General features: G+C 40.9%; 1 protein-coding gene across 1 annotated transcript; it reads left to right on the plus strand.

Moving 5' to 3' along the window:
• The first annotated feature begins 2,585 nt into the window (after window positions 1–2,585).
• LOC134607794 (solute carrier family 7 member 13-like) lies at window positions 2,586–24,369 on the plus strand. Its single transcript, XM_063450350.1, has 4 exons — window positions 2,586–3,334; window positions 4,480–4,611; window positions 20,572–20,936; window positions 22,167–24,369. The coding sequence occupies exons 1-4, from the start codon at window positions 2,608–2,610 to the stop codon at window positions 22,410–22,412; spliced, it is 1,470 nt and encodes a 489-aa protein (XP_063306420.1). The 5' UTR covers window positions 2,586–2,607; the 3' UTR covers window positions 22,413–24,369.
• Window positions 24,370–72,089: the final 47,720 nt, after the last annotated feature.

Below are 72,089 nucleotides of genomic sequence, written 5' to 3' on the forward strand. Positions count from 1 at the left end.
TTCTTAAAAACTGCAAAGTTTTATATTGCAGTGTTAAGGGGACAGGGACACTGCACCCAAACCACTTCACTGAGATCAAGTGGCTGGGGTGACCATAGTGTTCCTTTAAAGCGGCTATGTCAACTCACAAAAACAATTGGAGTATAATATAAAAATAGAATTTTTATGAAATACTCATATTGATTGTGTTGAAATTAAGCTGAAATTCCGGCGCATTTAAGAGATACCATAAGACAAATTAGGGATTACTTACCAGTGAATACAAGTACTTTCTTTTCCAGAACCTGTCCCGTGGTCACTACTCCAATTCCAAAACAATTGAGTTGTTTGGTTAAAATGTTATATGATATTTTATATCATACCTGAAAATAACCAACGCTTTTGCAAATTTGCTTCACGTCATATTTATGGAGAAAGATAAATGACAGAGACCTCAGATTTGCTTTACAGAATTTCCTGGGATCATATCATATCAGTTTTGTCCAACTACTTTTTTTTACTTACATGCTAGTGCCTTTTGCTGACATTCATGTTCAGCATTTTTTCCCCCCGAATTCATAATTTGCAAATATAATTTAGCAGTAGCATACAGGATCAGTAGTACCGTAAGTAAACAGAATTCCTCTAATATAGAACCACCAATATTCAAAATGTCAAATATTAAGTTGAGATAAAAACATAAGCTTATACAGGGCTATCCATTAAACTCTGATTTGTAGTACAGATATGTTAAAATCCAAATTGCATAATTTAGGCTAAAATAGTCAGGAAGTAACTATAGCTGATTTACATAATATTTCCAAATAATCTATTCTTGTTGCCATTTGGTTTATAACTTGCCATAATTCAAAGTTTAGTAATTAAATCATGTACAAGTGACGGACAAAAGAATGGAAAATAAGAACATAGAGAAGAGGTACAGTTTGGAGGGAGAAGAGAAAGGGTAAGATCTGGGATACATTCAACAGTTTTATCTTCACATCAGGGTATGCTTCATATAATAAACTTTTATAGTAATTATTTTATATATAATTATTATTATTATGTTATTTATATAGCGCCAACAAATTCTGCAGCGCTTTACAGTGGGTGGACGAACAGACATGTAGTTGTAACCAGACAAGTTGGACACACAGGGCCCTGCTCAATGAGCATACTAGAGGGAGTGGGGTAAAGTGACACAAAAGGTAAGGATAGTATTAGACTAATGACAGTTGCAAGAGAGGAATCAGAGCTATTAACAGTTTAATTGATACGTTTTTATGAAAAAGTGGGTTTTTAATGATTTTTTTGAAGGAGTGGAGACTGGGTGAGCATCTGGAGGAGGGAAGTGAGTTCCACAGGAACGGTGTAAACCTGGAGAAGTCTTGAAGGTGAGCATCAGAGGTGGTAGTATGGACAGAAGATAGACGTAAGTCTTCAGCAGAGCATAAGGGCCTAGACGGGACATACTTGTGCATTAGTGAGGATAGATAGGTGGGAGCAGCATTATGTAGAGATTTGAAAGCAAGAACCAGAATAATCTCATAGAATACATGAAGACAATGACATGGAATAGAAAATGCTAACAGAAACTGATGTTTTATAGGAGGTAATATGCATAACATGTCTAGCTAAACTAACTTACAGCCAATATAAAAAAAATAAAATATCTCAAATGATTGGAATCATATGTGAGGTATGTGTGGGGGGGATTATGTATGCCTTTCTGCTTCCCTTTATAATGGTATAATGTTTACTGTTTCTTTCCTCATTCATAGAGAGTAGATAGTAGCGAAGAGCAATATGTTTTGTCCAAAACGAAAATTCAGACGAATTTGACCAAATTCAACAATTGCAGACTAAACAAATTTCTGAATCGAAAAATAACAAATTGAACTGAAAATGAAGTAATCGAAAACAATGCAAAATTAAATTTTTCTGATCCATTTGTCATGATAAGGATAACCGTTTATGGAGTTATAATAAACAGCTGACGGATCAATATTAAGAAACAGGCTCTTAATTTTGATCTTTCAGTTGTGTAATAGAAAGATCCCTAAATTGGTATACTTAAATATCCCACGTAAGGATACCAGATTAAAGAATTATCTACTAAACAGCTGAAAAATTTAAAGAACTCAGAATGAAATTTGAAAAGTAACACATTTTCAAACCAAAATTTGATTAGTCCAAATCTAAATCTTTTCTGAATTTCAGGCTCTGCAAAATTTTAAATAAATCAAATTGATTCAATATGAACCGAAACAAATGTTTCCACCATTTCTAGCAAACAGTGTCCAGAGATATTCACAACAGAACATTTTACAGCCTTATTCTCTTTTCCTATTAAGATCAATAAATAGGAATAACATTTAATCATTTACGGTAACTATAATGAATTCACTTTCTCACTTTCTCACTTTCTCCCACACTGCAATTTCTGTGAATATACTTAAATGTTGCAGTTGAGAGAAAATGTTGTTTTTTTAAGGTTTAATATGTGATGAATTTTTTGAAGTCTGTTTAATGGGAAATCTATGTATATACTGCATATATTCTAAACTGAACGACTGAGACTGTCATTTAGTGTAAATCCTCACTAGTGAAACAAAAAATAAACCAAAGATGTCGAAAGAAGGAGCTAGTAAGCAATGCCAAGACAATGGTAGAGAACTAAATAAGGGAGTTAATTTGAAAAGATCTTTAGGGTACTTCGATAGTGTGTGTTTTGTAATTGGGAGCATTGTAGGAGCTGGGATTTTTGTATCTCCTGCAGGAGTTCTGGAATATTCACAGCTTAACGTTGGTGTGGCTCTATGTATATGGGCTGCTTCTGGAGTATTGAGTATGATGTGTTCCCTCTGTTACGCAGAATTGGGTTCTGCACTGCCATATACTGGAGGGGAATACTTTCATGTTAATCGAGGACTTGGATCTCTACCAGCTTTCATCTTTATCTGGACTTTAACATTGTTTATACGGCCTGCATCCAACGCAGCCCGTGCTCTGACTTTTGCAGAATATGTCACCAAGCCATTTTATTCTGGATGTCCAGTACCAGACCTTCTGAAGAAAATAATAGCTATTGGCATCCTTTGGGTTCTAGGAATCATAAATACTATGAGTGTAAAGATTTCAACCTGGGTACAGAATATATTTACTGTGCTGAAAATGATGGCACTGAGTCTAATTGTGATTTCTGGACTTGTACTTCTTGGGACAGATAAAGGCAATTCAGAAAGCTTTAAAGATGCTTTCAACGGTCAAGTTCCTAACGCAGTACAAATTGCAGAGTCATTCTATCAAGGTCTATATGCGTTTTCAGGGTGGAACTATTTGAATTACCTCGCTGGTATGTATACACATTCATTTTTTTATTGTATACATTTTATTTAATGTTTGTTACACATAGCATATAGTACTAAGAACACATTGTTCCATGCAATGCAAGTACATGCGCACTGATTGACAATATCTCTAGCCCAGAAAAGACATGTCAATTCAGCCCAGATGAGTATCAACTGTCATACAGTAGAACCAGAACTAGTTGTGCATGCCTATTTAGTGTCACCTTGTACAGTAACATAAACACTAGACTAGTGCATTCGATTTCAAACAAATTGCGAGTCATCTGAATATTGGGAGATAGGCTGTTAATGCAAAATCCGAAAGTCCGAAATGCTTTATGGGTAAATCACAAAACAAACAAGACATACAATGCATGAAACAGTTTAATTTGATTCATGATTCCACTCATGGTGCCAAAAAAAACACATGATTGATGGGAAAAATGATAATTGATGGTTAGGGACAGCTACTAAATGTTGAGTTTTTTTCCCCAGGTCAAGTAGTATTATGTATAATCAGACACATGGAGGGTGGTTTCTAGTTACACTTCTAGATGCACCTGTAAGTACATACAGCATCACCTACTTACAAGATACTTAGAGTGTTACTCTGATGCACCATGTCTTATTTTATAGAGTTTCAGATGGTTTGCCCACTTCTCTATGGGTCATGTATTCAAGATTTTACTGCTATTAGGTTATCATGCATTATGTCTGCATTAGTTGCTTGTCAGAGATTTATATATGACCCCCCAAGTATGTTAGGGTCTACATGGATTTATATTTTCAGGAAATATGAAGGGAGGCTGTGTGACCAACAGCCTAGGAGGTGGTTATGGCTTAAATAAAGACACAACTCCTGACTGGAGTTAAGTTGAAGGGGTTTTTACTTATTTTTTATTTTTTCTCACATTATTTTTAACAAAAATTTAAATTGATGTGCATGATGTATATAACTGGTAGCACACATTGTAGTAAGTGGTTATTAGATTTTACAGTACCTCTCATGGAACTTGTAGAACGTTAATGGAAGAGCCCTTTAGCCTTGGGAGCAAAATCGTTTAACATTTAACAATAACTCACATAGAAAAATAATTTTCTATTACTCAAAAACAGTATTAGATTTGCATTGATTGTTTTTGTTTTCCAGAGGAGATAAAACACCCAAGCAAGAACATTCCCCGCACAGTATTCACGTCCATAACTGCAGTGATTGTGTTCTATCTGCTGGTGAACATCTCGTATCTAACAGTGCTCTCACCCAGGGAGATTGTATCTTCAGGTATTGCTGCTAACAATGAGCTACTTTCACTTCCTTTTATTTTTTATTTGCTTTTTTATTAACTGCATACTCACTTTACGCTCAATTTGATAGGTGCCATAAAGAGCCAAGCTGCTGTTTAAAGGGAATTTCACTTGGAAGTTAGATTATTTAAGCAGTTTTGGGGAATAGATCATGACCCTGCAGCCCCACTGCTCAACTCTCTGTCATTTAGAAGTTAAAACACTTTGTTTCTTTCCAGTCATTGCAGTCATAGCCACACCTCCTTTGGATGTGACTGACACAGCCTGCATGACAAAATGGTTTCATTTTCAATCAGATGTTTACTTACTTCAGACGTTTTCATCTCCTACTCAGTAAATTGAACTTTAATCACACTCAGGAGGCTCCTGCAAGGTCTAACAAACTATTAACAGAGAAAGAGATAAGACATTTTAAATTAAACAGAATTTTATTTAAAGGAAGTGTAACCATTAGATCTCACGTTACAGGAAGTGTTTAGAAGGTGTGCCTAGGCTGCATAAACAGAGTGATTTAACCTATATGGCAGAGAATTAAGCAGTGGGACCTGCAGAGGTATGCTCGATACACCACAACTGCTTCATTAAGCTAAAGTTTTTTAGAGACTATAATGTCCCTTTAAAGATCTATATATTTAGTATCATGTCTCACAGGATGTCTTTTAGGTGTAACCTTGCTCTGTCAGCAAATCTGTTTTGGCCAACTAAGTGCACGCTTTCTGTAATGAAGTTATAACTGCAAATGTTTATTACTGATTTTCTTCCTTGTAAATATTAAAAAAAGAAAATAAAAACATGCCGGAGTCCAGCCTGTACTAAAGCAAGCATCATATAGCATTCAACTTTTCAGTGCCTTATGTGCTTATCTCACTCATAGCACTGAATGGGGAGAAAGGAGAAGCAAACTACTAATAGGATACATGCTGACGTTTTTGTGACTACCACATATAATTACTTAGAAACAATAATCTCTTTCTATAACAATTAAATAGATAAATAAATGAATAAATACAAATGTGGGGTATGCTGGACCCTTAAAAAAAATGGGTTTGGAGGGTGACGAGTGACCTTCACCATTTACTCCTCCCAGGGCTTTCAGGTGGAGGATTATTGTTTAACAGGGGATGGAGATGCTCAATTTTTGACAAACAATAGACTTCTCCATTAATGTGCTTGTCTAGTAACATGTATATTGAGTGAAGAGTACTTGCTTATCAGAACACTGAGATTGGTGGGATTCCAAGCCAATCAATCACAGTGCTGTTACTGAATATTCAAAGCAAAGAGATCTATATAAAGCAAAATAAATAAACAAACAAATAAATAAATAAAATAATAGATTTAAACCCTTTGCGACTCATGATGAAGATTTTCCATCAATGTGGTCCTACCGTTAAGGACGTATGGCGGGAAATTTCTGTAATTTACTAAAGTTAACCCCAGCTCACAGCGATTGCTCTGATCGTTAAGTTACCACTGCTGCAGTCTGCCTCTGTGTCTGAGGCAGATGAGCAGCACCCGATCGCGCCATTCCTGCACATGTGACTGCTCATGTCAGAACAAGCACATGTTCTTCGGGGACTTCTGACCCGCCTCCCTGCACTTCCGTGTGAAGTGCAGGGAGACGGATCAGCGCCGATCCTCTTTTCTCTGTAAAAAATATTTTTAATTAAAATAAAATCTCACCCTCTTTACCCAATCATAATAAAAATTACCCCCCTCTATGCCAGTTGATCACTGCACTGTTACATTTATTTAATTAATTATTTAAAATATTTTTACATTATATATCTAGCTAGCTGGGCTGGGTGGAAGTTAGTGGGGAATTGGGGAATTTGGTGTTAGGTTAGCTAGGGGTTAACAGTAGAAAAAGTTTTAAAAAGTTTTAAAGAGTAAAAGAAAATGTTTTAATAACTTTAAAAAAGTTTTAAAAGGTAAAAAAAGTTTTAAAAAGTAAATCAAGTTTAAAAAGGTAAAAAAATAAAATAAAAAATGCTTATTACCACTACACTTGGTACAAACTGGCAAAAAAATTATCCAACGCTAAGGTTCACAATATGCCTTTTGTGGGTTAGTTTGAATAATCAACCTGCTAACCTACTCCAGAATGGGACATGGACACAGTGTAAAAATGTGCCTCTGTGTCTCAAATGTGCCCCAACATCCACATATACCTGGCAAAGTAACAAACGGTGGTCAGGGCCAGATTAAGAGCCCAGTGGACCTGGTGCTGACAATTATGACGGGCCTAATTACAAAATATTATCGACCAAAACCACTAAAACAGTCCTACCTCCTAAGCGTCATGTATCTGATGTAGATGGTGCTGGAGGGAAACTCATAGGATGCAGCTATGAGAAAACACATACCCTATGCTAATCTCATGCTTTCTTCTTTCAAGTAAACCCTTACCACCTAACAGCAGTGTCCAATAAAGCAGGAAGTTTATGGATGGGGTTAAAGGGTGGGCCACTGACACAAATCACATAACCAGAACTACCAAAAGGGGCGAACATACACAAAAACGGGGCATGTCTGTGTCTCCATGTCTCCCAGTCCCATAGTGTCTGTGCCCCCATGTCTCCCAGTGTTCCCATGTCACTATGGGACATTGAGAGACATTGGGACACTGGGAGACATGGGACACTGAGATACTAGGGAACACTGGGAGACCTGCTGACACTGGGAGACATGGGGACACTGGGTGACTTTAAGACATGAGGGGGCACTGGAAGATATAGGGCAATGAGACACTCTGATACAAAAGGGACACTGTGATACATAGGGGACACTGGAGACTTGATCAAGACCTAGGGACAGGTCGAAACATTGCGGTGTCCAATAAACCTGCTTAAATCTATCACAGTGAGTGCCTGAGATTTTTTCTTTTATACTAAGGGACACTGAGACACTAGGAGACATGGGGACACTGGGAGACATTGGGACACAGAGACACTGGAAGAATAGGGGACTTTAGGAGACTAGGAAACACTCAGACACTAGGGACACTGGCACACTACGAACACTGAGAGACACCAGGGACACTGGGAGACATGGGGATACTGAGATACGAGGGACACTGGCTGGGAGACATGGGGACACTGGGAGTGCCCCATGTCTCCCAGGTCTCAAAGTCGCCCTGTGTCCTCATGTCTTCCTGTGCCCCCCAGTGTCTCCATGTCTTCCTGTGTCCCCCAGTGTCTCCATGTCTCTCAGTGTCCCCTAATGTCTCAGAGTCCCCATGTTGCCCTGTGTCCCAATATCTCAGCGTCCCCAAGTCTCTTACCGTCCCCATGTCTCGCAGGCTTGGAGATGCTGTCTGCAGAGCTGCTCCCCCTGCGGATCAGTGAGTAGTGAGAGGCAGGGAGGGAGATGCTGTAACTTCTTATCTCTGCCTCTCTTCACACAAACAGAGACCCCTCCTGGTCGGTGGTGGTATTTCAGAATAATCTCTGTTTATACTGAGACTGACATTTGTATTACCGGTATTAATGCGATACCGGCACCAGCTAGGCAGCCTCAAATACCTGAGAAATACTTCTGAGAAATATCTAGCAACCCTAAGAAATACCTGAGAAATACCTGGCAACCCCAAGAGTAGTGTGTAAAAAAAAAATTATTTTTTTTTTTTTAAATCAATGGGCCTATTCCATGGGCCTGGAGCTGCAGCTCCATCAGCCCCTATGTTAATCCGGCCCTGACGGTGATATTGCTGTGTGTCACAAAGGTAGAAAAAAATGCTTATTGCCACTACACTTGGTACAAGTTTGCGGAAAAAATTATCCCACGCTAACATTCAAATATGCGTTTTGAAATACCCTGGGATGTCTTATATAAGAAATGGTATAATGCAAATAACGTGAGAGTAATGGTGAGAGCAAATAAAATACTAGATAACAATAAATGAGAGGCAATATTACCATATATAACTGTCTGTTGGGCTTGTCCTAAAACAATAGAATAAAGGACATAGTATAGCCTGTAAAACAGAACATATAAATAATAAATATAAAAATGCCCACTCACGTGGTGCTGAGCCGTTTGAAAGTGGCTCAGACTATCAGCGCCTTGTAAAGTTATATTGGAGACTGTAATGCCGGAAGCAGGTTTTTCAATGCATAAAATCCGTCTTGTAAAATCATCAGACTGGAAAAGCAGGTAAATGAAAAAAACTTTTATTGCTAAAAACACAGCATAAAAAACTCGTCCCCCAATTGCACTAACGCGTTTCGACCGATAATGGTCTTTTTCAAAGTGCTACATGCTTCATCAAACTTTACATTTAAATATGCTACATTTTGGCGCCAGAATTCATGTTCCGTTTCATTTCCTGTTCCGGTTTTCGGGTCTTGCTGACTTCCTGTTTCCGGTCACGTTACGTGTCAGGGTCCATTTCCGGGTCAGCGGCAAAAGGCATCCCTGCATCTTTGTTTACTTCCGGTCTCGGGCAGATGATAGAGACAGCTTTGCGCATGTCCATTAAAGGAAAATGTCTGTACTTCGTAGAAAACTAGTTCTTTACATGATAATATCTCATATCGCGGGTATATAAAAACGGACAAAAAATATATTGTATACAAATAAGAAGAAAGAAGAGAAATGCATTAATAATGCAATACATAGTAAAAAAACACACATCATTAAAGGAAAAACTGCTAATTAATACATATGTATATAAAATGATGTGCATATTAGTCATAATGAATATATATCCTCATAAAATAATTGTGAACAATTATTAGTGCTTATTTTAACACCGATGTGAATATTCTAATGACTTAATATAAATCATCACAGACACACACATGTTTCCGAGAAAAGGTATATAAAAATGTATATATAAATATATAAAAATATATATAAAAAAAAAAAAAAATATATATATATATATATATAAAAAATATATAAATCTAAAAATTGCTATAAAAAGGAGGTAATTTCGAAATCGACGTTAAGGCCTTCTGGGGTCAGGGTGTTGAGGTTAAACATCCACCTCATCTCCGCTTTGCTTAAAATATTTTCTTTACACCCCCCTCTCCAATGTGCTTGAATCCTTTCTATACCCATGAATTGGAGGCCTTCCGGTTTACCATCGTGGTGATCCAAAAAGTGTTTTGAGACACTATGATTGATAAACTTTTTCTTTATATTGTTAATGTGTTCGCCTATTCTGATTTTTAATTTCCTTATAGTTTTACCCACATATTGGTAACCGCAGGGACAAGTTAAACGGTATATTACATTGTTAGTATTGCACGAGATAAATGAGTTCACTTTATGTTTCACTTCCGAATTTTTTGCGGAAAAATCTTTTATATATCTATTTGTAGTTCTCTTTAATCTACACCCAGTGCAGTTTCCACACTAATAAAAACCTAGTTGACCTCCTAAAAAATTATTATTATTTTCCTTTTTTTCTTTTTCTAAAAAACTGTTCGTTAAAATTTGCCTAAAATTCCTCGCTCCTCTAAAAATGAATTGAGGTTTATCTCCTAAAAAGGGTAGCAAATCTTTGTCTTCTTTCAATATATGCCAGTTTTTTTTAAAAATGTTACATAAAGATCTATGGTTAGTACTAAAATCTAAGATAAGGGGGATCTGCTCTTCTGTTCTTTTTTCTTTTTTATGTTTATATTGTAAAAGTGAGCTCCTATCCATTTGACCTATTTCCTCCTTATCTTTTTTAATAGAGGTAGGGTCATAACCCTTATCAATAAATTGTTGAGCTAAATTACATGATTGATTTTGATAATCCTTAAAATCCGTACAGTTCCTTCTTAAACGGAGGAACTGACCTTTCGGTACGTTACTGAGCCAGGGTTTAAAATGACAGCTTTGCAAATTGATAAAACTATTTACATCTACTTTTTAAAATGTGTTCTACTTTTAATTTGGTCGGATTCTATAAAAATCTCTAAATCCAAAAATGTTATATCTTCACTACTAATAGTAGATGTAAGTTTAATATTCCAATCATTCAGGTTTAAAAAGTCTAAAAACGTCACCAAGGACTCTCTATCTCCTTTCCAGATAATAAAAATGTCATCTATGTAACGTTTATAGAGGACCAGGTTTGTCCCCAGGTCCACACTGGGAAGGACAAAAGTTTCCTCCCAGTGGGACATAAATAAATTAGCATAACTTGTTATGCTAATTTATTTATGTCCCACTGGGAGGAAACTTTTGTCCTTCCCAGTGTGGACCTGGGGACAAACCTGGTCCTCTATAAACGTTACATAGATGACATTTTTATTATCTGGAAAGGAGATAGAGAGTCCTTGGTGACGTTTTTAGACTTTTTAAACCTGAATGATTGGAATATTAAACTTACATCTACTATTAGTAGTGAAGATATAACATTTTTGGATTTAGAGATTTTTATAGAATCCGACCAAATTAAAAGTAGAACACATTTTAAAAAAGTAGATGTAAATAGTTTTATCAATTTGCAAAGCTGTCATTTTAAACCCTGGCTCAGTAACGTACCGAAAGGTCAGTTCCTCCGTTTAAGAAGGAACTGTACGGATTTTAAGGATTATCAAAATCAATCATGTAATTTAGCTCAACAATTTATTGATAAGGGTTATGACCCTACCTCTATTAAAAAAGATAAGGAGGAAATAGGTCAAATGGATAGGAGCTCACTTTTACAATATAAACATAAAAAAGAAAAAAGAACAGAAGAGCAGATCCCCCTTATCTTAGATTTTAGTACTAACCATAGATCTTTATGTAACATTTTTAAAAAAAACTGGCATATATTGAAAGAAGACAAAGATTTGCTACCCTTTTTAGGAGATAAACCTCAATTCATTTTTAGAGGAGCGAGGAATTTTAGGCAAATTTTAACTAACAGTTTTTTAGAAAAAGAAAAAAAGGAAAATAATAATAATTTTTTAGGAGGTCAACTAGGTTTTTATTACTGTGGAAACTGCACTGGGTGTAGATTAAAGAGAACTACAAATAGATATATAAAAGATTTTTCCGCAAAAAATTCGGAAGTGAAACATAAAGTGAACTCATTTATCTCGTGCAATACTAACAATGTAATATACCTTTTAACGTGTCCCTGCGGTTACCAATATGTGGGTAAAACTATAAGGAAATTAAAAATCAGAATAGGCGAACACATTGACAATATAAAGAAAAAGTTTATCAATCATAGTGTCTCAAAACACTTTTTGGATCACCACGATGGTAAACCGGAAGGCCTCCAATTCATGGGTATAGAAAGGATTCAAGCACATTGGAGAGGGGGGTGTAAAGAAAATATTTTAAGCAAAGCGGAGATGAGGTGGATGTTTAACCTCAACACCCTGACCCCAGAAGGCCTTAACGTCGATTTCGAAATTACCTCCTTTTTATAGCAATTTTTAGATTTATATATTTTTTATATATATATATATATATTTTTTTTTTATATATTTTTATATATTTATATATACATTTTTATATACCTTTTCTCGGAAACATGTGTGTGTCTGTGATGATTTATATTAAGTCATTAGAATATTCACATCGGTGTTAAAATAAGCACTAATAATTGTTCACAATTATTTTATGAGGATATATATTCATTATGACTAATATGCACATCATTTTATATACATATGTATTAATTAGCAGTTTTTCCTTTAATGATGTGTGTTTTTTACTATGTATTGTATTATTAATGCATTTCTCTTCTTTCTTCTTATTTGTATACAATATATTTTTTGTCCGTTTTTATATACCCGCGATATGAGATATTATCATGTAAAGAACTAGTTTTCTACGAAGTACAGACATTTTCCTTTAATGGACATGCGCAAAGCTGTCTCTATCATCTGCCCGAGACCGGAAGTAAACAAAGATGCAGGGATGCCTTTTGCCGCTGACCCGGAAATGGACCCTGACACGTAACGTGACCGGAAACAGGAAGTCAGCAAGACCCGAAAACCGGAACAGGAAATGAAACGGAACATGAATTCTGGCGCCAAAATGTAGCATATTTAAATGTAAAGTTTGATGAAGCATGTAGCACTTTGAAAAAGACCATTATCGGTCGAAACGCGTTAGTGCAATTGGGGGACGAGTTTTTTATGCTGTGTTTTTAGCAATAAAAGTTTTTTTCATTTACCTGCTTTTCCAGTCTGATGATTTTACAAGACGGATTTTATGCATTGAAAAACCTGCTTCCGGCATTACAGTCTCCAATATAACTTTACAAGGCGCTGATAGTCTGAGCCACTTTCAAACGGCTCAGCACCATGTGAGTGGGCATTTTTATATTTATTATTTATATGTTCTGTTTTACAGGCTATACTATGTCCTTTATTCTATTGTTTTAGGACAAGCCCAACAGACAGTTATATATGGTAATATTGCCTCTCATTTATTGTTATCTAGTATTTTATTTGCTCTCACCATTACTCTCACGTTATTTGCATTATATTTATTTGGTGTGTTTTGGAGTGATTCACATCTGTGGTGATTTGAGCATTTGCTCTCGACTCCTTTACCTTTTCTGTATTTTTTATATATATAAGAAATGGTATGCCTTTATGAGGTTGTTGGAATATGTAGCCTGCTAAAGTGCTCCAAAATGGAACACGAACCCATAAAAACCATCTATGGAAATTCACACCTAAAAACCTTAAATTATCACATCTCTTTTACAGCACTGTAACTTCACAAAATAGTGTCTAATTCATACATTGGGCATATTGTTTCAGTTAGAAGATGTAACTGAGCGTAATTTAGGGAATCATTCAGTGTCTCTACCCTCTGCATGGTGGCACTGGTCTTTTCTAATAGATATGCATTAATTCAATACATCTCTATGAGGAGATGTTGATTGGCTAGGGCTGTGTTTGGTTCTGCACCGATCTGCCTCCTTGACAGTCTCAGCCAATCATAATCACAACAACACTTCTGATGAGGTCAGCCACGCAGGCAGATCATGGGCAGAGCCAGCAGCTGCATACTTGAACAAAAGTAAGATCTTACTATATTTAGGGGGGCAAGGGAGGGCCAAGGAGACTAGATGGTGGTTTAAACACTATAGGGTCAGGGTTAAATGTTTGTGTTCATGACCCTATATTGTTCCTTTAAAGTCTTTATTGATTAAAGAAATTACAGTAACTGGAAATTCCAAGGACAAAACCATATAGGGCAGGGAAGAACAGGTTGGACAATTTCTGAATCAGACTCCCTTGTATGTTCTGCATTAAGTGTCTCTAAATATTAAGGACGTAGTCAAATCTGGATAGAACTTTAAGTCCATAGCAGTGAGGATAGAGCTTTAAGTCTCTGGCAGTGAGGTCTGGTGAACCTAGGAGCAGTTCCAACGAAGGTGGTGAAATGTTACCCTAGAGAGCATTTATACACAATAATCTTTACCTAGAATAAAGCCCAAGATAAAATCATCTAACACAGAAAAATTCCCAATGAAAAAACAAACAGAAACATGCATGAAAGGTACCCAAGTAAAGAATGCTAAATCACTGTGCTAAAAAAAGGATCCTATAAAATATAGTTCCAGTGATATGCACAATGTGGCCATCAGGAACCATTGTTAAGACGATGGGGATAGTGCTGGTGCAGTTATTTGGCTCTTGGTTAGTGGATATGTTCAAATGGTCATTCTGTGTTCATGCATATAAATAGTGTGGAGGCTAGATAAATAGATATCCCAAGGATGCAATAACAGCTCTATAAGAGATACAACACTTATTATCCAATGTATTTCTCCAGGGCACAGATTACATAAATACCTTTGTGATCATAAATTGAATGTTCATTTGATAAAAAGGCATACAGCCAATCATAATGAGGGATGAAGAGTGAATACATTTGTAGAGTAGTGATTTTTTCCATTGTTTTTTGCAACACTTTTTTTCCTTTAGCTTCTCTGGGTTGTTATTGAATCTTACTGAATCTTCAATTAATATTTTGACAGATAAGTATGTAACGTTTCACTTACAAGAGGATAAAACCCAGTTTAGGCGACATCCCCCTTTTCCATAGACCAGCAGCTACTGCAATCACCAATTCTCCCGAACTCCAAACTGTACGAATCTTCCAACTCCCGAACTGGAAACACACGAACTCTGGAATCAGCTGAACAGGAAAAGCATACCATCCGCTTACACTCCTGGCAGTCAGCATACAATCCAATTCCCCCAAAGAACGAGACGACACATCGCTTTGAGGGTTTAGCAGGAACTCAGGTCTGGAACACCCAGCCTGCTTTTTATTACAGTTGTGCACATACAGGACACACCCAGGGGGAGGCATAAAACAACCAATCAAGTAACAGTACAACCCACACATCCCCTCCCCTCAGATAAGCAATTAACATAATTACTACATACAGTAAAAATACAGTTTCCACACATACTCTGTAACTTTAAAACCATACATCACATTCACATAAAAATACATATCCACAATCAATCCATTCAGGGGAACAACATATTAAAAAAATGGCATGAATCAGACCAGGGGTTCAAAAGTTAGTAAAAGCATCTTTTGGGCCCTGGCTGGCAGCATGGCAAAATCTGGCTCAAACAGTAAAAGTAAAACATCCCCACAATGCATCATGGCTTCCTCCCTTCTGCCCTGGAGATAATTGGAGAAGTAATCCAATTATCTCCCAGGTCAAAGACAAAACTCCATTACACATGTGGGGACCTAAATACAGGATTATGTTTTAAAATATATAAAGTTACTTTTTATAGATTAAACACAGACATGTAACATATCCCCAGATAGCTCAGGTCTGCGTGCACATTATTAGGTGAATGGCACGCAGACCACACAAATACAGTTTAATTGTCATGGAGCCAAAGTCTTTCCCATAGTCTTTCATTATATGAATAGGCTCCATGGCATAGCTATCTGGGGGTATCACTGCTCACACAGGGCAAGTACCGAATGGCCCCCACTGTGTTTAAAGGGCCAGAATGAGTGACATGCACTCTGTTAGGGCCGAATACGTTTTGTAAAAGGGCCCAATCTCCCAGGGCCATAGTCCAAAGGCAAGAGGCGGGCAAGCAGCCCCCTCCAAGGACACGTGGCGAGGTCGGTTTCGCCACACTTCTCCCCTTTACCCCCCAGACTAACAGGGTATCTGACCTCCTGCCGGTCAGTGCCCTGGTTAGTCCAGCAACCCACCCACAAAAGAGAAACAGCAGTACAGCCCACCCACAATAACTGGTTACTACACCTGGGTAGAGGAGAACTTTGTCCAGGTCCAGGTGTCTCACCACGGCTGCGTGGGGGACTGGTAGTCTGCCTTGGTGGGTTGCTGAGCGGGCAGAGACCAGCGGTACTATGCCCTGGTGCCAGTACTACCGCGGAAGTAGCCTGGTTGGAGCCTGGTTGTGGGAGGGAGAGACCGACTGTCTCCCCTCTGGCTACACTGCTCTGTGGCTGGGGGACAGGACCGACCATCCCTAACCCTTGGGCTGTAAGTGCAGAGACTACGGTCCCATCTGCACAGTTGCAGGGCTCAACATCTCCCCTTGGTGGGTTAGGCTGCCGCTGGAGAGAGGGTGTAACAAGCTCCTCTCTCTGGACTGTCAACTGCCGCTGGGGAGAGGGGTTAACAGGCTCCTCTCCCTGACACTCTCTCTACTGGTGGAGAGGGGGACCAGCTGTCTCCCATTTCATTATTTTGTCCTGCTGCAGGGGTGTGAGACTGACGGTCTCTTCTCCTTGCAGGACACACTGCCGCTGGAGTGGAAGGACGACACCGTCAGCTCCCTGGGGTACACACTGTCGCTGGGGAGGAAGGATTGCACCCTCAGCTCCCTGGGGTACATACTGCTGCCGGGGAGGAAGGATTGCACCCTCAGCTCCCTGGGGTACACGCTGCCGCTGGGGAGGAAGGACGACACCTTCATCTCCCTGGGGTACACACTGCCGCTGAGGAGGAAGGACGGCACCTTCAGCTCCCTGGGATACACACTGCCGCTGGGGAGGAAGGATTGCACCTTCAGCTCCCTGGGGTACACACTGCTGCTGGGGAGGAAGGACGGCACCTTCAGCTCCCTGGGGTACACACTGCCGCTGGGGAGGAAGGACGGCACCTTCAGCTCCCTGGGATACACACTGCCGCTGGGGAGGAAGGATTGCACCTTCAGCTCCCTGGGGTACACACTGCCACTGGGGAGGAAGGACGACACCTTCAGCTCCCTGGGATACACACTGCCGCTGGGGAGGAAGGACGGCACCTTCAGCTCCCTGGGATACACACTGCCGCTGGGGAGGAAGGATTGCACCTTCAGCTCCCTGGGGTACACACTGCCGCTGGGGAGGAAGGACGGCACCTTCTGCTCCCTGGGACACACACTGCCGCTGGGGAGGAAGGACAGCACCTTTAGCTCCCTGGGACTTACTCTGCCGCTGGGGAGGAAGGACGGCACCTTTAGCTCCCTGGGTACACACTGCTGCTGGGGAGGAAGGACGGCACCCTCAGCTCCCTGGGGTACATACTGCTGCCGGGGAGGAAGGATTGCACCCTCAGCTCCCTGGGGTACACGCTGCCGCTGGGGAGGAAGGACGACACCTTCGTCTCCCTGGGGTACACACTGCCGCTGAGGAGGAAGGACGGCACCTTCAGCTCCCTGGGATACACACTGCCGCTGGGGAGGAAGGATTGCACCTTCAGCTCCCTGGGGTACACACTGCTGCTGGGGAGGAAGGACGGCACCTTCAGCTCCCTGGGGTACACACTGCCGCTGGGGAGGAAGGACGGCACCTTCAGCTCCCTGGGATACACACTGCCGCTGGGGAGGAAGGATTGCACCTTCAGCTCCCTGGGGTACACACTGCCACTGGGGAGGAAGGACGACACCTTCAGCTCCCTGGGATACACACTGCCGCTGGGGAGGAAGGACGGCACCTTCAGCTCCCTGGGATACACACTGCCGCTGGGGAGGAAGGATTGCACCTTCAGCTCCCTGGGGTACACACTGCCGCTGGGGAGGAAGGACGGCACCTTCTGCTCCCTGGGACACACACTGCCGCTGGGGAGGAAGGACAGCACCTTTAGCTCCCTGGGACTTACTCTGCCGCTGGGGAGGAAGGACGGCACCTTTAGCTCCCTGGGTACACACTGCTGCTGGGGAGGAAGGACGGCACCTTCAGCTCCCTGGGGTACACACTGCTGCTGGGGAGGAAGGACGGCACCTTCAGCTCCCTGGGATACACACTGCCGCTGGGGAGGAAGGATTGCACCTTCAGCTCCCTGGGGTACACACTGCCGCTGGGGAGGAAGGACGACACCTTCAGCTCCCTTGGATACACACTGCCTCTGGGGAGGAAGGACGGCACCTTCAGCTCCCTGGGATACACACTGCCGCTGGGGAGGAAAGATTGCACCTTCAGCTCCCTGGGGTACACACTGCCGCTGGGGAGGAAGGACGGCACCTTCTGCTCCCTGGGACACACACTGCCGCTGGGGAGGAAGGACAGCACCTTTAGCTCCCTGGGACTTACTCTGCCGCTGCGGAGGAAGGACGGCACCTTTAGCTCCCTGGGTTACACACTGCCGCCTCAGGGGAAGACGGCTAACCTCCTCGGATGCAGCCTCTACTCTGCTGCTGTAACACTCTTTCCACTGAGCATACTCTCCATCCATCCTTGAGTTTCGCTTAGCCATGACCTGCTTCCAGATCCCCTGGAATATCTCCATGGATACATAACCCCATACTGGGCCACTCGCTGCCTCACCTCGGCCAGCCCATAATCTTCAGCGTCAGAGCCTTCCATACTTGTCTGCTCCAAGTCGCTGGATACCTCTGCTGCCAGGGGCGCTGCACGAGTGCTAACGTTGCCCTCAATTTGTAACTCCAAGGAATTGGTGTTCTGTAGCTGTCCTTCTGGCTGTAGGAACGATCCCGCCGCTTGCCACCAATTGTAACGGACCGTTTCACTTACAAGAGGATAAAACCCAGTTTAGGCGATATCCCCCTTTTCCATAGACCAGCAGCTACTGCAATCACCAATTCTCCCAAACTCCAAACTGTACGAATCTTCCAACTCCCGAACTGGAAACACACAAACTCTGGAATCAGCTGAACAGGAAAAGCATACCATCCGCTTACACTCCTGGCAGTCAGCATACAATCCAATTCCCCCAAAGAACGAGACGACACATCGCTTTGAGGGTTAAGCAGGAACTCAGGTCTGGAACACCCAGCCTGCTTTTTATTATAGTTGTGCACATACAGGACACACCCAGGGAGAGGCATAAAACAACCAATCAAGTAACAGTACAACCCACACATCCCCTCCCCTCAGATAAGCAATTAACATAATTACTACATACAGTAAAAATACAGTTTCCACACATACTCTGTAACTTTAAAACCATACATCACATTCACATAAAAATACATATCCATTCAGGGGAACAACATATTAAAAAATGGCATGAATCAGACCAGGGGTTCAAAAGTTAGTAAAAGTATCTTTTGGGCCCTGGCTGGCAGCATGGCAAAATCTGGCTCAAACAGTAAAAGTAAAACATCCCCACAATGCATCATGGCTTCCTCCCTTCTGCCCTGGAGATAATTGGAGAAGTAATCCAATTATCTCCCAGGTCAAAGACAAAACTCCATTACACATGTGGGGACCTAAATACAGGATTATGTTTTAAAATATATAAAGTTACTTTTTATAGATTAAACACAGACATGTAACATATCCCCAGATAGCTCAGGTCTGCGTGCACATTATTAGGTGAATGGCACGCAGACCACACAAATACAGTTTAATTGCCATGGAGCCAAAGTCTTTCCCATAGTCTTTCATTATATGAATAGGCTCCATGGCATAGCTATCTGGGGGTATCACTGCTCAAACAGGGCAAGTACCGAATGGCCCCCACTGTGTTTAAAGGGCCAGAATGAGTGACATGCACTCTGTTAGGGCCGAATATGTTTTGTAAAAGGGCCCAATCTCCCAGGGCCATAGCCCAAAGGCAAGAGGCGGGCAAGCAGCCCCCTCCAAGGACACGTGGCGAGGTCGGTTTCGCCACAAAGTATATGTATATTTTCCCTGGTTTATTATTTATTTCTTTTTTATATTTGGCTCATCTTTACTATTATTATTGTGAGTGGGATATATAGGGTTATTTATTCAAGGTTTCCAAAAACTTTTATGGCCGAAGGATTGCCCTTGGTATATATTCTGGGATTATCTCATTCTGGAGCAATATTTCACGGGTCAGAGAATTGAGCATCCCTTGGTCCACAAACAACCACCAGAGTCAGGAGACTATCCATCTTCTGAAATTGTTAACACATACAGCTGAATTGGTATGGGACCACTCTTTAGATCCCTACCTGCTTTATTTGTTTTATTTTTATTGTAGAGACCATCAGCTTGCTCATTATTATAAAGCTAATTGGGTCTTTCTAATTATATGGTGGGGTATTGCAAACCATAGCATGTATTAATTTTAGGGCTTGAAATTTCAAGTTGTATGCTACTAGACTGGCCTAAAAGTTCTGCAACTCTGGCGAGTCAATGGCACACACCAGGCATGCATTTGCACTCCTGGCAGTCATGTTGATGTTACTTTGACACGTATCACTACAGTCGACATACACCCCTTCATGGCATTTCCTCTGCTGAAATCTTTTTTTAATTCCAGTCTCAATCTCAGACCTCAATTGTATAATTATGTTAATGAACAAATCACCGGAGAGCTGTTTATACAGACATTGTAATTATTGAAAACATACCTACCAAGATGCTTTTTTGTATATCAATAAATGTATGCTTTCTAATCCATCTTCATATCTAATGTCTTCCATTCCCTTATTAAATGCTTATGGCATTAGCTAAAAGAAGCAATATATGGTTTCTAATTATAATAGTTGGTAATTGTAATCAATATTTAGCATTTCATGGTAATTACTCACATGGAGATGTTATGTAATTGCAGCTGCAGTCTCGGTAACATGGGCTGATAGAGCAATTCCAACAGTGGCCTGGATTATCCCTGTGTCAGTTGCTGTCTCAATATTTGGTTCTCTCAACGGTGGCATATTTATGTTAGGAAGACTAAACTATGCTGGAAGCAAGGAGGGTCATCTGCCATCCATCATATCCATGATTCATGTGCAACATTTAACCCCAGCACCAGCCATGATCATCTCTATAATTATATCATCTATTTTCGTCATCCCTTCTGACCTCCTCTCTCTAACAAACTACTTTTCATTTTGTTTCTGGCTTTTGATTGGCCTGACTACCGTAAGTCTGATTGTTCTACGTTATCGTGAACCTAATCTTCACAGGCCGTACAAGGTAAGATATTTAATTAACACATATAAGGTTTTAATGAACTACAATTGCTATATTTTCTTGCAATAAAATTTAATAGTGTAGCTATTATTATTATTATTATTATTATTTTATTATTTATATAGCGCCAACAAATTCCGTAGCGCTGTACAATGGGTGGACTAACAGACACATAATTGAGATCAGACCACTGGACGTACAGGAACAGAGGGGGTTGAGGGCCCTGCTCAATGAGCTTACATGCTAGAGGGAGTGGGGTATAGTGACACAAACGGGTTAAAGTAGGGGAATTAAATAGTTTGTTAGAGAAGGGTTTATTGAGTGCTTGGTAGGTCAGTTTTGACAGTTGCAGGAAAGGAGTCATGGGGTGGGGGATGAGAAGCCTGCTGACAGTTTAATTGATACGCTTTAATGAAGAAGTGAGTTTTCAAAGATTTTTTGAAGGAGTGGAGGCTGGGTGAAAGTCTGATTGAGGAGGGAAGTGAGTTCCACAGAATAGGTGCAGCCCTAGAGAAGTCTTGAAGGCGAGCGTCAGAGGTGGGGATCCGGGCAGAGGATAGGTGTAGGTCTTGGTATGAGCGCAGGGGTCTCGACGGGACATACTTGTGTATGAGGGAGGATAGGAATGTTGGAGCAGCATTATGTAGGGATTTGTAAGCAATTAATTAAAGGGAAGATCTTAAAACAAATAAATGATTAGGTGTTTTATGTTCACTTCACAATTTACCTTAATCAAACTCAGCAATGTGTGTCTCAGAAGATTTACAAACTCTTTCAAAGATTGCAATATATAATCAGAAACATTTTGTACTGCTATTTGTGTCATAACTCGACAAATATTATAAGATTTCTGGTAGCTCTTTAAAAAGAGCTTAAAGTTTCAATTATACATTGTGCTAGCAGTTTTATTTTGAAAATATTTTTTTTATCTGACATGTGCATAGTCTTCTGCTCTTCTCTTCTCCACCTATAGCAACCACAGAACGTTCACTGTGATTGCTATGGAAAACTCTAGCCTGTGCTGCTAGTGCTGGCTAGGGAGTATAGGAATAGAGTAACATGAAACCAGCATGTTGGTGTCACTATAAGAAGGTTTGCCCTGTTTTGAGAAGTTTCCCCAAGCAGGGCAAAACACTAAAGAGCAGAGGAGGAGCGTGGGATCTCTGATGCGATCACAACAGGGGGTGTTCCTTTTAAGCACAAACTAATGTTTGTCTTTTTTTTCTGTTCCAGGTCTTCCTTCCAATTGCATATGGAGTTGTTGCAGTGACATTATTTTTAGTGATTGCTCCAATCGTACAAAGTCCAAAAGTTGAATATTTCTATGCTTTGCTGTTTATGTTGAGCAGCCTGATTGTGTATTTTCCATTTGTATATTTCAAGTTGCGTCTACCCTACTTTGATAAGATCACATGCTTTTTACAGCTTTTCCTTGAAGTGTCACCCACTAATATATATGAAGACTGTAAAGATCAGTAACATTGACAACTAATTTCAAACTGATGTTCTGTAGGCTTAAAGTGGCACTACATACACTGTAACCGCTATAGCTCATTGCAGTGATTATGGTGCTGTGAGTCTTTTGGCGCCTTCCCCCAGATTTGTGTCAACATCTTTTCAAGAGGATGAACTTTTGCATTAGTTGTCTGACTCCCTTTAAGTAAATTGCGCTACCATGCAGGCTCCACCACGCAGACTCACCGCCTAGGTGGTGTTCTCTTTGACTCCAACCTCTCCTTAACCCCTCATGTTCAGTCTATTGCCAAATCCTGCCGCGGCCATCTCCTGCCGTGCCTATCTCAAAAACATTGCATGCATTCGCCCATACTGAATGCCATATGCGGCTAAGGTGCTGGTTCATGCCACTGTCCTCTCTTGCTTTGACTACAGTAATCCGCTTCTCAGTGGACATACATGCTCCCAACTTGAGCCGTTACAGTCTATAATGAATGCAACATCGAGGCTCATCTTTTTGTCTGCCCACACTTCCCACGCCTCATCCCTCTGTTAGTCCCTGCATTTGCTTTCCATACGATATAGGGCTCAATTCCGGTTCTTGCTTTCAATTCTCTACACATTGCTGCTTCCATCTATCTATCCTCCCTAATACACAAGTATGTCTAGTCTAGGCCCCTATGCTCTGCAGAAGACTTCCATCTATCTTCATTCGTACTCCCACCTCTGATGCTCACCTTTCTGTTGAACTCCCTTCCCTCTTCTGTTAGATGCTCACCCAGTCTCCACTACTTCAAAAAAATCATTAAAACCTCACTTAGAATCCAAACCAAGTAGTAAACAGTGAAGCGCTTATTTCAAATAAAGTGAATAAAGTACAAATAATATCATCAAATACCTTAATAATATTGGTGTATAACCTTATACAAAAAGGGCTATATGAAAGATATATACAATAGGGCAAAACCTTATGGAAGAACAATTTAAAATATGTGACAATGGAACACTTTCATAGTATAGAGCTTACAACCAAGCTCTGGTGCACACAGCAGTTGGGTCCATTTAGACGACCATCCCCTTCATAGTGCCGTTGTCTTTTTTAGCCATTCCTGTATAACGGCTTGAGAAAAACATATATTGAGCAATATAGTATATTATGGTGAATCCTTTTACTATAATAAATATGGTACTCACTAAAGTTAGAGCCTGGAATAGACTCAAGAAAAGCGCAATGTGCAGTTTGGGACAACACTTCCATCTTTACATAAAGCGAAACCCGGTATCATAAATTAGCTTAAAATGTATTAACTAATATATTTATAAAACAACAAAAATTTTAAATCAAATATATAAAGCAATATGCAATATATACTTCAATTTCTTATAGATCCCCAGGAAGCATTTCACCAGTCCTCCACCGGCTTCCTCAGCTGGACAAGTCTCTAAAGATCAGTGATATTGACAACTCATTTCAAACTGATGTTTTGTAGGTCTATAGTGCCACTACAGGCACTGTTACCTTTTCAGCTTTTTGTAGTGGTTATGGTACTGTATGACTTTTGATGCCATCCCCCATATTTGTGTCAATGTCATCTCAAGAGGATGAACTTCTGCATTAGCTGTCCAGCCGTGGGTGCAATGAAAGTAGAGGGTGCTTGACTAATCTAGCACTGTGGCTTGCTACTATCATTACCATTTGAAGTTCATGTCATCAAACTCACATCAGAGTGGTCAGCTTTAGATGCCAGGAAAGCAGATTTTTTTTTTCACACCTCTAGAAAATTGTTTGGCACAAACAGAGAACGGTACCCACAAATAATTGTGATAAGCTGTAGTTGTTATAGTACTCACAGTATTGCTATAACAATGAAAGGTCTGCTGTTTTAAAATTGTATCCATGATGTAGTGGAGTGCTTAACATATTATGGTTTGGTCAGATATTTGATTTTATGTAGCTTTGTAAAATGTAGTTATTTTTTTTTTTTTTATGTGTTTGCACTGTTCCTTAACCTGTATTTTTTTTCCATCAGATTCTGTCTGATTTTTTTTGTTACATAATCAAAAATGTAATTTAAATATGCATTGCTTAAATTATCAAGATGCTTCACATTATTTTAATGAACTGTCTAGAGGCACCACCATGATTTCTTATATATATTTTCTTCATATCAAAATGTTTTTATTGCTGCAGATTGCCAAAGCTGTTTGAAAACTCATAGGGCAGGAGGACATCCATATCCTGACTATCTACCACCATTGACATACATGATATGCCCTCAACCTGTTTTAAATTTACATGTAATACATGCATTTATGCTTTTATGTAGTTTTTGTTTTGTGTAGTTAGGTTTGAAAAACTTTTTACATTTACTCATTCTATTTAATAAAGTTGACACATGATTACTTTCACAAATTTGAGAGGTTAATTAAATAGAAACCAAAAAGTGGTGTTAAATACATTTCATGGAAAATTATATGAATGGACTTATACCTGGAGGTCTGAGAACAGAAAACTGATGTTCACAGAACGGAGGCTATTTTAATTCATGATAGTAACAATCAAATATGAAAAGGTCATTGTCATAGTAACCCTTCCCCCTTAAAATAATATATTGCTTACTTCCATTTCAGTGCAGAGGCTACTTTTCCTGGCAGCTAGATTATCTTCCATTATATCCAAGATGAGGCATCGGGTACTCACAGGTTTAAAAAAATAAAGCAGATTTATTGCATAAAAAATGCAACAGAGCAATGTTTAAGCCTAAACAAAGGTCTTCCAGTGACTTCACTCCTCCTCATTGGAAGTGAAGGGACGTCCTGGAGTGTGGGCTGAGCGGAGGACATGGGCGGCACGGAGGAGGGATGATGTGTCACCACTGATTGACAATGGCCAGCATGCTGATTACAGAAGTCTAATATGCAAATAACTGACATTAGCAAGCCAGGAAAAGTAGTTCCTGGCTGTCTGTTACACCACCAACAACATAGGGCTAGATCTCTCTATGTGCAGTGTTTCATAGTTTAACATTGTTTAATACAAAATCCAAGCACCGTTGTGTATCAGTAAAGAGGGATGCACTATACTGAGCAGTGCTGCCACTCAGTATATCATTTTGTGTTCTGTATATATAGCTTCAAGTATATTGTATATATTCCAAAAAAAATTATGACATTGCTCATACGATATCAACCCCACATTGCAGATTGCTGCCTCTTTGGGGACACACACTAATATGGTTACACACATACACACTTATACATGCACACAAATACACACATACACAATGATGCACAGAGACTTACAATGACACACATATTGACAGATACAGACACACAATCACAGTATCTGTCTGGCAGTTTCCCCTTGTACACCTTGGGAAGGGGGATCATGACTGCTGCCCATGTATGGAAGGGGGGGCTGGGCTAAAGTGGATAAAATGTTGCAAAGAGATGGGGTTTGGGGAAAGGAGTGGGGAGGAGACTTACCAGTCAGCAGAGACTCTGGAAGGAAACTGGTGAAAATTTCTGTGCTGGCTGGATTAGGCCCTGTTTAAAAAAGAAAGTTTGTTAGTTCCCTGAATTGCAGCCTGTCACCCTGTGCCCCCCTCCACATACCCGCACGCATGGCCCACATGTCTGAACCTGACCTGCTGAGGCTGCTGCAGGAATACCAGGTCTCCCATGGTCGGGGAGCACTGGAGGCGTTGGTGTCCGGTGTTACGGCGGTCCCTGGGACTGTCCCTGAGGAGGCGGTGTCGGTGGATGGAGCTGGCGGGCGGAGGGCCCGGCAGTCGTGGCCTCCGTCGCGCTTATCGCCGAGCCTGGTGCGACACGGTGAGCGGAGAAGTCGGCGGAGTCGGGAGAGCGGAGGTGCCGGAGCTGCGGTGGTAACATCCCCAGCGCTGGAAGGAGGTAGGCGGAGAAGATCCCGGACGGTTGGAGTGGAGAGGGTCCAAGATGGCGGCGAGGAAGATGGCGCCGGCATCACCGGAAGATCGCGCAGTCCGCGCGCTTCTCTTCCGGCTCCACAGGAATTAACGTCGGCACGCACGGCACGTGACGTTGACGCGGGGAGGAGCGCGGACGTCACAGGCTGTGCGACTGCAGAGTGCGCCGGAAGTGGGACCCGGAAGGAGGATAGCCGGACCGCGGAAGGGCCCAGCAGGCTGCCGCGGGTCCCCGTAAATTTCAGATGGAGGGAGCACAGAGTCGGCATCAGATGCTGAGGAGTTCCATGGAGTCCCAGGGCCAGGTCCTGCCCCAACGCCCAGTGAGTATTGCGCTAGTGCTTGGGCTGCGCTGGCAGGGGGGTCAGGGGTAGGACAGGGTGCTCAAGGTAGTGGGCAAGGGTTGCATGGGCAGGGGGAAGTAGTTAGTTTGTTGAGGACTGTCCTGGAGAGGCTTCCCGGTGCGGGCCCCCCTTTTCCCTCAGTACCCTCACCCGTGGCGGTCGGTCAAGCAGGCGTGGCAGGCGTAGCGCGCCCGTGCCTGCCGGGGTGTGAGTTGTCAACCCTGGGGATGCACATTCCCGTGGACGTCAAGGACAACATTTTAAGGGGTGAGTTTGTAAATCTCCTCTCCTTGGTCTCTCCGGACCGTGAATCGGTGGACAGGCCGCGACGAGGGGAGATGGGGGAAGGTGAAAAAGGTAAGCAGTTGCCGCGTACCTTTGGGAATTGGCTCCAGGGCTTCTGTGTGTACGCGGGTATTCTCTCGCGTCGGTGGCCAGAGCGGGCCCCCTCATTTTTCGGATATATGGATTTGATTTGGGGGGGCTATAAAATTTATGGGGGTCAGTGCTGGTTTCGTTATGACCAGCAGTTTCGCCAGAAAATGGCGGTTAGTCTGGGTATGGATTTTGGGGTGCAGGATGGCAGCCTATGGCTGCTGCTGATGACCCCTTGTCGCCCGGCCCCCTTTCAGGGAGCCGCCGGCGCGCACGCTGGAGCGTTGGCGGGACCGCGAAAGGGAGTATGCTGGCTCTTTAACGAGAGCCATTGCCGATGGTATGGGTCCTGTAGATTTCGACATGAGTGCTCGCACTGCGGCGGGGCTCACCCGGCCTCGAGGTGTTTTAAGAAGGGGAAGCAGGGGCCCCGCGCGGATAAGGATGACGTACCTCGGTCGGAGGACACCGGTGAGCGTGGAAAGGATGCGGCCGTGGCTCGACCGGTATCCTAGACGTCGAGAAGCGCAAGTTTTATTGGACGGGTTTTCGGTTGGGTTTTGGATCCCCTTTGTGCCTTCGTCCTAACCGACCTTTGCGGGTAATTTGCAGTCGGTGGTGGGGAAGGAAACCATTTTGGGGACAAGCTCGAGAGGGAGGTTCGTCTGGGTCATATGGCGGGCCCCTTTGATGACCTGCCGTTTCCCAATTTGTGGATCTCTCCTCTGGGCTTGGTTCCCAAAAAGGAGCCGGACACTTTTCACCTCATTCACCACCTGTCGTATCCCTCGGGCGGGTCGGTGAATGATGGGATTGATAATGAGGTGTCTTGGGTCAGGTATGCCTCTTTTGATTGGGCGCTAGAAATGGTGCGGGACGCTGGAACGGGGGCCCAATTGGCGAAGTCGGACATCGAAGCGGCGTTTCGCCTCCTTCCGGTGCACCCGGACTGTTTCCATTTGTTGGGGTGTCATTTCCAAGGTTTGTATTTCTTTGACATGTGTTTGCCCATGGGTTGCGCCATTTCCTGTTCGTATTTTGAAATGTTCGCTTCGTTCCTGGAATGGGTGGTCTCCCAGGTGACGGGTCTGACATCTCTGACCCATTACCTGGATGACTTCCTGTTTGTGGGGCCAAGTGGATCCAGGGAATATGCGGTGCTACTGGAGTCCTTTCAAAAAGTGGCGTCGGATTTTGGCATGCCGGTGGCGGCGGGTAAGACGGTCGGGCCAGCAGGGGTGTTGTCGTACCTGGGGATTGAAATTGACTCAGGTGAAATGGTGTTTCGGCTGCCTGAGGATAAGCTGGCGCACTTGGTGCGTCTGGTGGATCGGGTAAAAGGCACGAAGAAAGTCCAGCTGCGCCAAATGCAGGTTTTGTTGGGGCACCTTAATTTCGCGTGTCGGGTTCTAGCCATGGGCAGGGCATTTTCTCGTAGGTTGTCGTTAGCGACGGTCGGGGTGGCCCAACCATTTCATTTTATACGCATTACTGGGCGGCTCCGGGACGATCTCCAGACTTGGAGTTTGTTCTTGGGGACATATAATGGGCAGTCATGCTGGTTACGGTCTGCTATTTCCAATATGGACTTTTTTTACAGATGCCTCGGGGTCGGGGGCTTCGGGGCATACTTCCAGGGATGTTGGTGTGTGGAGCCTTGGCCTCAGGACTGGCGTGGTAGGGAGCTCATGGGTAATTTGAGTTTTTTCCCATTGTGGTGGCAGTGGAGCTGTGGGGTGGTGAATTTGCCAATCGTAAGGTGATTGTTCACACGGACAACTTAAGCGTGGTGCATGTGATCAATCGCTCCTCGTCTGCCTCTCCGCCGGTGTTGGCGCTGCTTAGGCGGTTAGTCTTGCTGTGTCTGCAACGTAATGTATGGATTGTGGTGCGTCATGTTCCTGGCACCTTGAACGTGATTGCCGACTCTCTGTCTCGGTTTCAGTGGGACCGATTTCGAGAGGCGGCTCCGGAGGCGTCACACACAGGGACGCCTTGCCCGAAGGACATATGGGATCTGGTTTCAAACATCTGAGGCGAATGGAGTCCATGTGGTCTGCGTATGTGCTGGTTTGGCAACGGTGGTGTAGTGCGGGGTCCAGTGAAGATCTTTCCTCAGAGGCGGGGAGATTGCGTACCACGCTGGCTCTTCTGGAGAACTTATGTGCAGCAGGTAAGTCGGCGGCTGTCGCAGGGCGGCACTTGGCCGCTCTTTCCTTTTTATTTCAATGGTTTGGTTGGCAGGATGCAACAAAGGCCTTCTGCGTTGCGCAGGCCTTGAAGGGTTGGAAGAAGAGCCGTCGTCCTGATGCTCGACGACCCATCTCCTTCGAGGTGCTTTATAGGTTGTTAGAATTTCTGCCGCAGGTCTGTTCTTCGGGGTACGAGGTTCTACTGTTTCGGGTGGCATTTTTGTTATGCTTTTTTGGGGCCCTTCGGGTCGGGGAACTGGTGGCCCCTCGGGCCAAGGCGCCGGCGGCGCTGCTTCTGTTGGATGTCTCGATCTCTGACCAAGGGTTGGTGCTGTCAATTCGATGGTCTAAGACTGACTCCAAAGGAGTGGGGGCGCGAGTTCGCATAGGCAGGACGGGCGGTTTGTTTTGTCCCGTCGGGTCGGTCCGAGAGTTCCTGACAGCACGGGGAGATGTAGAGGGGTCCCTTCTTTTGCATCGGGAGGGGACCTCTCTGAGTCGTTTTCAATTTTCGTGGGTGCTGCGGTCCTGTGTGAGCGGAGTGGGGTTGGATCCGTCCTCTTACACTACCCACTCCTTTCGCATTGGGGCAGCGACCCAAGCCAGTATGATGGGCTTTCAGTTGGATGCGCTTAAGCTTTTGGGTAGGTGGCAGTCAGGTCGTTTTCAGTTGTATGTTCGGCCTCATATGTTATAACCGACTCCCCGTTCTTCTTCTTGTTGTTTGTGTTGTTATCTGTTTGTTTTCGCAGGCGTGGTTACCAGATACGTATGGATCCTGGGCCATTCCTATGTTTATTGGGCGGCTAGACGGGCCGAAGCCAGACCATATGGGCGTAATCTGGGGTTTCCATGTGAGTTAGTGCGAATTCGTTGGAGGGGTATGAGGGGTTTGTCGTGGTATTAGATGTATGCTGAGTGCATACAGCTTAGTCGGTACGTGTCAGGACCGGTCACGTTAGTGCTCCACGTGGGTGGGAATGATATTGGCCGTAGGATGTCAATTGATTTGATCCATGAAATAATATAAATATAAAAAGCGCTAATTGAGTGGCTCTATAGGCAAAAACGGGGTATAAGGAAAAATTACTCTCAAGTAGCAGTCCTAAATATACCTCGTGCAAATGTATACTTCTAATACACAATTATATAAATGCAGCTACACACCTGTGAGTACCCAAACCCACACCAATAAACAAACAAAAATACTTATGAAGGTGGAGCGCAACGTTGAATCCACATCCCCTTAGGGTCCTTTAAGTGGTCTCAGCTCAGATGAGTATATGGAAAAAAAATATATAAAGTGCATATAATAGTGAAGCACAGTTTCAATCAGTTACACAAATTTATTTATAATACTCTAGACATCCAACACTCCTAACGCTGTAGAAATAGATAAAAATCTAATTCAGATAAGGTGCATAAGTCAGACAATACTTATAGAAAATAGATAAAAATCTAATTCAGATAAAGTGCATAAGTCAGACAATACATACATGCATATAAAATAATAAACAATTTAAATGATAAGCCTCTTACGAGATAAAAGAAAGTGAGTGTCTGCAGACTCAGCTGCTACTCACAAACGCTTGTGCATTAGCCTGTGCCCAGGTATGTTGTTAAATCAGCTGCCGGTCTCTCCTCTGTCCTCCACGGATATTGTCGGGGAAGACGGACCTCTGGAAAAGTCTGGGCAACAGATGGGGTTCTTCGAGCTTCCCGGGTGCTCCGCCCCCTTTGCGTCAATACGCTGGTACGTAACAAACGTGCGTGGCGTGCGTCACTGCGTCGTCTGTTTGTTACGTACCAGCGTATTGACGCAAAGGGGGCGGAGCACCCGGGAAGCTCGAAGAACCCCATCTGTTGCCCAGACTTTTCCAGAGGTCCGTCTTCCCCGACAATATCCGTGGAGGACAGAGGAGAGACCGGCAGCTGATTTAACAACATACCTGGGCACAGGCTAATGCACAAGCGTTTGTGAGTAGCAGCTGAGTCTGCAGACACTCACTTTCTTTTATCTCGTAAGAGGCTTATCATTTAAATTGTTTATTATTTTATATGCATGTATGTATTGTCTGACTTATGCACTTTATCTGAATTAGATTTTTATCTATTTTCTATAAGTATTGTCTGACTTATGCACCTTATCTGAATTAGATTTTTATCTATTTCTACAGCGTTAGGAGTGTTGGATGTCTAGAGTATTATAAATAAATTTGTGTAACTGATTGAAACTGTGCTTCACTATTATATGCACTTTATATATTTTTTTTCCATATACTCATCTGAGCTGAGACCACTTAAAGGACCCTAAGGGGATGTGGATTCAACGTTGCGCTCCACCTTCATAAGTAATTTTGATTTGATCCATGAGATGAAGCAGGATTTGGCCAGGTTTTTTGCCCTCTTTCAGGACCTGACCCTAATATGGTCGGAGATAATTCCGCGTCCAGCTTGGTTGGTTTCGGGAAAAGGTAGGCCCTTGGAACACTGCCGTCGCAAAGTCAATATGACTATTGCGAGATTTGTGCGACGGCTGGGAGGGTTGGTTATTAGGCATGTGGAGCTAGAAGGGAATAATTCTAATGTTATGAGAAAGGACGGGGTTCATTTATCTCCCATTGGGTTGGACATCTTCAATGTGGGTTTACAATCGGGAGTGGAGGCTGCACTGTCTGTGGGGGGGCGCGATGCCGGCGCGGCGTAGCGCGCAGGGAGTGGCATCGCGGTGGCGGGATACTGGACAGTGCAACTGGGAGTAAAGGAGAAAGACACGGAGTCGAGTTGGGGAGACGACAGATCGCACAAGGGCTGATGGCAAGTGCCGGCTGTTGAGGCTCTTGGAAAAAGAGGTGGAGAACTGTCTGTTGGGTTAACCGCCCAACAGCTGACAGGTTATGGTTATTGGATTTGAATTTGAATTAATAAAGCTGTGGCCGTTGCCCTTATCCACAAGAAAAGTGTGTGCTGTTTTATTGGGAGGGCAACGGGAAGGTATAAGGAGGATGGGTCAGCAGTCAGGTTTCCCCCTGTACACCTTGGGAAGGGGGATCATGACTGCTGCCCATGTATGGAAGGGGGGGCTGGGCTAAAGTGGATAAAATGTTGCAAAGATATGGGGTTTGGGGAAAGGAGTGGGGAGGAGACTTACCAGTCAGCAGAGACTCTGGAAGGAAACTGGTGAAAATTCCCACCCACCCTCCCCTTGGTTATGTATGTGTTGGTTTGTTTGTTTTGGTGTCTGGCTGTTGTTTCTTGTTTTGTCACAGCTTGGCGGGATCCCTGGACAGTGCAACTGGGAGTAAAGGAGAAAGACACAGAGTCGAGTTGGGGAGACGAAAGACCGCACAAGGGCTGATGGCAAGTGCCGGCTGTTGAGGCTCTTGGAAAAAGAGGTGGAGAACTGTCTGTTGGGTTAACCGCCCAACAGCTGACAGGTTATGATTATTGGATTTGAATTTGAATTAATAAAGCTGTGGCCGTTGCCCTTATCCACAAGAAAAGTGTGTGGTGTTTTATTGGGAGGGCAACGGGAAGGTATAAGGAGGATGGGTCAGCAGTCAAGTGTTTTTTTTGTTCCTGTGTGTACACATCTGGTATTATGTATCTGTGTGTACAGGTATGTGCACCTGTGTGTATGTGCCCGACAGTGAATATCCTCTTTCATCTGTGATTGTATATCTGTGTGGATGCGTGCAAACATAACTTATTTTTAAGTGAAACACTGATAAATTATAATAGAGTGCTATATAAAAATAACATAGCCATAAAAAAATTGTTTGGGGTGGAAAAGCACAAGGTGCATATAGAAAATAAAACAAACATAATAGTATCTACTGCAGTATTGAATAAACAAATGGTGAAGTAAAAAATTGTGAGATGACGCACTCATATTCAGGAGAGCATATAAATAATTGGCTCAGATCTTTTGTGTTGATGTGCTTTTAAGGCATCACCCCATATTTCTTCTGAATAGAACTCTCAAAGAGAACACACAATTGAGATACCAATAGAGTAATGAAAAAAAATCAACAAAACATTTAAAATAACCACAAAGGAAATTTGCTCACCTTTCTCAGAGCCCAAACGTACCTGGCTTTAAGGTGTAGGAGCATTGTCTCAAAGCAGCATGACACTCCCCCTCATAATCAATGTGGTCCCCTGGATCTTGTTAAGCAATGGACTTTACCAAACCAGTATAGCTTTCGCACATTTATTATTAAAACAATAAACAAACCATAAAAAAGCAGTCAAGCAGACCAGAAATGTAATCCTGTAAACTGACATGCATTTCTCTTAGCAGCTTCTTCAATAAGTATTCAAATGTCCAATTTTTAAATCCGTGTGGTATTTCTCTTCCAGGATCACGTGGTCGAAAAACTGTTCTTGGTTTAGGAAAGCCATTGGATGATACAATTGTCTCAAAGGGATGCATGTCCATTTAACAAACACGCAAATCATTAAGTTTAGAGTTTTGTGAACGGGAACATGGATCACCAACCTGTATGCTTTTTCAAATTTTGACAGAAAACTGAAACAAATCTTCAGTAATGTTTATTTTAAATGTTTCCACAATGTCAGTGTATACATAGCCAATTTATTACCTGGAGTAAACATTATTAATTGATTCAGACTGTCCCTCTCAGTCCCTAGGTTCTTTAAAACTAGTAGATAAAGGACAAAGGGTATTAGCGCTTATATAAAAATATTAAAAATATATATTTTTTAAGAGTACAATCTCCAAACAGTATATGTAATAATAGCAGCTGACACCAAGAAGTGCGACTTCTCCACAAACACCAACAAGATATAAAAGATTTAGAAGTGTAGCGCTTTAAAATACGAAAGGTTTACCTTAATAACAGTGGTTATGGTAGTTTAACAAAGTCAACATTTTTCAGACCTAAAATAGACCCAAATAATACCACATGGTGCAGTTTATAAATCAAAAGATAGCAATGATAAAATGGAGTTTATAAATAAAACACTCACAAAAAAGGAGCTATAAAACCTAGCTCCAGTGTGGATCGCTTCTGGGTCCGTTTAGGCGACCCACCCCTATATGGAATGTGTGTTCCGTCCTAAGGGAAAGTATATAAACACACAATAGGGTAGTACAGTATGGTTAAGGAATGTATGGAAATAAGTGCCAATTGAGTACTTACAAACACAGAGCCCCTGTGGCTCTGTAGTAGCGTATTGTGTAGGTATAGGGCTACACTCCCCCTTTAAATCTTTTTAAAGCCAGGAACCAAATAAAAGCTTAAATACATTTATTAATTGGCATTAAAAAGTACATAAATAATATGAAATGAAGAACAATGTCCATAAGAAAATATACCAGTACGAGTTCCACCACTAGATGTGGCTTCCTCAGCCGGATCAGCGTTGGACAATACCCCTTTCTATACATGAAAGCACCTACTAGCAGACTGACATTAAATACTGTTGCCTAGTTTGTAATCTATAATTGTTTCCAAGTAGTTTTCATTTACGTTATCCCTAACTCAACCCCATTTAATGTATAAGTGGCTTATTGATTCTATATTCCAAAATGCATAACATTATATTTATCTGTATTTAATCTCAACTTTCACTTGCCTTCACAGTCCCCCAATGTATCCAAATCTCGCAGTGAAGTTATATCATCTGGAGACTGTATTATCTTACCTAGCAAACACTGACAAATGACTTTCAATACCCACTTCAATATAAGTTTTAAACAGAGTAAAGATAAGTGGTACCAGGACAGATTCCTGAGACAGTCCACTTACCACTAAGGCACTCACTCCACTTACCACTTAGATATATTAGTTTGTCACCGTTTAAAAAAAAAAGTCTATTTATCTGCTCATTATTAAAATAAATGTTGCTACAGTAGATTCTAACAAATCAGGATTTCCAAAAGCTTCTAAAAATAGATTTTAGAACAGTAAATGTTTACTTTCAATAATTGCTCCTGAATTTTCAATTCTTGCCTTATCAAGAAGTTTGCATCTTTGAGGTTTATGTTGACATAATGTGTTCTCAACTGCTTCAATAATGGAGTTGTGATTAATCATTGTGAGAACACACAATTTTACCACATGGCACATGGCTTCATATTTGCATATCTTTCTTTACTGAAAACTACAGCAGCATAGAAACATTACAACCAATCAGAAAAAGTTATGATGCCCATAAAAGGCCCTGTCTATGACATCACTTTCTCTTTCTTTGCTGCTCCAGCCTGCAACAGGTCAGAGTATTTTTACCTCTCTTGGATATTCATATGTTTACTCTATCTTGAGCACCAGCGTTTGTGCAGCCACATACCAAGACCCTGATTCAGCTTATGCGGAAACCAGGAACTAGGAGCTTGGAAATTAAGCAGACCTTCCAGGAGCTGAATAGGGAGGCTCTGCAGCAAGATTGTATCCAGTACTGGAAACAAGGCAAGACTAGAGATAGGCGCCAAACACGAAAACAAGACAGAACTAGTAGAACCCAGAACCAGAGAAGGATAGTAGGCTAAACCCAGAACATATACACAAGACATGAGGAAAACATGAACATAACATGGGCATGACTGGACAGGACTGTACATGGGCTGGGTATACAAACTAAAACAAGACAAGATAACAAAGGCAAAACAAGAGGAGAAATAACTAAGTGCTACATATGAAAATCATGGAGATTTAGTCACACTATATGATCATACATTGCATAAGCCTGCCAACAACGCCAATGTACCCCATATCTGGCAGGTCCTACACTGCCTAATGTATACTAAAACATCCTAAGTAGACACTTACCTGCAAGAAAGGGCAGAAGCTTTGAGCAGCTGCCTGCAGAGCTCTGAAACAGAAAGGAATGATGGAAAACAATCGAGTGTGGCAACATAAAACAAACATTTAAAGGAAACCTGGAGACTGGGAAATCCAGGGACGAACTATAGGAATGAACCCAGAAATCCCAGCATAAAGAAAACCAGACATAGAATAGAAAACCAAAAAAACAAGGAAAACTAAGCAAGAATAGCAAAAAGAGTACTGGATACCAGAAGCCAAGTCCAGACATCAGAACAGAGCAGTATATGTATGAAGAAGAAAAAAAATGCACAAGACAAAAAAATATATATACACAAGTACACCTAACCAACTCAATGGTAGGAATATGCAGAGGTACTTAACTGCGTATAAGATGGATACAGCTTCCCAAGAGGTTTCCCCCAAACAAACCTCAAATACAGATATGTGTATGAGCAAAAATGGGATACAGCTGAATAACTAGAAAAAAAAAGAATACATAGCACATAGTGAAGTACATTAACAATAATTGGATTTAACCCACAAAGATTGCACTCACGAAATGGTGTAGGGTAATGCGCCTTTAAGCCCACGATGGGCTGAAATGGTATTTGCCTTCCACGGGTAGGTTGCTCTGTCTTTCACAGGAATGGAAGAATGCCAATTGAAATGTAAAAAAATTCTTTATTCAAAAGGCAGTGAATAGCCTTGAAGAATCAATCGATAAAATTAAAAAATAACTGCAATCTAACGCGTTTCGTCCATACAACTTGGACTTCATCAGAGAAAATTCTGCAGTTTAAGCAATCACATAAAATACAAAGCATGCATAATCCCACCCCCAACAGAGTCCCTTAAATACAACCAGTCCGTGTGTTGATTGGAGAATTCTCTCCTGGAACCACTTCTCCCATCAGGGTATATTGCCTCCAGATGGCTTTCACTCTGCAAATTCGCGGCAAAAAAACGTAGCCGTTGTCCGTCCGTCTGTGTCATCTTAGTTTGCGTTCCAAATGTCCGTTTCCGGTTGCGTTCCATGCGCATATTTCCGGTTGCGGACGGCAACGTACGTCATGACGCTGACGTTGTGTTCCAAATACGACATATGCGTTCCAAGCATGAAAAAGCCACTCAAGTGGCTGAATAACTGAAAATAATCTCAAAGTAATAACAGCAATCAGTCATCAGACTTCCACATTAAAAGCAAGGACTTATAAACAACAAAGAAATATGCCATCATCCAATAGAACTGTAGGACTTTCATCTTCTGCCAATTGCTAACCGCTATAGTATAAATATATACATGGACTATGAAAAATATAATTACAATTATGAAAATAAATTAAAATGCAAAAAAAATATATATATATTAAAATAAAAATGAAAATACATATAAAAATTTATATAAATGCGATATATATAAAAATGAAAAATAAATATGAATATGAAAATAAAAATAAAAATAAATATAGAATTAAAAAATAAAAAATAAAAAATAAAATTAAAAATAAAAATAAATATAAATGAAAAAAAAACAAAAAAACAAGTAATATTTAATTTAAAGAAAAGATATATAATAAATATAAAATAAAATAAAATAAAATAAAATGAACTAAAAATAAAATAAAATAAAATAAAAATAATAATAAATAATAAAAATAATAGAAATACTAATAATACAAATAAAAATAAAAATAATAATGAAAATACATGAAGGACCAATATAAAATTAATAAAGAACCAATATAAAAAATTGGATATAAATCTAAAGAAAAATCTATATGGCAGAAGGTGGAAATCCCCCCTTGGATCAAAGAACATCTTTAGAAAAACAAAGGAAAATACCATTATACCATGAAACTAGCCAAATCCACATCTATATTTAAACCCTTGGGTGTTAAGGTATCCAATTGGTAAATCCAATAGGTCTCCCGTTGTGCTAATTTCAAGGCCTTTAATTGGAGAGATTTTAAGGGTTGTGGTATAGAACATGTACCCCCCCACTGGAGAGGAGGAAATAGGGAATTGAAATTAGCACAACGGGAGACCTATTGGATTTACCAATTGGATACCTTAACACCCAAGGGTTTAAATATAGATGTGGATTTGGCTAGTTTCATGGTATAATGGTATTTTCCTTTGTTTTTTCTAAAGATGTTCTTTGATCCAAGGGGGGATTTCCACCTTCTGCCATATATATTTTTCTTTAGATTTATATCCAATTTTTTATATTGGTTCTTTATTAATTTTATATTGGTCCTTCATGTATTTTCATTATTATTTTTATTTTTATTTGTATTATTAGTATTTCTATTATTTTTATTATTTATTATTATTTTTATTTTATTTTATTTTTAGTTCATTTTATTTTATTTTATTTTATATTTATTATATATCTTTTCTTTAAATTAAATATTACTTGTTTTTTTTGTTTTTTTTCATTTATATTTATTTTTATTTTTAATTTTATTTTTAATTTTTTATTTTTTAATTCTATATTTATTTTTATTTCTATTTTCATATTCATATTTATTTTTCATTTTTATATATATTGCATTTATATAAATTTTTATATGTATTTTCATTTTTATTTTAATATATATATTTTTTTTGCATTTTAATTTATTTTCATAATTGTAATTATATTTTTCATAGTCCATGTATATATTTATACTATAGCGGTTAGCAATTGGCAGAAGATGAAAGTCCTACAGTTCTATTGGATGATGGCATATTTCTTTGTTGTTTATAAGTCCTTGCTTTCAATGTGGAAGTCTGATGACTGATTGCTGTTATTACTTTGAGATTATTTTCAGTTATTCAGCCACTTGAGTGGCTTTTTCATGCTTGGAACGCATATGTCGTATTTGGAACACAACGTCAGCGTCATGACGTACGTTGCCGTCCGCAACCGGAAATATGCGCATGGAACGCAACCGGAAACGGACATTTGGAACGCAAACTAAGATGACACAGACGGACGGACAACGGCTAAGTATTTTTGCAGCGAATTTGCAGAGTGAAAGCCATCTGGAGGCAATATACCCTGATGGGAGAAGTGGTTCCAGGAGAGAATTCTCCAATCAACACACGGACTGGTTGTATTTAAGGGACTCTGTTGGGGGTGGGATTATGCATGCTTTGTATTTTATGTGATTGCTTAAACTGCAGAATTTTCTCTGATGAAGTCCAAGTTGTATGGACGAAACGCGTTAGATTGCAGTTATTTTTAAATTTTATCGATTGATTCTTCAAGGCTATTTACTGCCTTTTGAATAAAGAATTTTTTTACATTTCAATTGGCATTCTTCCATTCCTGTGAAAGACAGAGCAACCTACCCGTGGAAGGCAAATACCATTTCAGCCCATCGTGGGCTTAAAGGCGCATTACCCTACACCATTTCATGAGTGCAATCTTTGTGGGTTAAATCCAATTATTGTTAATGTACTTCAATATGTGCTATGTATTCTTTTTTTTTCTAGTTATTCAGCTGTATCCCATTTTTGCTCATACACATATCAGAACAGAGCAGAGCAGATCATGACACCCATATTCAGTGTATCTCCTACCACTTAATATCTGTTTCTTGTCTGGCGGTTCGCGGGCGTCATGGCTGTCCGTGCCACGCTCGTCGCGCGGACCTGCCCTGCTGACTGTCAGGGGACTGTGTGGGGACGGGTGGAGGGTGGCCGGGGCGGTAATTTCAGTTTTTCCGTTGCATTTTTTCTCTTACTCGCGGGCACAAGCGAGTAATCCCTGCCACACGCGGCCTGCGGCCATCTTGGATCTCACGGATCGCGAGACCCACGACGGCCGCCTTCCCTGCTCACACGGCGGATCAGGAATCACCCGATCACCATGCCCTGCATCTGCATTAACCCCTTCAGGGGTCCCCCTCTCTAAGACACATTTGTTCATTGATAAAAAAATTTTTCTTCTCATGGATATAACCCTCTCATTGTGCCTTACACTGGATGATTATATGTTGAGCATGCATACAATCTAAATTAATTATTGTGAAGGCCATACAATATCACTGTTATCATACAAAACAAATACTGTAACCTATCAAGGATCAACTATCACTGTACCCTACAAAGGGCATATTGTGCTACTGTACCCTACATAGGGCATATTATATTATATTATTATACCCTACAGAGGGTCATATTATATTACTGTACCTGACGGTGCAAATTTATGTGGGTGCCCTCTGGGTATTTTTTCATGGCACACCACCTGGGGTGACCCCCCCAGATATGCATGCAAGGTCACTCATAGGCCATTACCTTTGATGTGGGTGTCCTCTGGGTTACCACGGCACACCACCCGGGGTGAACCCCGATCATATGCACGGAGGCCTACGCCTCAACTTTACCACTATTACTACGTACATATATGGATGTTTAAACACTGCCTGTCAGTTTTACATTAAAGCAACAGTACCACTCCTCTTGCGGGATACGATTTGAAGGCAGGATCATTAAGGAAACTGAGTGTATTGCCGAGTACCCTTCACAGGGATACATATATGTATATTGACTGTACCTAGTGTACATATTGAACGTAGGTGTCCTCTGGGTGATTTTTCATGGCACACCACCTGGGGTGACCCCCAGATATGCATGCAATGCTTGTAAGGTGCCAATATTTCTAATATGGGTGTCCTCTGGGTTACCATGGCACACCACCTGGGATGAACGCCAGCCGAATACACGTTGGTCCTGCGGCTGCAGACCTTAAGGAGACAGGCCCCACGCGCTTCTATAATAAGCCTGTATAGTAAAAAAACGTGCATACAGCTCTGGCGTACATTTGTGGTGAACCCGGCCAACCAGACCGACACTACCAGTCAGTCACGCCTGCGCCATGACTCTCAGTAGCCAGATTAAACTACTAGAGGTGACCCCTCTACACTTGGCACAAGTATTCATACACTGAGACAATCTAAAGCAGGCAATTCAAGCCGTTTAACCTGGGTGATCCCCAGTTCTGCCTGGAGTTTAGCACCCCTAACACTACTCCCACTGACTGCCACTATCCCCCAACAGGACGGGAACGAGTCATGGAGGACACTCTCAACCTTCCCAAGATTTCTAGGCAATGATAAACGCCACAGTAGCGGCCTCAGTGGAGAAGTTTCTGTTGTGAGCTCTGCCCCAGACTGCTTGATGGAGGCCTCAGGCCCAAAAGCCTCCAAGCCGAAACGGCAAGGGAAGGGCTCCAACCCCCCTGCCACTAAGGTCAAGGGCAAGACGCCCATCAAACAGACCACCACAATCTTCCGACAAAGAAGGCTATTACCCACCACGCACTTTGGACATGGTAGATGAGCGACATGAAGACAACTCGAAGTACGTTAGGGAAACCTTACTCTGTGACGACAGCTGAGGCAAAGATAGCAGTAGCGGCACTAAATCAGAGTGGCCGAAGACGGAACGTTCCTGGATGAACACTATTGGCTGCGCAACCCTCTGGAGATAGAAGTATGCGCACGCCTCAAGGCCGAATACCCCAGACCACGGCTGCCAGACAAAGTGGCAGTTACACCCGCAATGGTGAGGAGTAAGGCCTGAGGTCGACGCACGATAAAGTACTTGATTTACCAGACCTAATTGCAAAGATGCTCTATTTTGCGGATCCGGCGATCAACCAGGGTACACAATTCAACCCTACCACCTTCGGAGAATGGACTCAATGCTCGATATGCCTCCTGGGCAACGCAAATGACGCACTATGCGCCGAAAGACGCAATCTGTACTGGTCCGCATCGACAACACACTATTGGACTTAAGAAAAGAATTCGGTCCAAAAGCACAAAGCCTACTATTTGACATAGTGTTCATTGCAGAACTCAAGACACACGTGAATTTATTCACCACGCTAAATTAAACCCAGACCTCGCTAAAACAAGTCTTCCACACCCCTACGGGAAAAGGTGTATTTGGGAGGACTGGTCGGTAGCGGAACCGAGCCACCAGCCGCTTCTGGGCGACAGGTTCCAGTTCGTATACACAGTCCTCATATTTCTCCCATCTACTACACCTACAGAGACGCGGATAGTACCAAAGGCTTCAGAGGTCGGGGCCGTGGCCGATTCTCTAATAGTGAGTCAACCTTCATAACCAACTGTTTCCAATTTTATGACCAGCAGCCTGTCTCTGTTTTACAGAATTGGGAGACAATTACCAAAGACGCCTGGGTTCTCCAGACAGTACAGGGCTACGTCATAGAGTTTTTATCACAGCCGTTCAGGTCACCCCTTCACCTCCAATACACTCCAATGCTGGTGGAACAGGTACGCCTCGTGGACAAAGAAATCCGCACCCTCTTCAAGAAGGGCGCAATTCAATATGCACTGGAGGGGAAGGCTTCCTCAGCAATCATTTCCTGGTCAAGAAGAAGCCAGGAGACTACATCAATGGAACTCCTACGTGGTATACAAACACTTCAGGATGGAGGAAATTCATCTTTTACAAGTCCTCCTAAGCGATAACGACTGGTTTACACATCTGGACCTCAAGGACGCATACTTGTCAGTATCCGTCGCCCTAGGCTGCCGACGTTTCCAACGATTCCAGTGGTGAGGACAAACATGGCAGTTTACGACTCCGTGGTGCTCACGATGCTACCGAAACCAGTGAGGACACGTATCCAAAAATTTGGGCATGCGATGTCTCGTATACCTGGAAGTCTTGCTGATCCTTTGCGAATCCAGGCTACAATTGCAGACAAATGTGTCGTTCACTTTCTAGAATCCATGGGTTTTGTAGTACACAGACAAAAATCGCTTCGAGTCAGACCAGTTCCTCGGTTTCGACATCGACTTGGAGAACTGCGTTCTGCGTCGGTATACGGCAAAGATCGCCTCTTTAGGAAAAGGTATCAGACGCGCTCTAAGGTTGGATACGATTCCTCTCAGGATACTCGCCGGATTGTGGGACTCCTCTCCTCCTCTCCTCCTCCATACAAGCGATGTTCCCTGGACCACTACACTACAGGGCCATGCAACGCCTGTTGGCGAGATACGTACGCACCGGTCACTCATAGGACCACTGGATCCCATTGTCAGCAGAAGTGAGGACGGAATTTCGATGGTGGTTATTTCACATACAAGCTGGGATTGGCAAAGCGATCTTTGGCTCTTCTTCCGGATGCGACACGGTAGATGGATCCCTGCAAACGTAACCCAGCCGTTCTCCACAATAGCAAGGGTGCTTCGATACACACGCACCCACAAGATATCGCTCCTGCACACAACACCCCTCTGGCAGAGCCAACCGTGGTTCCCGGAAATCCTGGAGTTGTCTCATAAAACCCCCTAATACTCCCTACTTTCCCTCTACTTCTGACGGGACCTCGAGGGGAAGACCATTCCCTCGTCCTGGAAGGACAACTGGCGCTAGTGGCCTGGATGATTTCAGGGGATCCTGGTCAGTCCACGGCCTATCGCAATCTACTAAAGACCTCCTATGAGACTCATGGGCTCCAGGCATCAGGAAATGGTATATATCCGCCTGGTCGGCCTGGAGTGATTGGTGTATTGAAAGGGATTCCGATCCCTTTACTGCCACTGTTCCACTGATCCTTAACTACCTAGCCCACCTGTTCTCGCTGGGACGATCGTATCGATCCCTCAACGTGATCAGATCTGCTATTTCGGCGGCACACGTTCCAGTACAAGGCAGACCAGCGGGTCTGGATCCACTGGTATGTCGGGTACTGCATACATCATACATCTTTATGTAAATTCAGAGGCGTAACTAGAAACCATGGGGCCCTCGTGCAAAAACTGGCCTGTCCCTCCTTCCCCATACGTCTCACTCCCCCAGCCCCTTAGCCCCTCCATGTATCTCATGTGTCTCATTCACGTCCCACAGGGTTAGTGTGGCATGGTTGGGGGGTTGAGTATGACATAAATGGAGTGGTTAATGAGATAGGGTGAGTATGGAAGGATGAAAGGGGGTGAGTGTGGCAGGGTGAAAGGGGGTGGGTGTGACAGAGTGATGGAGAAAGAGTGTGACAGGTTTGGGGGTGTGAATAGGGTGAATATGGCAGAGCGATGGGAGACAAGTATGGCATGGGTGAGTGACAGAATTGGTGGAGTTATTGTGAGTGTAGCAGGGTGAAGGGGGTGAGTGTGACAGAGTTATGGTGAAAGAGACAGTGTGAGAGAAGGTGAGTGTAATGGGGTGAATGTGGCAGAGCGATGGGAGGTGAGTATGGTATGGGTGAGTGACAGAATTGGTGGAGTTACTGTGAGTGTGGCAGAGTGAAGGGGGTGACAGTGTGCGTGGTGGGGTGACAGTTACACAGACACACCTGTGTATACACTGACACACATGCAGATATACAAACAAACACACACGGACATACATGCAGAGTCACAGCATATAACACATACAGATACATACAAGGATAAACATGCTGATACACAGACACACATACACACACTGACACACATGCAAATTCAGACACACAAACTAACACAAAGATACATATATACACACACACGACACTCATGCAGATATACAAACTCTTAAGGACAATCATTCAAATACACAGAATGAGACTCATACAGATACAAACAGTGATAGACATACAAATACACGGGGCACACACTGACATACAGAAACGCAGACATACAGATGCACATGCAGACAAATAGATCCACATACAGACACACATACATACATACAGAGACCTACATACATACAGAGACACACACACACATACATTCAGAGCCATACATACATACAGAGACATATACACATACATACAGACACACACACACATACATACACAGACACACACACATACAGAGACACACACACATACAGAGACATGTGTGAAGGTAGTGGGGACCGTGTAGATAAGAATACCCATTCATTAGCTTACCTTAATAAACAGAAGCAAGACGTTGATGGCATAGGCGTGCGCAGCCTATTGCATTAGAGTGTGCACCCTAAAGCACAAACACCCGCCGCGCATATATATATATATATATACATATATAAATATAAAATAAGTAGTGTAAAGATAGCACTCCAAGGACTTCAGAAATATGGTGAAAAAAAACGTATCTTTATTTAGGCATCAGCCTAGGGGAATCAACGTTTCAGTTCACTAATGGAACTTTCGTCAGGATGAAACATTGATCCACCTAGGCTGATGCCTGAATAAAGATAAGTTTTTTCACCATATTTCTGAAGTCCTTGGAGTGCTATCTTTACACTATTTATTTTATATTTATTGCTGACCAGCACCAGGCCGATTATCTCTTAACAGGAGTGCAAGCACTGGATTTTCTTTCTTTATATATATATATATATATATATATATATATATATATATATATATATATATACACACACACATACGCAATCAGAGAGGGCTGGTAACCTAAATAGTTAGTTAACCCTATAGTGGCAGAAATACCCGTTTGTGTTCCTGACACTATAGTGTTCCTTTAAAGATATGCTAATAATGTATCCACTGCAATATTTAGGTGAACTTAAATCCTTTCCGTAATATCTCAGTCAGCAATCAAAATCTTTGTAGCAGTTTAAAAATAAACAAAAAATTGATTCTTTCTGTTCCTGGTTAGAAATGTAAAATGTCCTGTGTGCAATAATGTTTATTTTGATGAAAGGTTCTTGACATATAAGATGAATCATCTTCTGCTTTATCAGATCAGCTTAGACCAAAGGACCATGGTGAAAATGCTCATAAGCAGTTTTTCATATTACCAGCAAACTGCATCCAGGGACTTATAGCACCATAACCACTGTAGCACACAACAGGGGTTATGATGCATAGTGTCTCTTTCAGTCAGGGTAGGCATCCACATAATCCCCTCATCTAATGTTGGATGCTGCCAGTTCACAATTATGACCCTTCCCCCCAAATACATTATATTCATTAAATATATTAGGCTACTTATATATTGTACCAAGGCATTATTAGAATTTATATTAATTTACACAACATTTTTTTTTTACTTTTTGACAATAATACAAATACAATGAACATTATATCGATGTAATGACCGGACGATTGATAGATAGGCTTATTATGGCATTTACAGTTTCAAATGTTTATTGTAGTTAGTAAGAAATAAATGAAAGTCTTTCATTTATTTCTCATTACAATAAACATTTGAAACTGTAAATGCCATAATAAGGCCTGCTGCAGGATTCAGGAAGGGAGGAGAAATAAACTGTACGTACCATTCTTGGAGAAGACGCTGCTGCGCTATGACGCGGCCGGGCCTCACCTCACCCTAGCGTTGCTGTGACTCCGCCTCCGCGTGACGTCACGTAATGCGCCGCGTACGCAACTGGGGAGGTCTGGAGGAGGAGCAAGTCCATCCTTCACTATGCGGCAATACCGCTCGCATAGTGAAGGATCGGATGGGAGGAAAAAAGTTGGCAGTGCAGCACGGAGGTGGCGGAGCCTCAATTTTGAGGCTTGATTAGGGTGTGCCCAGGCACACCCGGCACACCCCGTGCGCACGCCTATGGTTGATGGTGACAAACCTGGGATCCAATGGTGGCTCTAGCTGATGGGAGTCAGAGTTCCCACTCTGGCTCCCTTCTCTCCTTCCTCCCACGTTGTGCTGTGTGTAAGCTGGAAGAGTGACCGGGGCAGTCACTTCTTCCCAGCTCTGATGTCATCATAGGGGGCCCGGTCCCGCTGTTAATACGCCGCAAATGCTGACCGTGCCCCCTACACGTGGCCCCGGCGGTTCTACCATGCAGCCAGGGCCACAACACATGGTGGCGGGCACCCAGTTGCAGGGGTCCACAGGGTGGCTGGGACCGCGGTAGTTCCGCCACTTTGCAAATGTATTATTCACACTAATTGGAATCTGGCTGGCTCACCAATATATATATATATATATATATATATATATATATATATATATATATATATATATAAAATTCATACTTGATTGTTAATTCATAATAATTCATAGCCTTATATATTCTTCTTTCATCTGGAAAAAATGTCTCACCTGAGGTTAAATACATAGAATTCTTCTGTATTACATAAAAATATAACACAATCAGATGTATTTTAATTTTTCATTAAAAAAAACTAAACAAACCTAATTATTTAAGCTTAAAGGGATTCTATAATGCCAGGAAAACAAAGCTGTTTTCCTGGCACTATAATTCCCTACAGTTAAAACCCTTACAATCACTTACCTGAATCCAGCTGTTTTAGATAAAACCAAGTGTTTGCTTGAGTATCTGCTCCTGTTCAAATTGTTTAAAATAGAATGCATGCATGCTGAAGTAAATCACACCGAGACACAGGTTTCAGGTTGAAGACTTCGGAATGTTTAATTAGGTGATAACAGAGAGAATACGGTTTTAATTGGTAAATGCTAAGTGTCTTATCTAAGTGCCTCCCCCAGGAGGTGATGTCATGAGCATTCTAGATGCAGCTCTCTGGAGGGAGACACCATCTTAGTACATGATATTCTTTATATTCTTTACACACGATGGGAGTTGTGCAGCCATTTTGAGTAGTTACTGATTAAAGGTATACACAGTAAATAGACAGTTTACTAACATTAATTTCTATCCATAGCACAGCGCCGATGGCGGTGCTCGCATTAGGATTTCATCATAGGATATTATTATTTAATGCTTTCCTATGGGGAAAAATCTGACGCTGGAGGTCCTAATGCAGAGCGTGAGGATGTCCAGTGTCAGATAACAGACCGAAGGTCTGTTTCGATTTTGGAATCGCCCCCAGTGGGCTGTCTGGTAAACAGCAACTGAAGGCAGACTTCGTGCTGCAATATAAGCAGTTCTCTGGAACTGCAATGTTTACCATTGACGCACTTGGTACAAAATGGACACAGCACCCAGACCACTTCAATAAGCTGTGTCTCTCCTTACAGATCGAATATACTATATATCTCACAAATACGTTGTTACTAATAAATACACTAATAGGAAAAAACAAACACAACAAAATTAAATACTTATCAGTAAACAGAAAAACAGCTTCCCACTGAACACCTCCCAATTAGTGATACGTCTAAACAAGCCAAGAAATACAATATGTGTGGGATTCAGCTATTGAATCTAAAATAAAAAATAAATAAAACATAGCATAATACTGATACCGGAGAAACTGACGGAAGCAAAGCACAGAGAGATGGACACAGGTTTCTTCAGGAAGGAAGAGATTCTTCATTGGATCACCGATCGGGACTCAGAGGGACTAATGTCACCAAAATACAGCAAGTTCTGAGCCCCGGACAATAGTGCAGGCTCCTTATATAGGCACATAACTCCTCCCATATTAAGCTCCACCCGCACATTCTCTTGACCAATCAATACAAATAAGAATTAACTTCCTGCTTGACCGCATGGCCTGTCCAGCACAATGGAGGAGGGGAATACTACATCCTGTATTCTTGCACATGCTCCGTACACTACTGATCGTATCTTGCCTCGTGCAACCAACTGATCGATACGTCAGCATATGCACGTACACATGCCACGTGGTAATCTCGGCCTACTAAATTTATTTTTACCGAGATTCCACCACAATACAGTTTTAGAAATGTAATATTTCCTGCTATAGATTGCACTCACTGGATGTTGAAAGTATATGCGCTCTATTGGTGCCTCCCCTGATGTTTTGGGGGGCTGGTGTCTCCCTCTTAGGCTCAAATATCACCCGGTATCAGGAACCATGCAGGACTCCAACAGGTAGATAGGTAAAAAGGAGGTTTATTGGTTATAAAAAGTATAAAAAGGATTGGTCTTACACTTTTCGTCCACCACGGGACTTCCTCAGAGACCAGTATACAATTAAACACAGTGAGTATAGTAAATAATACTCCCAAAAAAACAGCAGGCTATTCATTGAGCTGAAGTGGTCTGGGTGACTATAGTGTCCCTTTAAATCTACTTAGACATTTGCACTGCTTCCTACTGTGGTCCTTGTTAACATGTTCTTCTGTGTTTAGTCTATTTTGGTTCTGACACAGCTTATACAATTATGTGCTCTGTGAAGTTTCTAAGTAGCTTTTTTTTCACACAAGCGGAAAAACAAAAATTTAATGCATACATGCTTTAGCTTTTGTAATCATTGGCAATTAACAGGCTTTCCTTTAGTTTTACTCCCACCTTGCTTGCTGAATAACACTCTATTTCACATAATTGATTGAATAATCCGTGCTTACTAATGACTAGCATTTAAAGATGAGCACAGCTATTGAAAGGAAACAAAGCCCAAATGAATGTATTGGCTTTGAAAACAGTTTAATTCAACACAAACAACTTTACTTTGGAATACAGGCTATTATTTAAGCACAGGCAGAAAGCCATTTAATGAATTATGTAAGAAAATACTTTTATCAGTATTTCTTCACCCTGATGGAGTATATCCTGATCATATGCATTTATTTCAATGGACAGTCAAATACATTTGGAAATTAAATCATTAATGATTATCTCCATAGAGCATAAACAATGAACAATGTGTTTGAACAGTCTAGGCACCATAACTGCTACTGATGCAAATGTTGTGGATATCTGCTGCGAAACTGGGGGATGAGAGGGGGAGGGTGGAGAGGGAATGTGGGGACAAGTGACTCAACATCTGTGACTGTGTTTGTGTCAGTATGTTTGTCAGTGTATGTGTGTATCAGTATGTCTGTCAATGCATGTGTCTGTGTGTCTGTAAGTAGTCATTGTGTGTATCTGTGTATCTGTATATAGTGAGTGTGTGCATCTGTGTATCTGCATGTGTGTCAGTGTTTCTATCTGAGTGTATTTGTATCTACATGTGTGCCAGGTTGTGCATCTGTGTGTCTGTCCGTGTGTCAGTGGGCTAATCTGTATGTTGTTATTGTGTGTATCAGTATGTTGTCAGTATGTGTATATGTGAGTGTGTATGTGCCAGTGTGTATATCTGTGTGTGTATCTGTGCTTCTGTATGGAGTCAATGTGTGTGTCTGCATGTGTGTCAGTGTATGTATCTGTGTGTCTGTGTATCCGCATGTGTGCCAGGTTGTGTATCTGTGTGTGTGTGTGTGTGTCTGTATCTGTATGTGTGTCAGTCTGTATATATGTATGTACTTGTAGGGGATTCAGCACACTTTCTGCATAGCGTAGGTGCAAGCTGCCAAGGCTACTCCCCAATCACCTTCACAAAATAAAAAGAATGATGGAGCCGCAATACAAGTTAATTACATGAAGATTTTTTCCACAATTAAGTGGATGCAGCAACGTTTCAACACATACAGTGTCTTTGTCAAAGACACTGGTTGACAAAGACACTGTATGTGTTGAAACATTGCTGGGTCCACTTCATGGTAGAAAAAAATCTTCGTTTGATTAACTTAGTGTTGCGACTCCATCATTTTTTTTTTTTTACTATAGTCTGTATATATCTGTCTATATATCTGCATGTGTGTCGGTGTGTATATTTGTGCATGTGCATGTGTTTCAGTGTGTGTGTGAGTATCTGTGTGTGTGTATATGTGTATCACAGTGTGTGTGTGGCAGTGTATACGTATATGTGCATACATGCCAGCATTTAAATGACAACACTACACACAAACACGCTCCTGCATTTACGCATACTCCATACAAAAACATGCTTACATTCAAACACACAAACACTGCAAGCATGGGAAAATGGTACAACCTTGCGAGCATGGGAAAATGGTAGAGCCCTAGCTGTCAAAGCATTATTTGAGTTGCAATACAGATGAGGATCTACCTTTTGCCCATTCTTCCCCATGAATGTATATGTTAGCATATTACAAGCAATAATTGATTTCCCCTCTTTTGGCCTTGCAGATATTTACTCATAAGGCCTTGACATGTTCCCAATTTAATTCATCACATACCGCTTGATATTTGGCTTTAACTCATAGTTGACATACAAACATACCCCTCCACCTTTCCTATTTTTTCAATCCATCCTAAATAAAGTGTAACCAATTAAGTTCACTGCCCAGTTAACTTTTTTAATCTGTCACATATATTCTGCAATGTGGGTTTTTAGTGTTCCAGTGGTTCAACCTTCACATGGGAATGTTTGCATGTATGTAATATTTTTTATATTGCATGAAATTAAATAATTAATTTAACCCCTTAAGGACACATGACATGTGTGACATGTCATGATTCCCTTTTATTCCAGAAGTTTGGTCCTTAAGGGGTTAAACAAAATTATAAAATGTATTTTTGTTATGTAAGGTACTACTTGTGCCATTTAATAAATATTTTGTTTATATTTATAATTGGCTGATTGAGTTGTAACCTTTAACAAATATGGCTTTGGGAGTTTCCTATTCGATAATGGATGTACATCATCCCTTCAAAAGACAGCAGAGAAGGATAGGACTTCATATCCACATGATAAAACTATTGGTCAAAAGGAGCCAAGCTTGCTGATGTCAGTGGAGCAGGGAGGAACAGAAGTTTTGGTGTGTCCAAGTCTATTATTATTATTATTATTGGTATTTATATAGCACCAACTAATTCTGCAGCACTTTGCAATATTATGAAAGGGGGGCAAATTTACAATAAATGAGACAATTACACAGTGACACAGGAAAAATAGGTAGATGAGGACCCTGCTCTAACGAGCTTATAGTCTAGATGAGGTGAGGTACAAATACACAACTGGGCAGCAAGGGTGACAGCCACCAAACAAGGTGGAAAAGTAGCAAAACTGGAGGTGAGAGTGGGTGTGGCTCTTTAGGAGAGCAAGAGACAGATTTGGATAGGTATAGATTAGTTACTCTGGGAGTCCATAAGCATTTCTGAACAGATGTGTTTTGAGGGACTTCTTAAACAATTGAAGACTAGGGGGTAGGCAGACTGTTCCAAAAGAAGGGAGCCGCCCGCGAGAAGTCCTGCAAGCACAAGTTAACAGTAAGGGTGCGAGCAGCAGACAGGAGAAGGTCACCGGCAGAGCAGAGAGACCGAGAAGGGGTATATCTATGAATAAGGGAAGAAATGTAAGAGGAGCTAGAGTTGGTAAGAGCTTTATAGGTAAGGGTTAGTATTTTGAATTGACTCCTATAGGATACAGGAAGCCAGTGTAAGGATCAACAAAGGGGCGAGGTATGAAAGGAACGACGGGTGAGAAAGATCTGCTAACTAAGCGCTGAACACCCATAGTGTTTCTGGTCTTTTTCATTATGTAAGCTACTACGTTTGTCATTTAATAAATACATGTTTTGCTCCTATTTCTGATTGTATGTTCATTCACTCTATTACATCTCAGGAATGAAGAGCTGAAGGTTTATCTGGGAATGCTATCCTTGAACCCTTGTCATAGAGCCGATGTATGTGCTGTGGACCAGATGAGCAGTTAAGAATTGGAGTGTGTTTCTTTCATCACTGGTACATTTTTATTTTTGTATTTTTACAGAATTTTTATTTTTTTAACATTGTCCTCAAGAACTTCCCTTATTATATCATTGTTTACTTTTACTTTGGGTGAGGTTGAACACTTCTGTTTTTTACTCTGAACCTTACGTATTTAGAGTGCTTGGAGCAGATATGCCATGATCCAAGTAAGTGACTCATGTCCCTGACACTCTTCAATAAGAATTTACTAGTCTATTTAGAACAGCACCATCGTTTTTTGTGTTTGTGTACTTTTTTTTTTTGGGGGGGGGAAGGGCACAAGTTTTAAACGTACACACACACACACACACACACACACACACACACACACAATAATGCATGTACATAGTGCAAGTGTTAAAGTAAGGGAATACTCTTATAAACGCTGGTTTGGCAGATATAAATGCGATAGAGGAGAAGGGTGGGATAGAAAATAAAAGTTTCTTAAAACAAATTGAGCTTTTACTTGCTGAGTTTGGATGCTTTTGTCTCTCTCTTCAATCAACTTATTTTCCTTGGCATCAAACTTCTCTTTCATCTTCCTGACTTGCGTTTCAAGCTGGTTTAGTAATTCGCTTTATCCTGCCACTTCATATTCATTGCACTAAGAATAGAAAGAGCAAATGCCTCAAATAAGCCGAGATTCAACTTCAAACAGCACAAGCTCTATTTGCTAAAACCTCTGCTCTAGAGGCCGGTTAATCACCTGTAAGCTTACCGGTGCCTCATTACTACTGTCGTTAGTATGCAGTAGTATGCAGAATTATCCCCTAGGTGACCAATAGAATGAAATGAGAATCAAAAATTATACTAGTTACATTTGTGTGTATATATATATATATATACACACACCATATTAACTCTCATTTACTGAAGTGGATACGGTGCCTGGGATCCTTTGATGCCGCCCCATTGTCCCATTCAGTGGCGGAACAAAAACAGGAGTGGGCCCTGGTGCAAGAACATTTTTTGGGCCTCCCTCTAGTGCAAGAGTGGTGAAAAGATAGATGTCCATCTGTTGTACAACTCCAACAATTCTATGCCAGCCAGGGAATAGCCATTTACCTATTCTTGTAAAATTGTATTTGTGAGCAGTGTTTGTGCATTTAAATGTAGTCATGTTTTTGTATAGCGTATGTCTATGCATGTATGTACTGGGTGTATGGGTATGTATGGGTGTATTTGTATGTACTGTTTCCATTGGACTGCAGTTGTGTGCTTGTGTGTAGTTGTTTGTGTTTGAATGCAGTGGTGAATCTAGTATTGGTATTTATATGAGGATGTACATTTGTGTTTTATTTATTTATTTATAAAATATTTTACCAGGAAGGATACATTGAGATTTCTCTCATTTTCAAGTACCAAGTATGTCCTGGGTCCACAAAACATTGCATTGATACAATAGAGTACAATAAAATACAAAAACAATATTAATGCACAATATATACAAAAGTTAACATAGAACAGGTAAGAAATATATAATCAACCATGACAGGTGCATTCTGTGTCTACATGACATGTAGAGAGGACAGTTTAATTGACATGCTTTTGTGAAAAAGTAAGTTTTTAATGTTTTTTGAAGGAGTGGAGTAGTAAAGAAGTCTTGAAGGCGGGCATCAGAGGTGGGAGTATGAACAGAGGATAAACGCAGGTCTTCGGCAGGGCATAGGGGCCTAGACGCGACACATTTGTGTATTAGGGAGGATAGATAGGTAGGAGAATCAGAATTTCATATTGAGCCCTATATCTTACGGGAAGCCAATGCAGGGACTGCGGGCGTACAGGAAGATGAGCCTCACCACCGCATTCATTATAGACTGCAGTGGGGCAAGTTGGAAACATGTAGAACCACTGAGAAGTGGATTGCAGTAGTCAAGGCGAGAGAGGACAGTGGCATGGACCAGCACCTTGGCCGCAATCAATGTTTTTAAGATAGATGCGGCAGGATTTGGCAATGAACTGGACATGAGGGTATAAGGAGTGGTTGGAGTCAAAGAGAACACCTAGGCAGTGAACCTGCATGGTGGAGCTGATGGTAGCTGAGGCAGAAACGGGGTTAGCAACACTTGAGGGAGGAAAGATCACAAGTTCTGTTTTGGACAAGTTAAGCTTAAGGAAGTGGGCAGCCATCCAGTTAGAAATAGCAGAGAGGCAGTCAGAGACACTTGTCAAGAGGGGCTGTGAGAGATCAGTGGAGGACAGATAGATTTACGTGTCATCCACATAGAAGTGATATTGGAAGCCAAAGAGTGATGAGTTTACCAAGGGAGACAGTATATATTGAGAACAGTAGGGGACCAAGGACTGAACCTTGGGGGACATCAAAAGAGAGGTTGGGAGGAAGAGGCAGAGCCTGAGAAAGAAACACTGAAAGAGCGCTGGGTGAGGTAGGAGGAGCACCAATGATTGGCATCAGCATTTGCTGTACAATCTTTTCCTTTACTGTAGGGCTAGGCAGGATTTGTTTCTGTACTGGGCACCTAGTTTTTGATAAAGTTTAAATGCACGTTTTTCTATGTGGAGGCCAAAAGATAAATTGGGATCTAACAAATACCCAGGTATTTGAAAGAGTGGACTGCTGTCAGTGTGCTATTTGATTTTGTTATGACATGCCAACGTGACATTGACGTACTCTGCTTGTATTTTGAGAAGTAGCGAAAGGATCTGCTTTGTTGCTATGTGAGGCACCATGGAGGAAGAGCCCTGAGGCTGGAGCAGCAGTGGCTTGAGCAGAGCAGGGAACAGCAAACTGTGAGTGTTTGCTTGCTATTTTTTTTTATTTTTTTATTGATATTACTGGCAGGGTTTTTTTTTGTAATGAAAGGGGTTCAGGGTTTTTTGGGAAAAAGGGGGTCATGTTTTTTTATGAAGGAGGGGGGTCAGGGATTTTGTGAAGAAGGGGGAGCAGAGTTTTTCGGGAAGAAGGGGAGGTGCAGGGTTCTTTGGGTAGAAGGGGGTTCAGGTTTTTTTGTGAAGAAGACGGGTGCATAGGGTTTTTGTGAATAAGGTGGTCATTTTTTGAAGAAGGTGAGGGCAGGGTTTTGTGTGAAGAATGGGGCTTTAAAATCTTTGTTAAGAATGTGGGGGCAGGGTTTTTTGTGAAGGAGAGGTATAACCACAGCTGGTTCCCCTATTTACCACTATAATGTTTTAAAGCATAGAACTTAGCAGGGCTAACCATACAGATATCTTAGCAATAATTTTATTTAGCCAGTAAGATATCCTCTATTTAAAATATATAAATAATTGAGAATACAATATAAAATTGTTGCGATATATAAATAATTGAGAATACAATATAAAATTGTTGCGGTACTTACCCTTTCCAGGGGCCGGCCGGGGTCCTCTGTTCAAGCCGCGCGCGGTCCTGCTGCTGCATGAGCCGCGCGCGGCTCATCAGACGGCTGCAACAGGAGGGCGGGCAGTGACCGCGATAAGCGGTCACGTGTCCCGCCTGACTCTAAGAGTGCGCCGCGGGTCTCGGGCGCGCTCTTAAAGGGACAGTGGGAGCCTAAATTGGTAAAGGCCTCCCATTGGTCCCTGTCATGCCACACTCCCCATACACTTACCTTTTGGGGGCGTGGATGTGACAGGGGCCAATCAAAATAGATGTTAAGGTATTTATACTCACCTTTTTCCCTTAGTTCCTTGCCCTATCGTGGTTTCTGTTTCAGTTCCCTTTAGCGCTTGTTGTGTTCAGTTGTGTTCCTTCGTACTTGACCTTGGCTTTGTTTCTAACTACGTTTCCTCTTTATCCTTATCTGTTCTGTTTGCCGGCTTGCTGTTTACCGTGTACCAGACCCCGGCTAGTCCTAGTTTACGCTGTCTCTTTGTGCCCTTGACCTCGGATCGCTCCTGACTCTGTACTCCTCTCATATACGTAGAGTCTGGCCATTCTAAGGTCCGGTAGACGTATCTCCCCTCTGTGTTGTCTTCTGTTGAGTTGAATCCTGCGTGTTGGGGTATATTTTCGTTACATTACGATAGGGCCATGGACCCCGCAGATTTAGCTCAGCAGATGGCTTCTCATGAGGCTAGATTTGTAGAGCAGGATCACCGCATGGATCAGATAGCACAGGCTCTCCAAACGCTCTTATCTAGAACTATTCCAGCAACCACAACTAACCCTCCTACACCTCTTCTTCCTGAAGTATCTACTTTGCCTAATACTTCGGCCCATTTAACACCTACTCCTAGGTATGGAGGGGACTCCAAGACATGCAGAGGTTTCATTAATCAAATAGAATTCCACTTTGAGATGTATCCACGTTCCTTTCCCACAGAAAGTGGGGTTCCTAATGCACCAACTTACCGATAAAGCACTCGAGTGGGCTAATCCTATTTGGGAGGCTAATGGACCTATGGTGCATAATTTCAATAGTTTCCTTACAGCTTTTCGTAGAACTTTTGACACAACTAAAAGGTCAAAGAATACCGCCTGATCATTAATGAGAATTAAACAGGGTTCTAGGTCGGTTGCAGACTATGCCATTCAGTTTCATACCCTTGCTTCACAGGTAGATTGGACCAACAATTGGTTAACTAATGCATTCATGGAAGGTTTATCTGACACTATATTGGATGAGGTAGCAGCTAAGGAGCTTCCTATTGCATTAGAGGACCTTATTGACTACCTTATTGATATAGATAATAGCATTCGTGACAGGCTCTATACTAAAAACAGGAATAGACGTTTGGTTACACCTATTAACCCCAGAGTTGATAAACCTGAGAGTGTTAAAGTATCTGAGGAGGAACCCATGCAATTAGGGGTTGCCAAACTCTCTGATACTGAAAAATTACATAGGAGAAGGGACAGACTCTGCCTATACTGTGGTAGGAGAGACCATATGGTAAAAGAATGTCCCTTGCTTCCGGAAAACTCTCGCACCTAAGACCTTATAGGGGACTGGCCTTGGGTGGGATTTCTAAGTCTCCTAAATTGCCTCCTAACCGTTTGATTCTCCCTGTTTCTTTGCATATGGGAGAGAGTTGCATAGCTGAGCACATACAAGCCCTGGTTGACTCCGGGGCAGCTGAAAATTTCATAGACTCTGGTTTTGTTAAGAAAAACAACATTCCCATCAGAGAGAAGGAGATACCCTTGGCCGTTGAGGCCATAGATGGTAGACCATTAAGTTCTCCAGTTGTTACTCATGAAACTGTACCGTTACACATGTATACAGGGATTTTACACTTTGAAACCATTAGGTTCCAGGTCATCACCTCTCCCTCTTCTCACGTTGTGTTAGGGTACCCATGGTTACGTACTTACAATCCCATTTTCGACTGGGAGTCAGGACAAATAAAATCATGGAGCGAAACCTGCCACGAGTACTATTGAAGTCACCCCTTTGAACTCTATTAATGTTCCTACTACTCCTCCTTTGTCTACTGTTATACCCCCTCAGTACTTATTTCTCAAGACTGTCTTCGATAAAAGAGAGGCTGACAAATTACCGCCTCACAGACCCTACAATTGTGCTATCGATTTATTGCCTGGCACTATACCTCCAAAGGGCAGGGTGTACCCTTTATCTGTTCAAGAAACCCGTGTCATGGAGGAGTATATTAAGGAATCACTAGAAAAGGGGTTTATTAGGAGATCCTCTTCTCCGGCTGGAGCGGGGTTCTTCTTTGTATCGAAGAAAGAAGGTGATTTAAGACCGTGTATCGATTATAGAGGTCTAAATAAAATCACCATCAAAAATGCATACCTTATACCTTTAATCACGGAATTATTTGACAGGCTCAAACATGCTACTGTATTCACTAAATTGGATCTTAGAGGTGCATACAATTTAATACGTATTAAGAAAGACCACGAATGGAAGACGGCATTCAACACTAGATTTCGCCATTACGAGTATACTGTTATGCCATTTGGTCTATGTAATGCCCCAGCAGTATTTCAAGAATTTATTAATGACGTCTTAAGAGACTTTATTCACACATTTGTAATTGTGTACTTGGACAACATATTAATATACTCTACAGATTTACACACTCATCACAGACATGTTACAACAGTTCTGAAGACCCTTCTTGCTAATGATCTTTATTGTAAACTGGAAAAATGGGTATTTGACCAATCCGAAGTCCAGTTTTTTGGGTATTTGATTTCCACTAAAGGTTTTCGTATGGATCCCCAGAAGCTTTCTGCTGTCATAGAATGGCCTCTACCACAAGGTTTGAAAGCCATTCAGCGTTTTCTTGGTTTCTCTAACTATTATAGACGCTTTATTAAAGGTTTTTCCTCTATTGTAGCGCCTATCACCCGTATGACAAAAAAGGAAGGCAATACTCGTGTCTGGTCTCCCGAGGCACTTCAGGCTTTTGAATTTCTTAAAACTAGGTTCGCCTCTGCATTTATACTCACCTTTTTCCCTTAGTTCCTTGCCCTCTCGTGGTTTCTGTTTCAGTTCCCTTTAGCGCTTGTTGTGTTCAGTTGTGTTCCTTCGTACTTGACCTTGGCTTTGTTTCTGACTACGTTTTCTCTTTATCCTTATCTGTTCTGTTTGCCGGATTGCTGTTTACCGTGTACCAGACCCCGGCTAGTCCTAGTTTACGCTGTCTCTTTGTGCCCTTGACCTCGGATCGCTCCTGACTCTGTACTCCTCTCATATACGTCGAGTCTGGCCATTCTAAGGTCCGGTAGACGTATCTCCCCTCTGTGTTGTCTTCTGTTGAGTTGAATCCTGCGTGTTGGGGTATATTTTCGTTACAAAAATAAGGATTGTCTTGGAAGCAATAAAGTTTTGTCTTTTTAATATAGAGATATAAAATTCATTACAATAATTTATAGCAGAGTTTATAAGATTAAACTATATGCTTGCAATATCATTAAATGAGAATAACACACCCTCCTGAACAAGTCAACATGTCAGCCTCTCTCACTCATTATATTATGGAGCAGCGTCTGTCTCCAAATCTCTCCTCTCTGTTCTCTAATATTTAAAAGTACACCTATTTATACCTTAGGTGTCTTCATTTTAGGGTTACCCTAGTTTCTATTTGAAAAAGTAACACTTCTTTTGTTTTTGTACATTCTAGGGACCTCCCTTAACCTGGTACAAGGCCATAACTAAAACATAAGGGTGCACACATCATGGGAAATTCCCTGACTTAGGATGGCATCTTAAAGTCGGAACATCTATATCTATTTAGGGTTACCGCAGTATATTATGTACTGAAAGAGTCGTAGCATAGCCTTGAAGCTTGTTTATGTATTATTGTTATTGCATTTCATCTGGGACAAAATGGGGTAAACATATTATGCGCTAAAAGTAAGTAAAAGGTTATTGCTTAAAGAAACATATATGAAAAACAATATGTTCCATTTCTAACACCTTGTCAGTTTGCAATATCTCTTAAAGACAAAGTACGTACACAGTTTGAGAAATACAATATTTGCCCATAACAGAGGTGCATGGGTTTTGTAAAAGGGGGGCTGGACATATTTTGTAGAGGGGCAGGTTTTTTTAGAAGAGGGGGGCAGGTATATTGTGTAAGTGGGGGACAGTGTTTTTTTGTGAAAGGGGGTGGGGCATGGCTTTTTTGTGAAAGACAAGTGCAGGTTGTTGTTTTTTAGAAGGGGGCAGGTATTTTGTACAGGTTTACATTTTTGTGCAATAAATATTCTTGAAAATGTAAAAAAAATGGTTTTCTTTGCATTTTAAAGTGGTGGTGTGGGGGGAGGAGGTGCCAATCTCAGGATCCGCTCCAGGTGCCAAATGCTCTAGGTACACACCTGGAATTGCCATTGCAGCCAGAATTCAGTCAGATTCACTGGATTTGTCCATCTGAACAAAATCTGGTGTTAGTAAATAACCTTGAAAAAATATACTTTTTTTTTGTTTTATAGTTCTTATACAAGTGGGGAGTATGACAAAAGGCAGAATATATTTTCAATGATACCCAGCCACACTGTAAGGGCATCACAGGAAACAGTTTTCATTCATCTGCTGCAGATGATCTTCATATACAGTGAGGGGAAAAAGTATTTGATTCCCTGCTGATTTTTAATGTTTGCCCAATGACAAAGAAATGATCAGTCTATAATTTTAATGGTAGGTGTATAAGAGAGTGCTCCAAATCTCTGCTTGTTACCTGTATAAAAGACACCTGGTAGCCAGACATCTTGCTGATTGATAGGGGATCAAATACTTATTTCACTCATTGACATGCAAATCAATTTATAACTTTTTTGTTTTTTTTGTTATTCTGTCTCTCACTGTTAAAATACATGTACCATTAAAATTATAGACTGATCATTTCTTTGTCAGTGGGCAAACATTCAGTGGAAGTGCTGCTCAGCAGCCCTGCGCCAGTATACCTGCTTTCTGCAGCATGTCGGTGGACATCGGACGCTGCTGATCCACGCCATGTTATAGCCCCATGTCCACCCACGGTAATGACAACGTCAATGTACGTGTGACGTCAGGCAAAAGACTTGCACGCACGTTTTGGGATCAAAGGCCGGTTACGGCCAATCGTATCTGCAGGAGGGTTATTTAAGCTCATTTTTATTTTTCTCATTGCCCTGTCGTGGTTTGCCTCATATGGTTATCCGAGAGTTTGATCGTGTGTTTCTGTTTTTTGACTTTGGCTTTGTTTTGACTTCCCTGACTTCTGGTATCTTTGACTATTGGCTTTTCCTTATAGCTGTGTCTCATTCTGTGTCCCTGACCTCGGCTAGTATATTGACTATTCTCGGGTACGTTAAGTCCGGGCATTCTAAGGTCCGGTTAGACATTACCCTTAGTCCTAGGTGTGATACGACTCTGTGTGCTGGATGAACTGTAATCCTGACATTACGACATGTCCATAGATCCTGCAGAATGGTGTCAGCACATAGCAGCTTGCGAAAGAAAGCTAGAGGAGAATGATCACCGTATGGATCAGTTTGCCCAGGCTTTCAGTACGCTTCTTACACGGATGGCTCATTTACAGCCTGTGACCCCTCTGATTATCTAACCTCTGCCAAATATACCTCAACCTATAGTATATAAGGCACCTACTATCTGCCTATCTCCTCCCCTACATTTTGATGGTAATATTCAAGAATGCCGAGGGATTCTTAATCAAATTGAGTACCACTTTGAGGTCTCACCGGGATCTTTTCCCATGGATAGGGAACCAGCCTATCCTGGATTATGCCAGGTTGGTAGGTCTTGCTTTCTGATTTATATTTATGGGGGAGGATATGGGGATCAAGGACATGAAGGAATACTACTGTAATGTCCCAGCATGCCTTCACACCACCTGCTGTATTGTGAGAGCTGTAGTCTCCCAGCATGCGCTATGGAGCCATTAACTTCACAGAGTACCGTAGCACAGGAGAAGATTGACAATCAGAAAAGTGATGTTCTCCTCAGAAGTCTCCTCTAACATATCAAAGTTTAAAATATTCATTTCTTAATTTTGGGCTAATAGGGGTCGTCTTATACATGGGGGCGTCTTTTACACAGAAACATATGAGATATATATATATATATATATATATATTATTATTATTATTATTATTATTGCCATTTATATAGCGCCAACAGATTCCGTAGCGCTTTACAATATTTTGAGAGGGGGGATGTAACAATAAATAAGACAATTACAAGAAAACTTACAGGAACAATAGGTTGAAGAGAACCCTGCTCAAATGAGCTTACAGTCTATAGGAGGTGGGGTATTAGAAACATTAGGATAGGAAATATCAGGTAGGAGTGAAGCAGAGCTGGAGAAGAGAGCAAAGCACTATCCCATAGGAGAGAGCAAGAGACAGGTATGTAAGGGAGAGATTACTCTGGGAGGCCATACGCTTTCCTGAAGAGATGGGTTTTAAGGCCCTTCTTAAATGATTGAAGACTAGGGGAGAGTCTGATGGCAGTAGGCAAGTTATTCCAAAGGAGAGGAGCCGCCCGTGAGAGGTCCTGCAAGCGCGAGTTGGCCGTACGGGTGCGAGCAGCGGTCAGGAGGTGGTCGCGGGCAGAGCGGAGGGTACGAGGAGGGGCATACCTCTGGATCGGTGAAGAGATATAAGAGGGGCTGGAATTGTTCAGTGCTTTAAATGTATGGGTTAGCACTTTGAATTGACTCCGATAGGATACAGGGAGCCAATGTAAGGACTGGCAGAGGGGCGAGGTGTGAGAGGACCGACTGGATAGGAAAATCAGTCTAGCTGCAGCATTCATTACAGACTGTAGCGGGGCAGTACGGCTTTTGGGGAGACCAATCAGGAGAGAGTTACAGTAATCCATGCGGGAAATTACTAGAGCATGGACAAACTCCTTGGTAGCATCTTGCGTAAGAAAGGGGCGGATGCGGGCTATGTTTTTGAGTTGGAACCTACAGGACTTGGCAACAAACTGGATGTGAGACTCAAAGGTGAGACCAGAGTCAAGTATGACGCCAAGACAGCGCGCTTGTAGGGATGGACTTATGTGGATATCACTGACTTGAAGGGAGAGTGAGCGAGGAGGATCAGTATTAGGAGGAGGAAAGACAAGGAGTTCAGTTTTAGAGAGGTATATATATATATATTAATATATATATTAAAGTTTTGAAATGAAACAAAAAAGCCATTTTACACAATTATATATTTTACCACAGTTTTGTCATAATTTTAGTGCATACGATGAAAAGAACCTGGACATTGTTATAATGACAAAACCTTGCCAGAAACATCCGTAATATGTAAAAAGCTAGCAGAGGTTAAGAAAAGAAAATGATTCCACTGGACAATTTTTTTCTGATATTATGTCTTTTATTTTTCACCTCACATTTTGCCGTCTTGTTTTTCTTGGCAATGTCAAGATTGATTTATTTTGTGAGAAATGTGTTATAGATTATGTTTAGAATGTCTGGCCTGATCATTGACCTAAAGCATCTGAAACATTATCACTATTTCCCTATGTGCTTCTCAACAACTGTAGGAAACGCACGCTCTATTTGACGTGCTCTGTGAAGGTTACTGCAGAGCACAAGATGGTTTGAATGTGATTCTCTCAGTGAGAACCCAAGTTGCCTGGGGCAAAAATCCTTGAACGAACATGATACTAATTATATCAAACCTCTGTGTCATATATGCTTTTGTAAAAATTCAAACCGCAGTAATGTCAGTACCTGGGTGCCTCCTCTCGGCCAGTGAGCAGTTCATGGAGCTGCTGACCTTTGTCCTCCTGATTGTGAACAGACACTGTAAGCAGGTCAAAATCTCATATAGAAGCAAATAATTTACATTCCCCTTCTTCAATCAACTTAAAATATATTGCATGTTGGTTAAAATGAATATTAATGTAAAAACTACTAAACAGTACAGGGAAAAAAGTATTTTTAAAAATATTTTTATTAAAAATGAGAGAAGAATTGAGGACACGACACACATTAATTGAACACTGTATTCAATTAAACAACTTAATCTAAATTAAATTGTTATAGTTCCTACAGTCGTTCTTTCCTCATTAGTTGCCCCCATGGCTGGATTTTCCTATAGGCTAACTAGGCTTCAGCCTAGGGCCTCAAGATCAAGAGGGGCCTACATTCAAATTGTTAGCAAAATTAAAATTACACTATTCTAAAAACAGTGAACACTAAAACACTGAACCGAAAATAAGGAGAAATTCTACGCATATGATATGACCAGTGGCGTACTAAGAGGGGGTGGGGGGGCCGTCCGCCCCGGGTGCCACTTACTAGGGGGGTGCCCGGGGCAGACTGCAACGCCCCTCCTGCCGCAATCACCAAGACCGGCGGTCTGCAGCTCCGCAATGTGCAGAGCTGCAGACCATGGATCTCGCGTGCACTGCCCAATCAGAGCGTTGCCACGGGTTACCACGGCAATGCTCTGATTGGGTCTCGCGAGAGCCATGGTCTGCAGCTCTGCGGAGCTGTAGACCGGAAATGAGGGCCACCGGACCACCAGGGACCCCACCGGACCACCAGGCAGCCCCCACTGGACCACCAGGGATTTAGGGTAATTTTTTTAGTCACCCCCCCCTCTCCTCATCACCCCCCCTCCCTCTCACAATCACCCCCCTTCTCCTCATCACCCCCTCCCTCTCACAATCACCCCCCTCTCCTCATCACCCCCTCCCTCTCACAATCACCCCCCCTCTCCTCATCTCGACTTTTTTTAATTTATTATCCGTGCCACATTTTTTATAAAGGTTCGTACCAATCACAACATGTTTCATTTAACATATTGATATATATCACAGTAATGATGTATTTTATTGTCTCTCATGTAATTTACAAACTTAAAAATGGGAGGTGAAAGGACCTCATATGTGGAATAGCCTAGGGCCTCTTTTCATCTAAATCCGGCCCTGGTTGCCCCAACTCTGATCCCCCGCTGTCCTACAATGAATCACTGGTTGCATTTCTTCTATCTCTGATTGGATCTCCTCTCGCTTTCTAAAACTCAGTCTCTCTATAACTGAGCTTCTTATTTTTCCTCCTCATAATGCTGATCCTCCTTTTTCGGTCTCCCTGCAAGTTGATGGTACCCACATCATCCCCTAGTTGCAAAATCACTGTCTTGGTGTTATCTTTGACTCTGACCTTACTTTTGCACCTCACATCCAGTTTGTTGATAAAATCTGTAGATTCCACCTTACTTTCTTACCCAAGATGCTGCTCAGGAGCTGGTTCATGCTTAGAAATGTATTGCATTGATTACTCTAATTCTCTCCTGATTGGTCTCTACAGACGTCCTACTGCCTCATCACAGTCTGTAATGAATACTGCCACCAGGCTGATTGTTCTCTCCTGTCGCTCCTCTCATACCTGCCCCTCTGTTAATCCTTACATTGGCTTCTTGTATCCTATATGAGTCAATTCAAAATAGTAACACCTATAAAGCTCTAAACAAATGTAGCACCTGTTATATTTCTTCACTAATTTGTAGGTACACGCCTTAAAGATTTCTCATGGGCGACTCCTTTTCTTTGGAACAGCCTACTTACCCCCATCAGACTCTCCTTTAGTCTTTAATCATTTAACAAGTCCCTCAAAACCCATCTCTTTGGAAAAGCTTATGGCCTACCAGAGTTACTTGTATTTCACAAACCTGTCACTTGCTCTCTCCTAACTCTCAACTCCAGCTCTGCTACTTTCCTACCTTGTTGTTTGGTTGTCATCCTCTATATCCCCCTTCTTGATGCCTATTGTGTTTTTATACTCCACCTCCTCTAAAATGTAAGCTCGTTTAAACTGGGTCATCAACCTATTGTTCCTGTAACATTTTTAAATTATTTTATTTATTGTTAAATTTCTCCCTTTTATGATATTGTAAAGTGCTGCATAATAAGCTGGCCATTATAAATGCCAAAAATAAATATAAGAGTATTCTCCCCCAAAAAAATAACAAAGTGAAAAACAAAGACCATGAATTGGTCTCAATATGAGAAAAATATGTAAAACAAAAGAACCAAAAGCTAAAATAGCTGAAAAAATCAAAACAGATAAAAAAAAAAAGAATAGAAAAAAAGGAATAAAAGATTAAAAAATAAATATATATATATATTAAAAACAATATATATATAAACCAATGTATGTAAATAATAACATATAAAATATATAACAAATAATAATGGAATCATTGCCTCTTTCAGCGACTTTGGTACAAAAGCTTCAGTTCTTCCTTTTGTACCCATCAGGTGGTGGAATATTGCATGATGCCCAGGATATCTGTTCGGCGATTTCAAACTAAAAAAATAACTTTCAATGCACCGTTTAATATTACAGGCATGGTATGAGCCTCCCTCATTTGCTTTTAACGATAACCTCCGCAGACTGTCATATTAGGTTCTAGGTCTCCGTGTATGTACTAGCTCGAAATGTCTAATACAGCATACTCACGCATTTACCATATTTAGGAATACATACACATAACTCCCCAGCCTAGAGCGACGGGCTTTTGAACCGGTTCCCTTGACTTCCCACTGGACAACTACCTCAAGAGGGATACCGATCCCACGCTACTTCTTAGCTTGTCCAGTTTCCCCACCACAAAGATGACAGTTCGCTTGAGTATGTCATTTATTATGCTGAAAATTGTATACTTACTCTAACCCATTTTTCTTTCTCTATTGAACCGCTCAAAAATTAACAGAAATCAAGATTGACACAAAAAATAACTTTCTCTAACCTTAGAATTCCTCCCAGTGCATAGAAGGATAGATGTGGAACACCAATTCACTACCAGCAGTCATAATATCAAAAAGCATTTTTATAGACCTACCAATTTGAATATTGTTGCACAAATCATTAACTCCCATAAAAGAAAAAGCTCTACTAAAATCTGAGCTAACATGGGTGAATAATTATCTGTCTTGGAACTGTATCAATAAATAATAAAGATTCTAAGATACATTTTTAAAGAAAAAAATCAGTTTAAAAATATTCTGGAACCTGATTAACATTCTTTAAATCCAGACAATCTACAATAAGTTTTGATGCAAATAATCAGCTGAAGGTTTTTTTTTAGAATTGTGTGCTAAACTCTCAATGATCATTACTAATAATAAACTATGCTGATTGTGGATGGTGGCAGCCGCCAATCAGTGATTCATACAGTTGCAATAATTATGTCTCAGGAAATGCAGGTTAGCTAGATGTATCTATTAAAACACACCTGTGAGAGAACAAACCACTGAAGAGATTTAAAAAAAATATACCAGTCCAATATATAGTCTGTTTTTACAGTGTTATGAAATGGTTCAAAAATGGTGTAATCAAAGCCATTTAACCCCTTAACGCCGTTACGGCGTTCTATGCTGTCGCGGCTTTAAAGGGCTTTAAAGCCGTTGCGGCGGCATAGAACGCCGTAACGGCTGAAGCCCCCAGGAGGTACTGTATACTCACCTCCGCCGTGATCCTCTTCTGGGGGGCTGCCTGAGAGCCCAGGCAGCCCCCCTACGGCAAATGAGGCCCCCGGGGGCCATGTGATCGCTCTCAAAGAGCGATCAAATGGCCCCCTATAGCTGGCTATGGATCTGCCAGCAGGGGGACTGTCTAAAATATTAGACAGTCCCCCTGCTGGTAGGAAATTATAAAAAAATAAATAAATACACATGTTAAAATAAAATACAAGTATTTATATATATATATATATATATATATATATATATATAATATATGTATATATATTATATATATAATATATATACATATTATATATATGTAACGTCATACAAAGTGTCTTTTAATATTAATATTAATATATATATTAGTATTAAAATACACTTGGAATGACGTTACATATATATAATATGTATATATATTATATATATAATAGATCTACATATATATATATTATATATATATACGTATAATTAAAATAATAAATAAATAAGATAAATAATTAAATAAATAAAATATTGAAACAAAATTTTAAATAAATTATATATTCATATGTAATTTCATTCTAACTGTATTTTGTTATTAATATATATATATATATATTGGAAACAGAATACACTTAGAATGACATTCTATATATATATATCTATCTATATATAAAATACAAATAACCGCAAATATATATATAGATAAATACATACAATTACATAAAAGATTACATTAGTATACACGTAGAATTTAAATACCTATAAATGCATTTATATTTAAATTCTACGTGTATATTTAAGTAATTTTTTAACATAATTATGTAATTTGATTAATTAAAATTTGATTGACATGCCTGACAACACAGGGAGAAAGTGCAGAGAATTTAATTCGCAAGCACTATATTTGACCCTGTAACTCTCCAAGACACCATAAAACCTGTATATAGGGGGTACTGTTTTACTCGGGAGACTTCGCTGAACTCAAATATTAGTGTTTAAAACTGGTAAATTGTATAACAACGATGATATTTTAAGTAAAAGTTAAGTTTTTTGCATTTTTTACAAACAAACGGCACTTTTATGGACTATATTATTGTTGTAATATGTTTTACTGTTTTAAAACACTAATATTTGTGTTTAGTGAAATCTCCCGAGAATAACAGTACCCCCCATGTACAGGTTTTATGGTGTTTTGGAAAGTTAGAGAGTCACATATAAGGCTTGCATTTCATTTTTTTGACATTGAAATTTGCCAGATTAGTTATGTTGCCTTTGAGACCGTATGGTAGCCCAGGAATAAGAATTACCCCCATGATGGCATACCATTTGCAAAAGTAGACAACCCAAGGTATTGCAAATGGGGTATGTCCAGTCATTTTTATTAGCCACTTAGTCACAAACACTGGCCAAATATTAGTTTTTTTGCTTTTTTCACACAAAAACAAATATGAACGCTAACTTTGGCCAGTGTTTGTGACTAAGTGGCTACTAAAAAAGACTAAACATACCCCACGTTCAATACCTTGGGTTGTCTACTTTTTCAAATGGTATGCCATTATGGGGGTAATTCTCATTCCTGGGCTACCACACCGTCTCAAAGGTAACATTACTAATCTGGCAAATTTCAATTTGAAAATGGAACGTTCTATATTTGACTCTGTAACTTTCCAAAACACCATAAAACCTGTTAATGGGGGGTACTGTTGTACCCGTGAGACATCGCTGATTACAAATATGTGCATTTTGTTGCAGTAAAACCTAACAGTATTATGACATTTACAGCTAAAATGTGAGGCGGAACTACAAATAAAAAAAAAAAAAATCAAATTTCTCACAGTTTTTTTTAATTTTATTCATAATAAATTGTTTCATATATAAATATTTTATATGAAATGAAAGCCCTGTTTCTCCTGAACAAAATGATATATAATAAGTGTGGGTGCATTTAATATGAAAGAGGTGAATTACGGTTGAACAGACATATAGCGCAAATTCCAGTTTTTGTTTACGTTTTGTTTTGATCAGAACGTGCACTATTGACTCCGTCCTGAAGGGGTTAAATTCATTGGTCCCACTTAGATTTCAACAACAGAGGTTAACAGTAATTCCATGGCTATGGTGGACAATATATTACTAAACTTGAAAAATGTAAAGTTTGGTTTTAATACATGTTAATTTGTAACCTGTATTGTCTTTTCCCTATTGCTCAAATGTGAGCTAAAGCAAAGATAGTAACCCCATTACTCAATGGATTAAATGTTCAATATCAATAGTAATGATGCAGTTGCTATGGAGATAAAGATGGTTGACTTTGTGAGTCTGACCATAGAGTGACATAAGTTCTTGAAAAAGTTTATTGGTTGCAAACACAGATAAACTGTCCATTTAACATGTTACAATCTATGCATTTTTACACAGACCTTATTTAAATATATAGCTAAATGAAGGTTAAAGGGTATAAATTACTTGAGTAGGAGAATGTTCATCTTTTATATAATGGTTATTAATTTGACATTTGAGCATCAATTATATATTTTTGAATAGGTTTTTCAAATGATTTTATATATCTTTTAAATTATTTTAATATTTTGTAAAATATTGATGTACTTCTTTATACATGATATATTTTTTAATAGTTTGAAAAAAATACCTTTAAAAGCCAATCCAAACATATTAAGTTATTTGAAAAGTTTATCCAGTGGCAGAAGTTCTATACCCATTATTGGGTCACACACTTACAATCAAAGTAACTTTTGTGAGTGCAATAATTCACAATCGTTACAGGTGTTTATTCAATATTACCCAATAATTGGTTTTATGTTTTGTTTGAGGATACGGTTATAGGTTTTTTTAGGGAAAGAGTTACACCTCTGGCAGCAAAGGAGTTAAACTCGATATGAAATGCAGAACACACAGACTCAAATCACCATGACTACTTCAATTCACTGAAGTGACCATGGTGTTGTAACCTTTTAATTCAATTATACACTTAACACAAGCCTTACATTTTGTGTAAGTTTGTTACAAGACAAATTCAAATTGTGTAAACACATCAAGGAGTCAAGGCCCTCAATTCTAGGTATGAAATTAGATGTCAGGTCCAGATGCAGTAAATATCATAGGTGTTATAGTCCTTCAAACCTAGGGACATGATTTCAATGTAAATTGATTGAAAGGAGATGTGAGTTCAAGGAAATCTTCAACAAGCTAAAAAACATTGTTACCAAAGAAATGTACCACTTGGATAATATAGAAAGTGACTTACACAGTCAATTTAATTTTCAGGAAATAAACAAAATATGAAGCTAGCAATGTTTGAGTGCAATGCCTGAGTGTAGTTTAATGTTTTTCATTATTATCATCACACAAATCTTTATTTATATTTTTATGCATATTTTGCCTTGAATTAGAAGTTATTTTGTGGAACAACGAATGACAACATTTATTTTATCTATTGAAATATATTTATTGAGGACATCACATCAAGCAAACAATCACAATAAAAGCAATAAGCAATGAAACCCTGGGTAGAGTCACAGTATCCAGTTTTACAAATGCAAAACCAGAGATGATAATATAAGTAAAAAAAACAGGGTATTGAGAGAAAAGAAAAAAAAAACAAAGTAGAAAGGTTAAAAAAAGCGGAGGCATGAGGTCCACCATTACGGAGGAGTATACATAGTGACCCATTTTACCCTACCGATTGACAACATGCTTAATGGCTTAGTGGGATTTTAGTGTTATCTGAGTAATCACAAGAATGCATCACTGTTGCACAACATCTTTACTGTTCTGAATATTGCTACTCATGAAATACATGTAGGTGGTGAGCATCATTGTGGGACACACACTTACAATATGTGCTAGATCATAAAGCTAAATGGGTGTCTTATGAGTGCTGGAAATAATAGAAATGAGGATGTTCAACTTTAAGCAGGAGACATACAAATCCTGGATATAATACAGGTAAACAAAGGGCACTGCATGATTGCAAATGATCCTATATGTCAGAAGATCTACCTTCTAAGTTTCAAGCTGAAGCCTACAAGTAGACTAAATTTGCTTTGCAGATTAATTTATCAGATTAACTGATCACTGTAACCAGCTACCCTGTCTGAGTGGGGGTAAAGTGTCACTTTGAGCACCAGGGGTGTAGGAACAAGGTGGGGTGGGGGGAAGAATCACCAACAAACAAAATCTGGTTAAGCTCAAAAGATCACATGATATCTACCCATTTCTACTGATAGACTTTATTGTGATATCATCATTATTGACCTAAATATGACAGAAGCGACTAGGGGAACCTCACAAAATGAAGAATTTCCTCTCCTTCATCCAGTTTGTCTGAAAGAAATATGACCATGATTTCTGTTCCTGCCTCTACCCTTCAGAGGATACAATATAGAAGCTGACGGACAAACTACAAGAATACCAGTAACATAGTATCTATTTGATTGTGGACAAGCTCTGAAGAGATCTCCATAGACAGGTGGTACACACAGGGCACCTTGAAGATAATATGGAAGAGCTGGTGGCAGTTCCTAAATCTATGGCAGATGCATATGAAGCCTTGGAGGCTAGGCATGTGCCTACAGAAAACAAGCTATCAGATTTAGAGGACCACTCCAGGCAGAATGATATTCGTCTTTAAGGTGTTTGTCTTTGAGGTGTAGATAATGCTGCCTTGTATGATTGTGTTACCTCCTTCTTCCACACAATGCCGCTGATGATTGGGAAATAGATTGCCCACCTCCTCCCATAGATACATATTAGTACAGGTGCACTTCTTTACTGTTAATGAATAATGCGAGAGC

Source organism: Pelobates fuscus, chromosome 4, assembly GCF_036172605.1.
Source record: "Pelobates fuscus isolate aPelFus1 chromosome 4, aPelFus1.pri, whole genome shotgun sequence".
Lineage (NCBI taxonomy): Eukaryota > Metazoa > Chordata > Amphibia > Anura > Pelobatidae > Pelobates > Pelobates fuscus.

Bases quoted from the DNA above. Each gene is read 5' to 3' on its own strand.
- LOC134607794 (XM_063450350.1), top strand. From the start codon at position 2,608: ATGTCGAAAGAAGGAGCTAGTAAGCAATGCCAAGACAATGGTAGAGAA. The intron at 3,335-4,479 runs GTATGTATACAC...TTTGTTTTCCAG, and splicing joins CTATTTGAATTACCTCGCTG to AGGAGATAAAACACCCAAGC. The intron at 4,612-20,571 runs GTATTGCTGCTA...ATGTAATTGCAG, and splicing joins CAGGGAGATTGTATCTTCAG to CTGCAGTCTCGGTAACATGG.